The sequence below is a fragment of the Herpailurus yagouaroundi genome, unplaced genomic scaffold (assembly GCF_014898765.1).
Source record: "Herpailurus yagouaroundi ecotype Mexico unplaced genomic scaffold, PumYag 67641, whole genome shotgun sequence".
Classification (NCBI taxonomy): domain Eukaryota; kingdom Metazoa; phylum Chordata; class Mammalia; order Carnivora; family Felidae; genus Herpailurus; species Herpailurus yagouaroundi.
Window position 1 is genome coordinate 3,924,342 of NW_024420442.1, and position 72,089 is coordinate 3,996,430.

General features: G+C 40.3%; 1 protein-coding gene and 1 pseudogene across 5 annotated transcripts; one reads left to right on the forward strand and one right to left on the reverse strand.

Annotated features, from left to right (window-relative positions):
• Positions 1-404: 404 nt before the first annotated feature.
• CUL4B (cullin 4B) lies at positions 405-42,965 on the reverse strand. Of its 5 annotated transcripts, none has more exons than XM_040467992.1 (21): positions 42,736-42,965; positions 36,026-36,565; positions 33,544-33,659; positions 22,915-23,018; positions 22,423-22,492; positions 21,577-21,650; positions 20,633-20,795; positions 20,397-20,486; positions 20,023-20,105; positions 19,016-19,083; positions 17,509-17,627; positions 16,725-16,917; positions 11,798-11,902; positions 11,236-11,346; positions 10,696-10,787; positions 9,504-9,611; positions 8,517-8,630; positions 7,367-7,472; positions 6,082-6,254; positions 4,521-4,673; positions 405-1,801 (listed from the first exon to the last, which is right to left on the reverse strand). In XM_040467992.1, exons 1-21 carry the CDS (start codon positions 42,797-42,799, stop codon positions 1,706-1,708), a joined length of 2,742 nt encoding a protein of 913 aa, XP_040323926.1. In that variant the 5' UTR covers positions 42,800-42,965; the 3' UTR covers positions 405-1,705. The 5 variants fall into 5 exon arrangements, with proteins under 5 accessions (XP_040323926.1, XP_040323927.1, XP_040323924.1 ...); XM_040467993.1 differs by having other exon boundaries at positions 42,775-42,964; XM_040467990.1 differs by lacking the exon at positions 42,736-42,965 and adding an exon at positions 37,321-37,557.
• On the forward strand, positions 14,465-14,562 carry LOC121025495 (uncharacterized; annotated as a pseudogene).
• Positions 42,966-72,089: the final 29,124 nt, after the last annotated feature.

The window sequence follows — 72,089 nt, forward strand, 5'->3', positions numbered from 1 at the left end:
TATAGACAATGGCCACACTCAAAAATAATCAGGAAGGCATTCTAAATACCACATATTGTTAACAGTGTGCAAGTTGATGCAATCAGAGAAACAGGCAACTTTTTAGTAACAGCTGGTCACAGGTCTTGAGAACTCAAGAAAACAATAGTAGACACAAGAGCCAAACGTCTCCTCAGTTGATGGTTAGGATCTAGGTATTTTTTCTAATGGCTCCAAATAGTCAACGAAATCTACTGTTGCCAAAAACATCAAAGCAATTCTGATTTTTAAAAACCCAAACAAATTTTCTGCTTCTCCTCCAAGATCAATTCTCAAGGAAAAACCAACAAGCAAAAAACAAAAACAAAAAAAAAAAAAAAAAACAAAAAAAAACAAAAACAAAAACAAAAAAAACCAACCGATGCTACAGAGAAGCCTTTTTACTCACATTACCAATTTGAATAACAATACTTTTGCTATTTTCTATGTATGAACAATCCTAGGACATTCCCCTGAAAAGTAGATGTCCAGTGGCTGGCTATGAGAACTCTTCAAGAAATTTTGAAAGGAGTAAGATGAACATAATACAGATTTTGGAATTCCTGACTAGGAGGTATATAGGGAAAACAAAGGGAGAGGACCTTTATATCTAGATCTTTAGGAAGTCAGAAGAAGGATGAAAGGTTTATTTAGCAACAAAAAGGAGTTGGGGTGCTTCCCAAAAAAACTTTGGTAGAGAAAATAGGAATGCTAAATCCTAGGAAGCCTGTAACAATCTAACAATTGGTCCAAGTTAAAGATAAAACTGTCCAAACAACATTAAAGTCTAAAGGAAGTTGAAAACTAGTTGATGATTTTTGCTTCTGTAAAAATTTACAAAACACATGGGTTTTGGTCTCTTTTGCAATGTTCATATTGTATTCACTTTTCATATGACGAGTTGGATTTTTTTTCTCTCTTACCATATCTTCCAGTACAGCTGATCAGCAATTTTCTATTTCAGCTATTTTTATAAGTACCTGTTAATCAGAACAGTAAACTCAGGGCTAAGCCATATACACACATCCCACAGTCATAGATGGAACACCTTAGGATGTGTATATACAAGAGATTACATAAGCAACTGTCCCTCTACTTGAAAACTTGTTTCCAAATAAGTTTTTTTTAAACATCCCTTTCAGTGTAACAGAACATTACTTAGTAAAATATCAATAGGTACGACAACTTCTTTTTCTTTTCAAGGGAAATCACAAAACATGTGAACAACCAAGTCCAGGGTGGTTTTTCTATTTGATAAATACATCCAGAACTCTGTACAGTAAATAAAGTTTGCATGCAGTTTAAGTATCTTTAAATGACATTTTAAGCAAATAAACCTTTTGCTTCATAATTAATGGTGTATAAGAACCCCCCCTCTTTTTTTTTAATAGCCTTAGGGACCTCTTCCCCAGTTCCAAAGAGGAATCATGAAGACCAGGTACTTTCTTAAGAATTTTCTGCACATCATACTAAATAACATGCAAAGAGTTCAACAACATTCTTCTTAAAGGTTAAGTATTAACTCTTTAAATGGGCATGTTAACCACTGAAAAAGTCGACTCAACTATTTCCATTACACTGCTTCATTTGGTCATTGGTAGTATAAAAGAAGTCAAATAATATAGGATCAACAGGTTAGTTTATCCACTGCTACTGTATATGATACCAAATACTCAGAGGCCAATGTTTATGCAATATAATTGTATTGGTTTGGATTTTCTTTATCTCTTTCCATGTAATCCCGATCAATTAAGGATTCTATTCTCTTCTTAAGATCAGCAGGCTGTAAAAGAAGGCAAATTTTCAGTGCAAACCTCATCATCATTGGCTCAAGCCCATGTACCAACACCCCATTAAAAATTTTTTTTGGCTGACTAATTTAATGTATTTTATCTCCTTACTTTTTTAAAGAGAAAAAATATAATGAAAATAAAACCAGATTAAGAAATGTTTTTATACTATACATATACTGTCACATCTTGTCATATCATTATACAATACTGTTACTTTTCTATTTTAAAGATAGCTTTAAAATTTTTTTTAATGTTTATTTTTAATTTTTTGAGAAAGAGAGCTAGAACACGAGTGGGGGAGGGGCAGAGACAGAAAGGGAAACACAGAATCTGAAGCAGGATCCAGGCTCTGAACTGTTAGCCAGAGCCCGACACGGGGCCCAAAAACTATGAGATCATGACCTGAGCTGGAGTCAGACTGAGCTACCCAGGCAACCCAAAGGAAGTCTTTTAAGAACCAGCTATTTTCAGGGAGCCTGGGTGGCTCAATTGGTTAAGTGTCCAACTCTTGATTTTGGCTCAGGTCATGACTTCACGGTTCATGAGTTCAAGCCCTGCATCAGGCTCTGCACTGTCAGCACGGGTTTGGGATTCTCTCTCCCTTCTCTGCCCCGCCCCTGCTTGCATTCTCTCTAAATAAATAAAACATTTAAAAAAAAAAAGAACCAGCTCTTCTCTGCACAAATACAAAAGACTAACATCGTAACTTCACAGGAGGAATACATTACAGTTTAGGAAACCAGAATGCTATTTAGTTTTGCTAAGAGAGTCTGAAAAGACTAAGTAGACCTTAAATTTGGGCAAAAGGTAGTTCTCAAAGTCAGGTTGTATTTTTATAAATTAAGATTTAAAAAATGTACTGCAGAAAACACTATTTACAAAAATACTACAACAAATGGTCTGATAAGTGAATTACCATTTCATTATTCAGGTCTCTGTATTTCAGGTTTAAGATTTACCTGTTATCTACTATAAACAATTTGGATATCTGAACTCTACCTATGGTTGAAAAATCAAGAAAGCTTATAACTTGTTCTCATGTTTGCATTCTTAGCTCTTGGATGACAAAATCTCATTGTCTTTTGTATCTAGCCTATTAAAAAAAATGTAATCTTGCTAGTAGTTTTTCAGATTGCATAAAATGGCCACTTGAGAAGGCTGAAGAAGGAAAGTGGTCTGATGGGGAAGCCAAAAAACAGTATTACAGAAATCCTTTAATTGCCGTAGCACCAGTGATCTCTTTGGCTGGAGGTGAAATGGTTGTAAGGCAGAGCATATGGGTAAGAGTGTGGTAACAAGAAGGCAGTATTAGATTTGGAGAAGAGAGAAAGCCTGTCTTATTAGCATTAATTGCTAATGAGCACTTACTACATGCCAGGCCCAAAGCTAATAAGTTTTGTACATATATCATACCTCATTTAAGCCTCACAATAAACCTACGATTTATTTTTTTTTTTAATTTTTTTTTTTAACATTTATTTATTTTTGAGACAGAGAGAGACAGAGCATGAATGGGGGAGGGTCAGAGAGAGAGGGAGACACAGAACCCGAAACAGGCTCCAGGCTCTGAGTGGTCAGCACAGAGCCTGACGCGGGGCTCGAACTCACAGACCGCGAGATCCTGACCTGAGCTGAAGTCGGACGCCCAACTGACTGAGCCACCCAGGCGCCCCTAAACCTACGATTTAAATAGATTATCCCCATAGACGAAGTGATTTACCTAAGCCTAAAGGTCATGAGAATCTCAAGAGCCAAGAGTTTATCCAAACTCTATGAAGTCTTTATCATAACAAAGGTTTGGAAATCTTCTAAAAAAAAAAAATTTGAAAAATAGGCCAGTAAAACACCACATTGTCTAAGCCTCTTTAATATTGAACATCTACACTGGAACATGTCCATTTAATGACCAATTTCAGGTTGCCAGAACTGCTAAACTTTTCAAAAAGATGCCTAATGATGGCTAGTTATCTGTATAGAATTTTTTCTTTAAAGTTTATTAATTTTGAGGTGGGAAGGGGCAGACAAGAGGGAGAGAGAATCCCAAGTACGCTCCCCACTGTTAGCACAGAGCCCAATGCGAGGCTTGAACTCATGAACAGTGAGATCATGACTTGAACTGAAGCCAGGCACTCAACTGACTGAGCCGCCCAGGAACCCGTGTCTCAATAGTTTTTAATGGACACTTACATAAGCTAAATAAAACAAGATATAACTGAAAATAACCAAATCTGTCAAAATATCAAAGTAGTTCAAAAAGAAAATATAAACAAAAATAAAACAAGATCAAAAGATAATGTGAATGAACCTGAAAATTTTGCATTTAGCAGCTAAACTTTCAGGTGTAAGAAGAGCTCTTATAAATAGTTTTCCCTGTTGTCACCATTATCCACATATGATAACAAAGGGTTTTTTTGTGGGGGGGAATCAGATATATGAGCAGGAGAAATCAATCTATGTTTTTAAGATTCATGTCTGGGGACGCCTAGGTGGCTCAGTTGGTTAAGTGTCCAACTCTTGGGTTTCAGCTCAGGTCACGATCTCTGTTAGTTTGAGCCCCACGCTGGGCTCCACACTGACAGCGCAGAGTCTGCTTAGGATTCTCTCTCCCTCTCTCAAAATAAATAAACTTAAAAGAAAAGATTCGTGTCTGAAAATCTAACATGTTCTTTTTATGTAACAAGCTCAATACAAAAATATACAAGTACCTACCTTTACTGGAAATTTCAACTGGTTGTACACTTCTGAAACAAGAAGATTGTGGCTAAGCGTCTTTCTCATCTTCATGATTCGAACAATTGCAGCATCAATTTGGTACTGTCTGTCCTGAAATACTCTTTCTGTAGTGCTTGCTTGTTCTTCAACCTAACAACAAAATTTTTTCAAACTTAGGAACTACACCTGAAGTGAAATTTGCTTACACAAACTGAAAATTTTAGGGCCATGACATACTGTTAATTAATGATTTAAATATATTTAATTATTTACAGAATGCTTACAAATACAGACGATGACAGTAAAAACAATACCTTTCTGTCCTAATTATATTGTCCTGTACCAATGAAGTAATGCCAATATTGGTTAATGTGTCATAAGGGGTTATTGACCAGATTTCTGTATGACATTAGCTTTTCCGTAGAAGTGATGGACTCTGATCTCTGACTTATAGTACTAACTGGAGTCAAACTTTTTAAAAATTATTTTATAATACATAAATCAGAAATGCAGTGTTAAGTTATTATAGTGTTCAAAACCACCAGAAATTTAGGTTATGAGTCAGTTTATCAATTTTAATGCTAAGGCAAAAATGTTCATCTTTATCACCTAAGAGTTTGGGCTTTTTGCAGCCCATTTCTTTCTGATACAGCATAAATGCTGTAAAAGGACACAGTAATCTTCTAAGGGAATATGACACCTTTGATGTGAATGTGTATAAAACAGGAACTTGTCTGAGATACTGCCCTCTGTCTCACATTAAAATTTTTCCTCATGTACTGCATTAAACCTTTGGAACTGAAACCAAATGATGTCAGGAAATGCCGCAGTTGTTTGTTTCCACAATACAAGTCCCTTACAAATTCAAATAGCAGAAACAAAAACTTCACTGTTAATCAAAGAAATACTAACTAAATCATCCAGAGTTTTCACCCAGCAAATTGGTGCAGATTTAAAAAGTAAAACAATCTTTAGTGCTGCTGGTGAGGGCACCAGTAAGACAGGCATTCTTGTTGCTAGACAGAGTATAAATTAGTCCAGTCTTTCTAGAACACAATACAACATCAGTTTTAAGATTCTTAAACTGTTCATACTCTTTAACCCAAAAAATACATACCTCCATGAATTTATCATAAAGGAAGTCTCAGAGAGATTAAAGTACAAAGATATTTCTGGCAGTTTTGTTTACAGCACTAAGAAATTAAGAATTTAATCGTCCAGCAGGCATTGGTTGAATAAATTATAATGGCCATGTAAAAGAACACTGTGTAGCCACTTGACATTTTATGAAGATATTTAAGGGCATAGAATATTCTAAAGACTTAATGTTAAGCAAAAAAAGCAGAATACAGAACTATCTTGAGTATCAGGCCCAGTTGTGTGTACTTCCCCCCCACCCCAAAAAACTGCAAGATCAAGTACTGAAATATACTGAGCTAAATATAAGCACAGAAAACGTTAGTGCCAATAGTACAGGTATGAAACATTCTTTATACATTTTTATTATGAATACATGTAATTCCAGTGCATCAGGACAAGGAGAATGCAAAAGAGATACCGTTTCTTTCATCTGGATTTGATTGATCTTTATCCTGAAAAGTTTGTGTTTGAAATCATCATTACAAATGAACTTGTCACCATCTTCAATATCTTTGCCCTTTGGATTTTTTGCCAGAACTCTAGCTTTGCCACAGGCCAATGACTGCAGTGTTCTCCTTAATTCTCCATCCTCTGAAGAAGAAATAGTGGATTATTTGTTACTAGCTCATCAACATAAACAGCTACGTTCATCTCAATCTAGCTTCTACCCCATCCCTCGATTAAAACTGTTTCCTTTTTTCCCCAAGGTCAAGGTCTTCCTCTTTGCCCTATCCAATGACCTTTCTCCTGTGGTTCCCTAAAGGCTCCAATTATTCCACGTGAATAACTACCAAATCTTCAGAAATGACATCTCACTTCCTTCTAGTCCCACATTCAAAAGACACCTCCACTTGGCTGTTTAACTATCATCAACTCCAATATGTCTAAAATTTTATTCATAATCTTCCCCATAAAACTGTATATTCTTTCTAATTGTTAGTCCTGAAACTACCAATGCACTCTGGTGAGAAACCCTGGCATCATCTTTTAACTGTCCTTCCCCTTTTTCCTTCATGTACCTAGTAGCTGCTTCCTTAGAGATAGATGCCTCTTCTCCATTCTCGTTGGCCTCATTCAAATTGAAGCCCCTTATCGGTTTAAGCCTGAATTACCCTGACTAGTTTCTGGACTGGCATCTCTTCATCCTCCAAGCTGCCCTATTGTCTATTGATTCCAGGTAAGTTGTGTAAATAAGCCACTTTCATGATGTCTCATACTTGAGACCCTACAACGTAGGTTTCATTTGCTAGATCTTCAAGGCTCTCCATGATCAGGCTCTATTCATCTTACCTACCCTTATCTCACTATTCGATGCTGCAGTTACATTCTTCATGAATCCTGCCCACACTGTGCTCATTCTTACCAAGACTTTTCTCACACTATCTCCCCTGGCAGCATATGCCACCTCCCTAACTAAAACTTGAAGGCCACCTCAAATATCACCTCCTTCATGACGGATTTCCCAATTATGCCAGCCCACAGACGTTTCTTGCTTCACTAAACTCTTAACACAGTCCTAGTCAGCCCCACAGATTGATACTTATTGGCTGTGAAATTATTACAAATGTGATTTTTCCCTTTCCCCATGATTATGAGTGCTAAGAGGGATTATTCCTTTGTATCCCCCCAGAGCTCTTAACCTTAGCGGAATGCACACAGCAGACACTGAATAATGCTTGCTAATTGATTGACTCAACACAAACCTATTCCAGTAGCCTGCTTGATCTCTTCTAAACTGAACTCCTCTCCCTCATTAAACATTAGCAGCACCAGGGTTTGAAAGAGAGAGACCTGGAGTTCTTTTTTACCCTGTTGGAGAAACAGCAGAGTTTAGCCATCATTTTTTAAAAAACACATGAAAATTAATCAAATCATCAATAATCTTTAACAGGAAAAGCATTTTTCCTTCAGTGGATTTAGAAACGTGGATTAACATTATACAGAAAAGCCAGTACGTTCAGTGTAGGGTTTAGGTGTGATCCTACCTGAAATAGAAAAGAAGGATTGGGTGACCTTTCTATGGGTCTTTTTCAAAATGTCTTGTAATTAAAACAGAACAACAAAGTAATGAAAATTAATAACTTGGCCTTATTGCCTGGGTGGCTCAGTCAGTTAAGCATCCAACTTCGGTCTAGGTCACGGTCTCACCATTCCCGAGTTTGAGCCCCACGTCAGGCTGTGTACTGACAGCTCAGAGCCTGAAGCCTGTTTCACATTCTGTGTCTCCCTCTCTCTCCCCTTCCCCTGCTCGCACTCTGTCCCTATCTCTCAAAAAAAAAAAACGAACATTAATAACTTGGCCTTATTGCATCACTTCAGATTTTTTTTAAAAAGCAGCAAGAAATCACTATTTCAAATGCATTTTCAACTTGTTAGATTCAAATTAGTCATGAAAAGTTGCAGGAATTTTTTGAAATTAGATATGGAACTATTCTCCTTTACATCCACTCTATTCCCTAGCTCCCAGCAACAAGAAGGTTCCTGTCAAGAAGTGGAAATGGGAATCCTGTATCCACAGGTGGGGAAAGGATGGCAACAAAAGGGTTACTGTTTGTGGTTTTAGAGCAGAGCCAATTCAACCATGAAGACCACATTCTTAATAATATACACAAAGCAGTCACTGTTATATATTTAGGATAAACTTGTAAAACAAATCGTCAAGTTAAAAGGAATGACCTCTGTGGTGAGCATAGTATAATGTATAGAGAAGTTAAATCACTATGTTGTACACCTGAAACTAATGTAACATCGTGTGTCAACTATACTCAAATAAAAAGTGTTTAAAGGAGAAAAAAGGATGACCTCAACAACAAAAATGAAGATGAACACTAAGTTATGGGAACATCTACTTACCTCTTTAAATTCTGCCTTTAGCACACAGTGTCCTAGGGTTGACTGCCACTGAAGTTTCCTGCCGCTATGTTTGCCTAGGTAAAATGTCTTGAAAATCTCCTGAAGTTTTACCATCTACAGTAAATAAAACACAGCTTTATTTAAGCTCTGTATCCAGTATCGCTTTCACCATTCTTTCTATTCACCTCATGTATAATAATTTCTGGAAGCTTTCAGTATCAGTTTTTATACCTGGTAGGTCCACTGATCACTTTGATGTAAAGTAATGATCTGCCAACTACCAAATCTAATAGCATTCATCAGCCTTTATACACTTCGATCTCTCTGCAACATTTAAACACCCCCCCTTTTGCAACATTCCCCTCCAGTGGCTTTGTGCCTCCATATCATGCTGCTTCCTTTACCTCATGACTGCTTTTTTGTTGGTTTCCTTCCTCTTCCTACCACCTGCCAGATGTGAACCTTTTCCAATGTTCTGTCTCAGCCCTATTTTTTTCTATTTCTACATTCTTTTCCTCTTAATGAGGGAGATCTCGACCCCCTTGGCTTCCATGATCATCTCCATGAAGGATTCTCAATATCTATCTCTAGCTTTAACCCCGCTTCTAAGCTTCAGTCCTGAGTTAAGACATTTCCCCAGAATTTAGGATGGATTTACTCAAGCCCATTGACTCAGCAATCCAACCCCCAGGTGATATATAGGCAAGAATTTTTGAGAGCTGGGCAGAAAGATGGGTGCAATCTGGAAAACTGAAAAAAGAGTCATGAAAATTGGCTCTGGACCCAGAAACTTGACATCATTAACTATGCTCTAACGATGTAAGTACAAGAATAATAAAAGGAAGAGCAAAATATTAAAACAGTTGGCATTTGGTGTTGGCATGCTGACACAAACCTTTAAAAAGTATCTATTTTTCAATGACAAACAAAATAGAAGTGTTATGTATTTCTGTGCTTATAACACAAGTCCTGAACAGCAACTCTTACCTCTGGTGGTAAGTGGACTTCCATAGGCACATATGTTGGCCAATAACCCATTGTCAGGATATTCACAGTTAATTCAATATTCCCAGGTACATTCTGGTTTTGCATATACTACAATAAGATCAACACACACAATGAGGTCTTTAAAAAAGTGCATACATTTCATGTCATAATAATAGCCCATTCAAGAAGTTCCCCATTATAAAATTACATGCCAACACTGACCATCTTTAAAATAAAAGGGAACTGTTATAAAAGGACTATAAACGAAGCCTCTATCAAATGCATTAGCTAACATTTTATTACAAAGGCACACAAGGATCATGTGACCTCATTAGAGGCATTATCGACTTCAATAATCTCTCACTTATGGCTAGGCTGTTATAGGTAGAATCTCATGTCCATTCTTTTCCCCCTACCACCTGCAGTCCCCACCTTTGGAGACGCCTAATGTGACCTGAACAACTTGTAGCAACCCCCATTCCTCACCCCACCAGCCAGCCCAAGTATCCACTTTTTCACGTGCTCCACTGCCTGCTTGCAGGGGGTAACGTGAAGTGGTGAAGGAAGACGAAGGGGAAAGAGCAAAGCAAATAAACCCTATTCTGCCACTACTATGGGAATGTGATCCTGCTGCTCTTTCTCTTGTGTTGTCCACTATCATTTCCCACCATAGCAATATAGTGGTAAAGAAGCCATTACAAAAACCCTGAGAGGAAAATTTAACTTGCTATCACTATTACCTATGCTCTTAAATGTTTCAAAATCATCTTAACCAACATCTACAAAACCGTGGATCTAAGCTTTTCATTCCCAATGGCTCCAAAGGCCTTTTACAACCATTTTATTGAATCTCCTCTCTCCCCATTGCGAGCTTTGAACATATAAATCACTAACAGTGACTGGATGTTAGAGAAAGCCCCATTCTCACGATCTAGCTACAGTTTTTCTTGTCCCGACTTCAGTTCAATGCATTTTATTTGCTTTTGTGTTACCCTGGGTGTATACTGGGAATAAATTCTGAAGTAGGTCAAATATATTCCATTGGTGATTTCTCTAATGTGAACATCATCTAAGCTGCTATGATGTATTTACAACAAATGTAGGTTCCTATTTATCCTCTTCAGTGCAAACCACAGAAAGGAAATAACTAAATACACTTAAGTTTGAGAAATTAAGTAAGAGTTTAACTCACTTTTACCTGTTTGAACTGAATCATGATGTCTTTAGAAAGTTCCATGTCTTTAAACATTCCTTCAAGTTTGCTGGTGAAAGCAGCTCCACATTCTATTAAAGATGTTTATACATTTATAATATTTTAAAGTGGTGAAAACAAACAATTGAAAATTGAAAACATGAAATGTAAAATGTATTTTAACATGAAATATGATCTGTAACTGTTCATAAGAATGAAAAAATCCTTACCCCAAAGTGTATGCCCCACTAATTCAGAGCCAAACTCTTTAATCCTGTAGTAACCTTATCTACTATTTAGGCATAAGATAAATGGAAAATATTTATACAAATAATAAAAACAAGAACAATGCTTTATTTTCTAAAAAACTGCAACCGCTTTGGATATGTACAATAGGATGGAAACCTCATAAACTTACTCAATTTACATTTTCATCATCTGAATAATGATTAACGAAAGAGGCAAGTAATTAAATAAAAATTAAGGTAGCATTGTCCCTCAGAAATCAAAGAAAAGGAATAGAAAGAATGACAATCATACCATGTTTAAGTTTGGACAACATTGATTTTTCAGCATCTACAGATGCACTTTTCCCAACTAACAGGCGCTTGGCTAAATCTTTCTTATAGAAGGCCTCAAAAACATCCTTACCTATGTTAAAAAAATAAAATACAGCTAAGTTTCCAATAAAAAGTTCTGACACAATTGCTCCCAAGTGCTTAATAAATCATACCATTACTCCAGGTTATTTAAATTTATACATTTTACCCAAGTTCGTTAAATGCAACAGACATTAGAGGTAGATATTTATGCTGGACATTTCAAATGTTCTTTGCTGTAAAGAAGACTACATTAACTTTTCTTTAAAAAAGTTTTAGTCGACTGGTGGCTTTGGCATTAACAGATTAAAAAAAGTAGCAAAAATCAAGGCTCTTAATAAGTGGAAAAGTCAAAGCACAAGGCAATTAAGTAATATTCCACAAGTACCCCAATGAATTAAATGCAACAAATCTAATACAAATTTAAATATCTAACTCCCAAATACTCCCTCCAGGTTGAGTGCTCTGTTCTAAAAGATAAATTTTAAGGCAAAAACACTTACCATAGATAAATCTAAATATGATCATAATTTTATCCAACATTTTTTCAAGTTCTTCATCTGTAGCTTCTTTGTTGCCTGCGCGAAGCTTTGAATCTACATACTTAGCTAAAATGGGGGGAAAGTTTGTTTAGTGATCATTAGTATCCGTAAGATACTAGGCACTATATACACCCAAATAGGAGCATGATACACTGAATTTTTCAATGCTTCAGAGATATACATGCATTTCTAAAGTCTCCAAAGTCAGGGACATCAGGTGACTTATTCAACATCACAGAGCTAATAAATACCAGAGCCTGAACTCAAACCCAAGTTTTCTGGCTCCGTATCTCATGTACTTTCCACTATCCTGATGGTTAGTAAAATGGGGTATATGTATCCTGGGGGAGGTAGTGTATACAGTACCATGCTGGAGTCATCAAAAACATTGATGATGGGGGGGGGGGGGTCCAAGATGGCAGCATAACAGCCTAAACTCACTTCCTCCCATGAACAGACCCCAGCTACAGCTCCATGGAGCATTTTGTTTTGAAAAACATCTGAAAACTGGATGAACTGCTCTCTACAACAAAGGATAAAAGGATCACAGCAAGATGGGTAGGAGAGGCAGAGACACGATATTGTAACACACAATAGGGAAAGATTTCACCAGTCAGGTGCTTCTCTTGGAGGAACAAGGGATTGGTGCCTTACTTCGGGCACCCTGGCCTCAGTGATTTGCAGCAGAGAGATGAGCCCCGGGAACATCTGACTTAAAAAACCAACAGATTTTGTGGCACCTGGGTGGCTCAGTTGGGTTAAGCGACTGACTTCGGCTCAGGTCATGATCTCACGGTTTGTGGCTTCGAGCCACACGTTGGGATCTGTGCTGACGGCTCAGAGCCTAGAGCCTGCTTCAGATCCTGTCTCTCTCTCCCTCTACCCCTCCCCCACTTGTGCTGTCTCTCTTTCAAAAATAAACATTTTAAAAAATTATTAAATAACCAACAGACGTGATTTCCAGGGATCCCAAAGTACTCTAGGAAATGGGGATTCCCCTCTTGAAGGGCTCCCTTGTAGCCTGGCTCACCTCAAGACCCAATGAAAAAACAGCCTTTTGAAAAGCACCTAGACTATACGTGGAAGATATGTTTGCTGATCTGGGGGCAAAGAGATACAGGTAATATACTCCCTGAAGATCAAGGTGCTAGAATCATCACTGCACTTTCCACATAGCTTACTAGTACAGGTAGATGAGCTTGCATGTGTTAACTGAATTCAACAATACACTGAAGGGTGCCTGGGTGGCTCAGTCAGTTAAGAGTCTCGACTTTGGCTCAGGTCATGATCTCACGGTTTGTGAGTTTGAGCCCCATGTCGGGCTCTGTGCTGACAGCTCAAAGCCTGAAGCCCGCTTCAGATTCTGTCTCTCTCTCTCTCTCCGTCCCTCCCCCACCTGCGCTCTCTCAAAAAATAAACATTAAAAAAATAAAAACTGTTAAAATAAAAAAAAAACCCAATACACTGAAAGGATCATACACAGTGATCAAGTGGGATTTATTTCAGGGATGAAAGGATGGTTCAACATCCACAAACCAATCAACATGATACACCCACATTAACAAAATGAAAGGAGAAATAATATGATCATCATTAGATATAGAAAAAGCATTTGACAAAATTCAATAGCCATTTATAACAGAAACTCTCAACTAAGTGGGTGTAGGGGGATGTACTTCAACAAAATAAAGGCTATATAGGACATACCCACAGCTAGTATCATACCCAACAGTGAAATGCTGAAAGCTTTTCCTCTGAGATCAGGAACAAGACAAAGATGCCCACTATTCCCAGTCTCATTCAACATCATATTGGAAGTCTGGTCACAGCAATTAGGCAAGGAAAATAAATAAAAGGCATACAAGTGGAAAGGAAGAAGTAAAATAGTCACTGTCTGTACATGACACTGTATATAGAAAACCCTGAAGACTCCACCACAAAGCTATTAAAACAAATGAATTCAGTAAAGTTGCAGGACACAAAATATAGAAAAGTCTCGTGTTTCCATACACTAATACTAAACTATCAGAAAGAGAACTCAAGAAAACAATCCCATTTACAACTGTAACAAAAAGAACAAAATACCTAAAAATAAATTTAACCAAAGAGGTGAAAGACCTGTATGTGGAAAACTGTAAGATACTGATGAAAGAAACTGAAGACGATACAAATAAATGGAAAAATATATTGTGCTCATGGATTGGAAGAATTACTATTGTTAAAACATCCATACTACCCAAAGTAATCTACAGACTCAATGTAATCCCTACCAAAATTCCAATGGCATTTTTCACAGAACTAGAACAAATAATTTAAAAATTTGTATGGAACCACTAAAGATCTCAAATAGCTAATCTAGAGAAAGAACAACAAAGCCACGGGTATCATCATGCTTCCTGATTTTAAACTATACTGCAAAACCATTAATCAGGGGCGCCTGGGTGGCTCAGTTAAGCAACCAACTTCAGCTCAGGTCATGATCTCACAGCTCATGAGTTCGAGCCCCACATCCAGCTGTCAGTGCACAACCTGCTTTGGATTCTGTCTCTCTCTGCCCCTCCACCACACGCATATGCCCGTACATTCTCTCTTTTAAAAAATAAACATTAAAAAAAACTAGAGTAATCAATGCTCACTTCAGCAGCACATATACTAAAATCAGAAGGATACAGAGATCAGCATGGCCCAAGTATGGCACGCAAATTCGTGAAGCGTTCCATATTTAAAAAAACAAACCAAAAGAATCCCTAGTCAAAACAGTATCATGTGGACATAAAAACAAACACACGTATCAATGGGATAGAATAAATAGCCCAGAAATGAACCCATGCTTATGTGGTCAATTAATCCATGCCGAAGGGGGCAAGGACATACAATGGGAAAAAAGGACAGTCTCTTTAATAAATGGTATTAGGAAAACTGGACAGCCACATGCAAAAGAATGAAACTGGACCATGATTTACACCATACAGAAAAACCAATTTCCAATAAGAGGTTAATATCCAAAATAGATAAAGAACTCCTACAACCCAGTTAACAAAAAAAAATCTAATTAAAAAATTGGCAGAGGACCTAAATAGATATTTTTCCAAAGACATACAGATGGCCAAAAAGCACATGAAAAGATGCTCAATATCACTAATCATCAGGGAAATGCAAATCAAAATCATAATGGGATATCACCTTATATCTGTCAGAATAGCTAGTATCAAAAAGACAAAAAAAAATGTGTTGGTGAGGATTTGGAGAAAAGGTAACCCTCGGGCATTATTGGTGGGAATGTAAACCGGTGCAGCCACCATGGAAAATATTATGGAGGTTCTTCAAAAAATTAATAGAGCTACCATATGATCCAGCAATTCCACCATGAAGAAAATGAACACACTAATTCAAAAACATTCATGTACCCCTATGTTCATTGCAGCATATTTACAACAGCCAAGATAGGGAAACAATCTAAATATCCTATCAATGGATAAATGGATACAGAAGGTTGAGAGAGCGAGAGCGAGAGCGAGAGAGAGAGAGAGAGAGTGTGTGTGTGTGTGTGTGTGTGTGTGTGTGTGTGTGTGTGTGTGTGATGGAATACTATTTAGCCATAAAAATGAATGAACTCTTGCCATTTGCATAACAGATCTTGAGGGTTGTACACTAAGTGAAATTAAGGCACAGAAATAAGACACATACCATGGGATTTCACTTATATGTGGAATCTAAAAAACAAAACAAAATTCAGACTCAAATACGAGAACAGGTTGGTGTTTGCCAGAGGAAGGGCGGTTGGGGGTGTCAAAATGAGTAAAGGGGATAAAGAAACACAAATTCAGTTATAAAATAAGTCATGGGAATATAAATAATGTCCATAAATATTGTATTGACTTCACAAGGGGACAGATGGTAACTAGGCTTATCGTGGTGACCATTTCACAATGCATACAAATGTTGAATCACTATGCTGTACATCTGAAACTAATAGAACATATGGCAATTACATCTCCAAAAAAAGCCACTTAAAGACCTGGCACATCTTCTGAGTGTCCATTTTATACTGATGTCAAGCAATCTAAAACGCTACTTATGAAAACAAACCAGACACAGAGTAAAAGGCAAAATCTGCCAAAAAATTTAAAGGTAAGTAGTAGATCAACGAAACTTCATCCCTTTGGCAGAGGACCCTAAACCTTCAGAGAGTACCTCTCCTGACACTAAAGGGTAGTTTGGTAGGAAAACCTGAGAAACACTGCCATATATCATATCCTTACACTAAATGGACCCAGATGACCAGATTATTTTTGTCCTGGGCGTTTTTTCTAAGTTTGAGAGAGAGTGCCCGCATGAATGGGGTAGGGGCAGAGAGAGAGGGATAGAGAGCATCTCAAGCAAGCTCCACACTGTCAGCACAGATCCTGACACAGGGCTCAATTTCAGGAAGCATGAGATCATGACCTGAACCAAAATCAAGAGCTGGATGTTAACCAACTGAGCCGCCCAGGTGCCCCTGTCCTGGACATTTTCCTTTCTCACTAGCAACTATAATTTCTTGCTAGACTTTATTGTAGCCCTAAGTGTGGGCCTCTAGAAGTAGCACCCTGTCCCACCTCTAAATTGCTACAGGCTTAAAAAACAGATATCAAGCTTAGTGTAAATAAAAGTAAATAGGGTCCAATGTACGATCTTACCAAGACAGAACATCATGTTTGACATGTGACTTATGTTCTTTACCTCGAAGGACTTATTCCTTAGAATAAGGTTCTTAGAAACTGCCACCTAATCAACCGCAAATAAATGAGGTGTTGAATCAACTACAACCTTGTCAAAGTTTCAAATTAATTGAAATTTTATGAATAAAAGAACATTAAACAGCCAGAAAAAAAATACTGGAAAATACCTATAAGTTCAGCAGGTTTGTTTGGTCTTTTGTTAATGAATGTCTCAAATGCTTCTTTCATGGCATTGATGAATTTTTCATTTTTCAGAAAACAAATATCAATTATATGGTCAACCTTATCTTTAAAATCCAGTAATTCTTGAACCATGGTTTTATCTTTTTCAGGATTAATTACAATAGTGCTGCCAAATGCCTAAAAATAAAAATGACCACTTTTTAGCAGAATTATCTGATGAAAACAATCCACAAATCATATTTTAAGTAGGTACACACATTTTAAAATATCAAAATATTAAAGTAAAGCTGTTTTTGAGGTCAGGAAAAGAAAAAACTAAAGTGATAAAACATGCAGACTGATACAATTCATCTACAGTCACAAAATAAGAAATGACTTACTGGGTATATGGTATCATAATGGAGTATTATTGTAAGTCTCTGGGCTTTTGTTCCTACTTTTAAAGTCAGGTTTGAATTTTTTTAAAAAATAGCAATCTAGCTTCAGTGTAAAATTGAAGAAAGGAAAGAAATTTTGGATCCAAACAAAAATCCTCTTGCCTGCCCCCACTCCCCACATTCACTATTCTAAGTACTGAAGCTAGAAATCATATCAGACATCAGGAAGATAACTTTTATTGCTGATCTGTTACACAGCTATCATTCTCAGGTTTACTGCCTTCAAAATTCCCATTACTTAAAAAAAATTGGATCTAACAAGAAATACTTGCTGATATGCATTCTGCATAGATTATAATAGCTGAAAAAAACACAGGTTAATTGTTAATACCTTAATGTATTCAATCCACTGTTGCAAGAGAACCTGAACTCCACCTCGAACTCTACTAAAGAGCTGATACAGGAGAGATAAATCTTGAATTCGGTTTTCATCAAGGAGGTTATTTAAACCTGGAATTTCAAATATTTTAGCATTAAAAATAGTTACCAAAAATGTCAGACATTTTAATGAAAATTAAGTTAAATTATTAATGTAATAGTGGTCTAAACTATTACTAGTCTATGAATTTTAACGGACACTTGTTTTCTAGTCAATCCAAATAGATAAATCACCTTTCCAAATGAAAACTAAATACAGGGAGCTTTAGTCTATATAAAAACAAAAATAATTATGCAACAGTTTGTTCCATTTAGCATAGATCAGAGGTATAAACCAATTTGTAATAAGTGATTTACTTAAATATACGTTATAAATAACTCGCACATGTGTGTGGAAGCCGTATTATATCTGGCACTAATTAGTATACATATTTTTCAGAGTACTGGATACAGTCTGTGGTGTTTTAAAAACCATGCATTAATAGGCCAAGCTTAAGTGTTTTTTTAATGTTTATTTATTTTTGAAAGAGAGAGAGACAGAATGCGAGCAGGGGAGGGCAGAGAGAGAAAGGGAGACACAAAATCTGAAGCCAGCTCCAGGCTCTAAGCTGTCAGCACAGAGCCCGACACGGGGCTCGAACTCCCAGACCATGGTATCTTGACCTGAGCCGAAGTTGGATGCTTAACCAACTAAGCTACCCAGGCACCCCTAATAGGCCAAGTTTAAATGAGGTTCTGTATTTGATTTTCAGAATGAAATAATATGTAACTGCTTTGAAGTTCTAAAATATATCCATTTTATACAAAAGGTGGTTGGAGAGAAAGGTAAGACTATTGTGTATTTCTGGCACTGTCAAAATAAAATTCAGGGTATACCCTCAAGATCACCTGGGATTAGAAGTGCTTGGTTTTATATGCTATGAATAAAAACACCTGAGTGTAAAAAGGAATCTTACCATAGTCTTACAAATTAAGTCAAGAATTCCCACTGCCTTTTTTTTTTTTTTTTGCTGGTGTTAGTGGACCCCTCTCATTCTCAATTCCTGTATCTTTTTTTAATGTTTATTTATTTTTGAGAGAGACAGAGAGAGCAAGCGTGAGTTGGGGAGTGGTGGAGAGCACAGAATCCAAAGCAGGCTCCAGGCCCTGAGCTGCAGCACAGAGCCCAACACAGGGCTGGAACCCATGAGCTCGTGAGTCGTGAGATCATGACCTGAGCCGAGGTCAGCTGCTTAACTGACTAAGCTACCCAGGCGCCTCCTCAGTTCCTGTATCTTTAAATTAAGGCAAGAAGCACCTCCTGAAAGTTTACAATGATGAATAGGGAAAAGGGGTTTGTCCATCCTCAGAAAAGCAGCCACACAGCATCAAGCTTTTAAAAGGGTAATCCTTAAAAATTTTTTACTTGTCTGCGTCTACCATTTAAAATGTAATCTCTTTATTTATAAATTGTCAATTACCTTTCTGAAGAATTGCTGTTAAGTGTTCACCTAGAAGTTGCTTTTCTACAGTAGCAATTAAGGACTTCCTACAAGAAAGAAAAAGTTTAGAATTACCGCCAATGGACTTTCCTGAAAATTTAAAACCTTTCTTTGGGTGGAAAAATCACATATAGCTTATTTTATGATAATTTTAATATTCCTATCCTACATTTAAATTTATTGGTGCTCAGAGGCACTCTACTTATGCAAGAAGAAAAAGTGCATTATTTCAGAATTTGATTTACATCACTAAATAAGTATTTCCATGGTCTTGCCGTGGCTGGCTTTTTCCAAGTTTCTCTGCTTTTATTAGGAAGGTAATTATCTATGCTGTTTACAGGAACTCCTTGGTGGTTAATATTTAGGAAAGCACAGAAACAGTTTCTCCTCCAAACACCTACTGATTTTTTTAAAGTTTATGTTTGACAGAGAGCGAGCGAGACAGAGCATGCGCACGTGAGCGGCAGAGAGGGGTAGGGACAGAGGATCCCAAGCGGGCTCTGCGCTGACAGCAGAGAGCCCACTGACAGCAGAGAGTCCGACGTGGGGCTTGAATTCACCAACCATGAAATCATGACCTGAGCTTAAGTTGGAAGCTTAACCAATGGAGCCACCCATATGCCCCATACCTACTGAATTTTAATCAGCCTAGTGTTTTTTTCATTAAAAAAAAAAATAAGTTCTACGTCCAATGTGGGGCTTGAAACTTATGACCCTGAGATCAAGAGTTGAATGCTCTACCAACTGAGCCAGCCAGGCACCTCTCTAATACTATTTTTAAATTACATCCTTAACACATGCAGACAACCCTTGATTAAATCTAATTAACTAGAGAAAAATAACTTGAAGTTTACATTAAGAAAACAATTGTTAAAAATCTCAAATCACACCTGAAGATGGGTACTAACAGGTTTGGGGATGCTTAGTGCCTTAAGTGATTCAACAACACTGGTTAAAGTCTATTAGACTGAGCATATAATACTTACTGGGTGGTCTGATCTAAGTAAGTAATAAGTCTGTCTGCTTCTTCTTCTAGACGTTTGTTAACATGATGAAGATATTCAGGAACCTACAAAGACAGTTTTTCATATTATTGTTTTCCTCCCCATAAATCATTCAGAAAATGTCAAATCCAAAATACCCTGGGGACAGCCCTGAATGACAGGACTGAAACATGTAAAATTATAGGTAGTTTATGATCCAGAATTCTGGCCTTTAAGGAGAGAGAAAAGAAAGGAGAACCTAAGTGAGAGAAAAGCGTCACAATGTTCAGAAGATAAATGCAAAAGGCAGCTTATGCTCTATAAAGTAAGGTCTATTATGAGACACAGTGGATTTATTAATCATGATTTTTAAGTACCTCTCTTTCCTGCATTAATTTTTGGCCTTCAGCTGCATAGAGCCGGTTAGTTTCTTCCAAAAACCGTTGTTCAAAAGAATCCTGATAAATCTGGGGGGGGGGGGGAATCAAAACAAACGAGTTCATTTATTCAATACTTATTAAATGTCCTCTATGTGAATAGCACCATGAATCTGGTTTTCAAACATCAAACTAGGAATAGCAATCAGCTCTGTAAGTGAAGTAAGTTAACTTACTTGCAAGTCAGACAGCATACTCAAAAGGCTTCGGAGTAAACTTCTATCAATTGCTTCACCATTCCTTTCCCTCTCAATCAAGAGAAGAATGCCATCAATTGTCTTATTCTGGACTTTCTGATCACTTATAATATGAGCCCTAAATAACTCTAGTCCCATGTCCCTAAAATAAAAAACATATATAATTAATTGACAACAATACCACTTCTAGAGAAACCTGCTTAACTTCTCACCACGTTAATGAGGGCCCCAGATTTGAAGCAGCAATTGTGAAAAGATAAAATCCACACATTTAATTTTACATAACGTTATTAAAGTATACAGGAAAATCATCGCCTTTAATGAGAATTGAAGCTAAATTCCTGTCTTCCTCCGTAACTAAGTTCGGTTGTATTATTTCCTTTGGTGGATTTCTTCCTTGGTCAAATCAAGAGACAAAATTAGTTCAAAGATATAAAATGGTTTTCACTGTACTGGTAATGAAGGCTAATTGGTCATTTGTAATCTGGCTTCAGTACTCAAAAATCAGTAAACTCTCCAGATAATTACTGCAGGCAGATACTAGGCACATGGTGGGGGAAAGAGCTCGTTATACTATTCTATTTTCGTATATGGAATTTTCCATAACAATGTTAAAAGATAATGAGCAAACTCTTGATAAGCAACAAAATAATGCACACTCGTAAGATAGTCCAGAGCAAACTTTAATCCCTTGGCTAACAAAAAAACTTTATAAAGTATCATATGCTCAAGGAATGCAAGCTATCTCCAACATAGGCAAAACTAATTAAGAAGGTAAAACTGCTATAAATACAAGTCTAGAAGCCAAATGTGAATTTTTAGGAGAATGTTCACAGAATCACTTACTCTCTTTCCATTAGTGTAATTAAGATTTAACTATCATTTGTAACAAATCTTTTCGTAATTTTTTCTGGCATTCTTACCAAATCGAGGGTAGCATTGAATTCTGAAGAACGTAAGTTCTATCCAGAAACAAAAAAATGCTTCTAATCATGATCTGCCAATGAAAAAGAAAACCAATTTTTATATTTTGTTAAGCTGAAATATTTGCTCTTGATAAAATAAGAATAAAATTGCAGGGTTCACTTTTATACATAAACTACTAGAATCAAACACACAGATAAAGAAATCTACCTGAGAATATGCCCATGCCATTTCTGTTAAACTATTCTATTGTCTTAATCCTTGTTGTAATTTCTAGAAAAGGGACACTTAGAATGGTCCTATGACTTCTCTGCAACTTGAGAAGTAACCAAAAATAAAAACAGAATCAAGGAGACACACATGCAATTCTTCTTCAGTAACAGTGGCCATTCAGAGTGAAACTGCCTTAAATTGCACGTGCGGGTTTTGGGTACGGGAATTTTAAGATTTTTAATTTGCGATTAAAAGGTATAAAATAAATACGATTAGGGAAAAGGAAAAAGTTCTGATCTGAATAAACTAAAATGCATCAGGCACCTTCACAGGTAATCAAGTAGGTGGGTGGGATATCCATCAAGACTAACAGACAAAAATGTTACTTTTTTTAGTCATATAAATACTTTTAGTTTACGCATGACAAAAATAAAAATGATCCTAAGGTGCAAATCATTCTAAACTTGTGGTCTTCCTATAACTAGCAGTTTTAAAGTAGAAAACTCAAACAAAATCTGTTTTCAATTCAGAACAAGAGCAGATACTGAGGCTATCCCCCAAACATTGCAAAGCTTTTAAAACATCCATGTATTTGAAAAAATGTATTTAACTACAATATTTTTCCAGCTTACCATTTGTCTGCAGTGGTTTTGCCAGCATCTATCAATCTTCTTTAGAAAAAGAACACTATCCAATGAATCCATGAAATATGTCAAGGATATTTTTAAGTGCTTAGTACAAGTAATAAGCAATAGAAGAGCACATTTGTCTTATTATAGAACAAAATGCTATTAAACTGTAAAAAAGTTTTAGATCCCACTAAAAAAATACCTTTTAGAACAACTCTTACATATAAGTGAGCATTGTGTTGTTTATGATTTCCCTCAGATTATTTTTTCTTAAAATGGAAATTTGTTAGGACAAGAGTAAACTTATACTACAATGTAAATTTGGAACCTAATTAAAGCTGAAAAGTCAAAAACTTGTTTCTTCTTTCTCTAGAAATGAAATTAACAACAAATCTATAAAACACAGGCATTCCACTTCAAGTTGGGTTAAATAGTGAGGGATAGGAAAAGAGGTCAAAGGTAAAAAAACAGTATTTTTGGTTTTTAAAAGGATATTCTCTGAACTGATGAATTTGTGCTTTGATGTGATCTTCACAAATCTGTCTCAGCTGTTTGTACAAGTTTGCAGAAATCTTGTAGGAACAGAGATTTTCCACAGCCTGCAAGATTAAACACATACTTGTTTAAGGAGAAAAATGGGGTAGGGATTTCTTGATTACTTACATCAAATTCTGAACTTTTTTTAAAGTTTTTTTTATTTTTTTTCATTTTGAAAAAGAGCATGTGTGAATGGGTGAGGGGTGGGAGGGGAGAGAGAATCCCAAGCAGGCTCCTACAGCCAGCACGAGCCCCATGTGAGGCTTGAACTCATGAACCATGAATTCATGACCTGAGCTGAAGTCAAGAGTCAGTTAATTGATTGAGCCACCCAGGAAACCCTCAAATTCTTACTATTTTAATATTTTTACATCAATTTATTTAAAAAAGTTTATTCATCCATTAAAAAAATTTAATGTTTATTTACTTTTTGAGAAAGAGAGATAAACAGAGCATGAGCAGGGGAGGGGCAGAGAGACAGAGGGAGACACAGAATCTGAAGCAGGCTCTAGGCTCTGCACTGTCAGCACAGAGCCCAAAGTGGGGCTCGGGCCCACGAACCATGAAATCATGACCTGAGCTGAAGTCTGAGCTGAAGTCAGACGCTTAACCGACTGAGCTACCCAGGCACCCCATATTCATCCATTTAAAACACAAAGGAAGAGGCCTGGGTGGCTCAGTGGGTTAAGTGTCTGACTTCAGCTCAGGTCATGAACTCTCAGTTCATGAGTTGGGTTCGTGAGTTCGAGCCCCATGTTGGGCTCTATGCTGACAGCTCAAAGCCTGGTGGCTGCTTCGGATTTTGTGTCTCCCTCTCTCTCTGTTCATCCCCCGCTTACACTGTCTCTCCTTCTCTCTCAAAAATAAATAAAGATTAAAAAAATAAAGTAAAATAAAATATGAATGCAGGTGAACTTTTTCATAACCAATGTACCACCCTCCCCCCCCCCAAAAAAAATCCCCACCAGTATATTTATTATATTATATACTGTTCAGGTTAAGGACACAGGGAATCAAGTCAAGTTCTCCCCCTACGGAGACATCCAATTTGTAACAACTACTATATATAAATGCTTTCTTGTTTAAAATGTTCATTGTTTTCATAAGCAGAATCCCATTTTGAGATTTAAAAAAAAATTTTTAATTTATTTTTGAGCGAGAGAGACAGAGTACAAGTGACGGATGGACAGAGAGAGAGGGAGACACAGAATCCGAAGCAGGCTCCAGGCTCTGAGCTGTCAGCACAGAGCCTGATGCAGGGCTCAAACTCACGAACCTTGAGATCATGACCTGAGCCCAAGTTGGACACTTAAATGACTGAGCCACCAAGGTGCCCTCCATTTTGAGTTTTAAAAACAATTTCACCAGTTGTTTATCAGATGAGTTGGGCACTTTGACCACCAATGAATTAAAACTTAATTGTACTTTCTTTGAAAGTCATCCTAAGCAGAACAATAGAAACATTACTGCTAGCGGTATTATAAGAGTATGAGGTAAATACCAAATACTTTTCTCCAATATTTAAGTCTAAGAATATTTAAATACAGAATTTTTTTTAATTTGCACAACTGAATAAACATTAATTATAACCAAAATGACTGTATTTTTTCTTCATTCTAATAGTTGAATTGGTCTTCCTTTTTTACTCAGATCCCAAAAGGACAAACTTCAGATTTCAATGAGTTTCTTGTTATGTGTATCAAAGGCTTTCAAATTTAAAACAACAGGCATGGTAAAAACTCTCAGGATGAACTCTGATATAATCTACAATTCCAACTAGTAATAACTTAAACATAACACCAAGATTCCTTCCTCACCACAACAAAAGGCAGAAAACCCATTAAAATTGACTCCAAGTTCTGTTGGTTGGAGTAGAATTTTATAAATACGTAGTTTTAAGTCACATTCCCAGCATGCAGGTCCAGTAAATAAATTAGTAAATGAAAAGAAACCTTAAAGAAAACCACTTATATCATTGGAGGAAAGTCACTGCACCTCACCAGGAAACAGCAGGCCAATTAGATCCAGTAGCTACAGCTGAATAAGAAGCCTCAGTCTCCCCTGGCCACTTTCCAAGTGGCCTTGGGGTAGGCCACAAATACCTAGGGTGTATTTATGCTTATTTCATGAGCCTTTCTGTTCACATTGGTTCTCCATGGATTCTCCCCCTTCCTCCTTTAGTAATCTCATTGTATCTGGTATTCCTCTTGAATGACTCATTTTGTCAGCATTTATTTCCCTGCTTAGATTCTTTGTACTTCATCTTATGCACATTTCCCATTTCCAGTACTTCTCCGACTCCTCCTTCTCCCATCCCCTCCTGCTGTATTTCTCACACAAGATATCATATTCCCTTCTGACTTACTAGGTCCCACCTCTTCCAATAAGCTTTCCCTAACTGCCTCACCTGGCACTGTCACCAATCATAACACAGTGATCTGTCACTGAGTCAATACTTTACCTTTTCAAGTATATCTATCCCCTAATTCTCCCTAATGAGAAAAAAAGATCATGTGCTTATGTATACACATATTCTATTAATGTTTTGGGGGCTCTGAACCAGGCAATACAGTAAATATTCAAAAACCAACATACTTACAACTAGCAATGTGTCTTGCACATAGAAGGGGCTTATAGCATAAGGAGAAAACTGACCAGAAAACATATAATTACAAAACACTGTTAGGTGCTATGGTAAGGATAAGCACAGAGGCAAGGCCCTAACCCAGTCTCCTTAGGATAGGTGCAAGTCAGAAAAGCCTTCCTAAGAGATAAAGAGGTGGAATCCCAAAGACCAAAAGAAAATGAAGAGCTAGTGGGAATAGCGAGAAATAGAGAATTTAGCCGGGCTTTACCATCTCCCCCATATTTAGTTGAAAAGTGACTTAAAATGTTAAGAGGCAAAAAAAAAAAAAAGGCAGGAAAGGGAGCATCTAAAGATCTAAGGTGAGTCCTGAAGGTCAAATTGAAGAGAACACTCTGCTTCTCTAATTTAGTTAACTTTGACTGTTCAACATATATAGACCAGATCTAGTCATTTCCCTTCCCTGACAACCTTTCATCAAGCTCTAGTACTGTTCTGGAAAAATCCCATAATAGGTATAAAAAAATACAAAGGGCTGGGGTGCTTGGTTGGTTCAGTCAATGGAGTATGTGACTCTTGATCTCAGGGTTGTGAGTTCAAGTCCCATGTTGGGTGCAGAGATTACTTAAAAATAAATTCTTAAATAAAAAAAAAAAAAACCTTAGGGGCACCTGGCTGGCTCAGTTGGAAGAAGACTGCGGTTCTTGATCTCGGGGTCATGAGTTCAAGCCCCACATTGGGCATGGAGCCTACTTTAAAAAATCTTTGGTGCAGGGCACCTGGGTGGCTCAGTCGGTTGAGCGTCTGACTTAGTTCAGGTCAAGATCTCAGTCTTTGGATTCAAGCCCTGTGTCGGGCTCTGTGCTGACAACTCGGAGCCTGGAGGCTACTTCAGATTCTGGGTCTCCCTCTCTCTCTGCCCCTCCCCCGTTGATGCGCGCGCGCTCTCTCTCTCTCTCCCCAAAATAAATAAACATTGAAATAATAAACAAACAAACAAACAAACAAACAATCTATCTTTGGGGCACCGGGGTGGCTCAGTCGGTTGATTTCAGCTCAGGTCATGATCCCAGAGTCACAGGATAGAGTTCTGTGTTGGACTCTGCACTAAGCATGAAGCCTGCTTAAGATTCTCCCCCCTCTCTCTCTCTGCCTCTCTCCCCCCTTGCACGCTCTCTCTCTGTGGTTCATGGTCTACCATTTACATAAAAAAGACAAAACAAATAAAACACACACACAGTTGTTTTTACGTACACGAGACACTGCTGGAAAGATACTCCCCAAACTAATAGTGTTTGTGGAGAGAGGAACTAACTGAGTTGGGGGGGGGGGGGCCGCAGAGGATAGGGTGGAAGTGAAACTTTTCACTATATGTTCTGTATTATTTTTTGGATTCTGAACTAGATGAATACATTAAGTCCTCAAAAAATTTAAAATATTTGCCTTACCCAATAAACCCTATCTTCCCCACCACCACTTTTCAGCATGGCATTCAAGGCTCAATTTTACCATTTTAGTCTCATGTCTGTTTATGATCTTCCACACATACTATCATCTAAACACTCTGCTTTCCTTACTTTTTAAAGCAAGGTTTGTTTGGAGCAATCACGTGCGCCTAAAATAGGGACTTCCAAAAATTTTTGACAAGCCACAGTTAAGAAACACATTGTATGTCACAATCCATTATACATAAATTTATGTAACTTAAAATTTTCATGAAACTACACTTATTGTTACTATGTGTGATGTTCTTTGATTATTTTCTATTTCATGTCTTTTAAAAAATGCTGGTCATGGCCGGGGTGGGGGGGGTGGTGCTGGATGGCTCAGTCGGTTAAGCATCCAACTTCAGGTCAGGTCATGATCTCACCATCCAGTCCATGAGTTCCAGCCCCGTGTCGGGCTCTGTGTAGACAAGCTCAGTGCCTGGAACCTGTTTCAGATTCTGTGTCTCCCTCTCTCTCTGCCCCTTCCCCGCTCATGCTGTATCTATCTCTTAAAAATAAACATTAAAAAAAATTTTTTTAAATGCTGGTCACAAACTACTCATTTCATGAAGCTACTTAAATATAAGCACCTTAGGAAAAAGGCCTAAGTGATCTTTTTTTTTTTTTTCCAACGTTTATTTATTTTTGGGACAGAGAGAGACAGAGCATGAACGGGGGAGGGGCAGAGAGAGAGGGAGACACAGAATCGGAAACAGGCTCCAGGCTCCGAGCCATCAGCCCAGAGCCCGACGCGGGGCTCGAACTCACGGACCGCGAGATCGTGACCTGGCTGAAGTCGGACGCTTAACCGACTGCACCACCCAGGCGCCCCCTAAGTGATCTTTTTATGTCCATGGCATCTGTCCAGCTTTGCACACAGTAAGCAGTAACTAATTCAACAAGAACTATTTAACTAAGTGTTCTGTACCCTATTAAGTACTGGGCTAGAAACATGAATAGGAAAATGTTAAATAACTACTTAAAGTTTGGGATAAGCTCTATTTTATTCCAGATCTTTGAAATGAACTATTAGAAATGTATTTAGTATTATTTTATGTCTCATTTCACATGCAACTATTTATATCAAGCAGATTCTAGATCATTTTAAAAGTCTCTTAAATAAAATTATCTTTTTACTTAAGCTCCTAATCATTACTGGTAAATATGCTGCCTTAAAAATTCTTTTTCAGGGGCGCCTGGGTGGCTCAGTCGGTTGGGCGTCCGACTTCGGCTCAGGTCACGATCTCGCGGTCCGTGAGTTCGAGCCCCGCATCGGGGCTCTGTGCTGACAGCTCAGAGCCGGAAGCCTGTTTCAGATTCTGTGTCTCCCTCTCTCTCTGACCCTTCCCCGTTCATGCTCTGTCTCTCTCTGTCTCAAAAATAAATAAACGTTAAAAAAAATTTTTTTTAAATTCTTTTTCAATGTAGTCAGATATAAAATAGAACATTCTAACAAGTTTCTAACCTTTATTCCCCAAAACCTCAGCCCCTCCCCTCCAAAATCCATACATATCACATCAAAAACATGTTTGTCTGAAAAAAAAAGTGTCTGAAACAAACAAAACCACACACTCCAAAGAAATGTAAACATGTAGCAAACAAAATGTAAAACTATAGTTCCTAAAATTTGATGCTTTGGGGAATACAGGATTTAAGACAGCAAAGGCACATAAGATTGCACAAGGGGCAAGAGAAGGAACAGAAATGAGGGTAAGTAATAAGACTAGAATAAAAAAATGAAGAGGACTAAAATAAGAATAAAAAATACAAAAACTATAAAAATAAACACAGTAAGGGAGGAAATCTAGAAATTTTTCTCATTTAACAACGATAGACACCAAGAAAGATATTAAATTCCCACAGGGTGCTGAACTCTGGTTGTTGGCCTAATGGGTTGGGTGTTATTTTTCAAACCATATATTTAAAGAAAGGAAAACACACCACCTAGTTTTCAACAAACGATACAGCAATAAAATCTAATTTATCTTTTTACATTTAGGAAAAATGGCTACAATAAGATACTCAAAATACATCAAAAACTAAGAACTTACAGAAAGGAAACCAGACATGAAACCTAAATTATTTTTCTTTTTACAGCTAGTAAAAAAGGATTTAAATAAGACTAAAATTATCAAGGACTAAGAATTTGTAGTTGCATTTTAAAAAAAAATGTTTGTTTATTTTTGAGAGAGAGCATGAGGAGGGGAGGGGCACAGAGAGATGGAGACAGAGGATGTGAATCTGAAGCAGGCACCTCACTGTCCGCAGCGGGCCAGACATGGGGCTTGAATCCACAAACCTTGAGATCATGACCTGAGCCAACATCAAGAGTGGTACGCTTAACCAACTGAGCTATCCAGGCGTCCCCCCCGGAATTTTATTAATAATACATAAAATTATTTCCATCAGAATTGAAGTATGGACTAGACTTGCCTTCAAATAAAATAAACATTTATATTAAGAATAAATGTTATATTTTCATATATAAACTACCAGCCAGCTCCAAAAAAGGTAGCTGATTTTAAAAGACTATACAGCTACTTATACAAGGCTGAGTACATAAGAAAAATAATCCCATTATTTAAAACACCCAAAATTCCAACTATTATAAGATACCACATGTAAAAAAAAGACATATTCTTGAGAAGTAAAAAATACTTGTTCCTAGAGAGTTCCTCTCTTTATTATTCTTTCAATTTGGCTAATGATGTCTACTGACACGTATCTGGAATGTAATCTATTTATCAGCCAGCTGTTCTGAGTCAGTGTGGATTTAGAATTTTATAACATGTGGCTTTAGAGCTGTACAGTAAAGGGTAATCTAAAAATAAAGATATCTTTTTAAAAGACTCATTTATTATCATCATTATCAATGATGACACCAACAAACAGTAGACATTGTAACAAGCAGTTTTTCTGCAGTATTTTGTTTACAACTAAACAACCCTAACACAAAGATAATCTTACTCTTCCATTTTGCAAATGAGGAAAACAAGGCTTAGAGAAGTAACTTGCCCAAAGTTATCATGAGTGGCAGATCTCTAATCTAAATCAGGCTGATCAACTCAAAAGTCAGTGCACTTAACCATACTCCTATCTGTAGTCAATCAAAAATAAGCAAACAAGAAAAAAAATCCCCCAAACTAAAATAACATTAATCAACCACTGCCTCACACTTACCAGGATTTCAAGGTTGTCGAGGAAAGATATTTTTAAACTCAAGTACAATTCTCATTTTAAAATCACCCTTAAAAGACATTTGTTTCTTGCAAATGCACTCAGAACCACATATTCTGTTCTAGAAACTAAAAACTCAGGGAGGCAGTACATGCCATCCATACTAGGGACTTCTATGATTAAGCTTTAAAACCGTTTGCGTGCAGAGAAAAAAGTTCTGCATAGATATATGCCAAATAAGCGTTTACTTCAGATACAAAGGATAGCATGGGGGGAATGAGAGGTTTGGTGAACTTTTGCTTGGTGTAATACTACATACTTCTACAGTTTCAATTTTAGGAGAGTACTTTTTTTTTTTTTTTAGGAGAGTACTTTTAATTTACATTTCAACCAGTCAAAATTAAACAAGCACCTGAAATCCAGATGGTATGAACTTTACTCCCTTTATCTTTTTATCTTTTTGTGAACTTGAACATCTCAAAATAAACTTTGTGAGAATGATCCAAACGAGCATTTATAAAATTAAAGTCAAAAACAAAAACAGTTATAAACAAATGCTTTTCAATTTATTAAAGCAGAAATAGTAAAAAACTATGAAAAATGCAAAGAGTTAAAAAGCTGTATCACTGATTTTAGGCTAAAGAAATGCAATTGAACAATAGCATGTAATAATTCTGAAATACAGGAAAGGAAAAACAGAAAAAATGTAAGCTATGAGCTCCTGAAACAAAGACATTTAACAGAATCAATTTATCAGGAAAAATTTTTTAATGTTTCTTTAATTTTGAGAGAGAGAGAGAGAGAGAGAGAGAGAGAGGGAGAACACGCCTGTGCTAGCGGGCGAGGGGCAGAGAGAGAGAGGGAGACAGAACCCAAAGCAGGCTCAGCACAGAGCCCAACACAGAGCTCAAACCCACCAACCTTGAGATCGTGACCTGAGCCAAAGTCAGACGCTTAACTGAGCCACCCAGACGCCCCAGGAGAAATATTTTTGAACCCCAAAACTCCTAGAAAAATATTCAAGGTAAAGTAAATAGGCTTCATTAGCAATCACAATCTGCCATAAATACAAAATATATAAAATAACATTATTGAAAGTAAAGATGCTGTACACCAGCATATCCAAATAAACACCATATATGTACAGGAATGAAAAAATTACCTTCTTTGATGACAAAGTTTTTTCCCTAAAGTGAAGTATTTATTTGCCTCAAACACTGCACTACAGAGGTATTCAAAGAGCTGTGGTGTATTAGTGAAGCAGCATAGTAGTAAAAATGCACTGGACTTGAAACTTAGGCATCTCATTATTTAACTTCCCTGAGACTCAGTTTCCTCATCAACAGAGAAATAATAAGCACTCCCTTATCCACTTCACAAAAGGTTTCTTCTATAATGCTTAAATGAAATAATAAAAGATGCACCTGCTTTGTAGACTGTCACCTGCACTATATGAAAAAAGCTATTGGACTACATGATCTGATCTCTTAAAGCCCTTCCAACTCCAATTCCGTAATTCTACTTTTAATATTGTACAACTCAGGAGCCACATGTGCAATATACCAACAAAGCCAAGTAAGGTGGGCTCATTCTTAAGTAATAACTTACTACTACTACCACCACTATCTGATACTTCCATAGCTTTATAAGGATTAGAATACTGTATAACATTATTACTATGGTTCGGACGTTGTTCTGAGTGTTTTGCATGCACTGACTCATTCAATTTTCAAAGCAACAGAAACTGGTGATCTTAATTGGCTTATTTCAAGTGAAAAAGGCACACTGTGACTTATGAAAAAGCTGTACTAGTGATATCATCTTATATTTCTAGATCATAGTGCTTCGAGGTGTTTCTCACATCTTACTGGATTCTTACAAGTAGCTCCATGAGGCAGATAGGACAGTTCTTCTTTCCCTTATTTTACAGAGAAGCAAACTGAAGTTGAGAGAGGTCTAATTTCTTGCTCAAGATCACAAAGGTGATAGCAGCCAAAACCAGATCCCAAATCTGTCTCCTGACTCCTAACCCAGTGTTTGTCCATTACTACACAGCCTCTGCAACTAAAGTCAATAGATGAAAACTACAAATTCTGATGAGTTGAACCAACTTAACTTCTTACAAGGTATTTATCAATATAAAAGACTCTAAGAGTGCTTGGGTGGCTCATTTGGATAAGCTCCTGACTCTTGGTTTCAGCTCAGGTCATGATCTCATGGTTTGTGAGTTTGAGCCCCAAGTTAGGCTAAACGCTGACAGCAGAGAAACTGCTTGGGATTCTCTTTCTCCCTGTCTCTCGCCACATCCCTGTGTGTGCGTGCTCTCTCAAAATAAATAAACTTAAAAAAATTAAAAATAAAAAAAACAATTCAAGCTACTAGATTCTGAAATATTTTTTTATATGCAACTGCTGACGCTATAATGGAAAGTAACTTCTTGAAGTGGTTGTGTCAAAAATACAGTAGGGAAAAATATCTTAGTAGTAAGAAGTCTAAATCAGTAATTGCCCCTAATAGTATATTTAAACCAGACACTTCAAATATAGACCGATCTGTTAAGCAAAAGAAACAAACCTGAACCTCAGAGGAAGTCACTGGACTACAATCAGCTGCTCATTTTTTTGGCTAAGGATGGTCTTGCAGTCCAGAAGATAAGACAAACGTAAAGAGCAAGAAAAAGAAATGGCGGGGTGCCTGGATGGCTCAGTCAGTTGAGCATCTGACTTCGGCTCAGGTCATGATCTCTCGGCTCTGGAGTTCAAGCCCCATATCAGGCTCTGTGCTGACACCTCAGAGCCTGAAGCCCCCTTCTGATTCTGTGTCTCCCTCTCTCTCTGCCCTCCCCCTCTCGCATTCTGTCTCTCTCTCTCTCTCTCAAAAGAAAAAGAAATGGCAAAAGTCTACTACTACAAAGGAAGAAGGATAAAATACAGAGTATCTGCATTTCTTGAGGCCCTTCCTATAGGCAAATAACACCACTTAGCAAGAAGTGCCACAACAGAATGATGTTACCAGATATCATCTTTGGGATCTAGGCTATAGGATTCCATTATAGGTAAAACCTTGATTATACCAAGGTACTCCTTACTGTAAATCCTAATCGGAAGGGTCCAAAATAAACCCGAAATATACCAATATGACTGTACTCCTAGTTTATGTCAGAATGTCAGAGTATGTCAGAGCATGTGGTTTGATTATAAAAGAATGCATAAGTTAATCAAGAAATTGTAATTAGAAGAGAACCAAAAGTCTACAGAAGGACTCATTTCAAAGTAAAATCCATATACATCCCACCTCAATATATGCTAGCCAAATCTGGTTATCCACATTAACACGTACCTGATAGAGTTCTTCTAAATTGTACTTAATCGAAGTACTATTCTGGATAGCTTCCACCGCTTCTTTCAGTTTCTGCCATGTTTCATCTGTGTAGTTCTCTGGTAATTTAGGCTTATCTAGATAATATGTAGAAAGTTGATGTCAGAATATATAGTATATGGTAACGAAAGGATCCATTAAAAGTGCAATAATAGTATTACTGCTTTTTAAGAGTAAATTTTGATTTTTATAATTATTACATCTAAATATTAAAGTAACTACTGGAGGCGCCTGGGTGGCTCAGAAGGTTAAACATCCGACTTCGGCTCAGGTCATATCTTGTAGTTCATGAGTTCGAGCCCCGTGTTGGGCTCTGTGCTGACAGCTCAGAGCCTGGATCCTGCTTCGGATTCTGTGTCTCCCTCTCTCTCTGCCCTTCCCCCAGTCACGCTCTGTCTCTCAAAAATAAATAAACATAAAAAAATAAAAAATAAAGTAACTACTGTATTTAAGCTTAGCATAAAGAATAAAATTTGAAATGCCAGAATATTGTTCGTCATTTTGACTCACCTATTAGAATTCACCTTTAGGTGAAGTTTTTTTTTTCTATTGACTGTATTGCTTCAAAAAATAAAAATTCAAGAATCACAGATAAAAAAATAACAATCCTGATCTTATTCGAGGACATGTAAAACCTAGCAAGTCAGTTGACATGCATTTTGTACCTGAGATTTGAAATATTGAATGTCTACTATGTACAAGTACTTTATAAATCTCTTAATCTTCCTAACAACGCTCTAAGGAAGGTATTATCACCCCTATTTTGCAACAGAGGAAACTGAGGCCAGAAGACTCGATTTAGTAAGGCTTGCCCAAGGTCATCATAGCTAATCAATGGCAAAACTGGAATTCTAATCCAAGTCTGTTTGACTCTCACATAAATTTATGCAGCATCTACAAATGAAAAGAAACATCTTAACTCAGGTTTTAATTTAAATTCCATCTATGAGCAGAGTAAAATTTTTAAAAATTAAAACATCCAAATGACTCCAGAACCTATGTAGCATTTTCAGAGTGGAAAGGAATATCTTAACCCGGGCCTTAATTTAAACTTCATTGACCAACAAGGAATATTTTTTTAATTAAAACATTCAAATGTCTTAATGTGTTTTTAGTTTAAGAGGGAGAGAAAAAACCCAAACAAAATTTCTGAAACCAGTATGGAAATGAAATTAGGGATAAAGCTCATCTCTTTAAAAATCCTTGGCTATTACATCCATATACTTGGAGTGGAACAGTGAACACATTAGTCAATTACAATTCACATTCACTTCAGAAAAGTATACTATTAAACCAGAAAGATTACAACACTCTTGAGAACCTGGGGATGGGGGAGGAATGACAGAAAAAAAAGAGAAGGTTAAAAATAAACACTATAACCCTCTGCTTTAGACAAAATAGAGCATATTCTTGATTTTCACACTAATGTTGAAAACACAAGCACCAAGAAGCTAATTTTCTGAATACTAATATTTACCCACAAGGCACTTATCTGGTAAATATTAAGTTCATTCATTTACTTCATTTATCTGGTAAATATTAAGTTCATTCATTTACTTCTCCATTTAATAAACCTCTTAGCAGCTATTACCTGCCAGTTAAGGGTGTTGAAAAACTAAGTCAGAAAACTAGAAACACAGTTAACAGAAAAAAGTAATTCAGCTCAAAATCTGTTGATTTTATATACATCAGTGCATTCATAATACTCTCAATCACATATCTCAAATGTAAAATGAACAAATTTTCCTAAATTTGAACTGCAGGTCAGTACTTTAAAACCCATTTTAGTGAAAAAAAAAGATGTAGTAATTGTTCCCATCTTTAAACTAGTGGTACAGAGTTACTACTTATCTGTATACACAGTGTTTTTGACTTCCAAACCCTACCTTTGGAAAGAAATGCAGAGATCATAAATATTTTTCTCCAAATACTGCTTCCACAAGGGGTTTCAAGAATATAATGTTCAACATTACAAATCTAACTATAAATCTTCACTGAGCATGAAAAGATCACCATTGCTACCTGCATTTCTAGGGACTAGAAAATGTGGCCTACTGAAGCATAAAAATAAAAATCACCAGTACGAAAGCTCACTATGCACCTGAAATAAAATAAACCTCTTTAGAATACAAATTTCTCACCTGTAAAATCCGGATCAATCATACCGATTCTCAGTATTGTAATGAGTAACAGTAGATAGAAGAAGCTGAGCCAGACCTCAAAATACTGCCCAGAAACACTCGGTGTATGCTTCAGCACAAGGATACTAACCACCCCCGGAAAATGAACCCTCCACCCAAAAAAGGACCTCCCTCCACCTCATTGATTATGCATAAAACATTAGGCCACCTCTATACTGTTTAATATATTAACATAAACAGAGCACGTGACCGCTCAAGTGTCAAATCCTTAGTAGGTGATTATGGATTTTGGCCTTGGTTACCTTTAAAGTTCTTGATCACTAACTTCTTAGCAGAGCCAGGCTTGCTGTTAGCAAAGCTAGAAGTGGTGGTAGAAGATTTGGCTAGGCCGTTTGCATGATGCACCGAAGCCACAGAAGAGATTAATATACTCTTATTTTTAAGTTGCTGCTGCTGAGATGTTGCAGCAGTTGGTGAAGATGAGGAGGAAGAAGAGGAGGATTCCTCAGCCATCTTCGCATCAAACCCTACAAACTCCAGGGTGTCTTCAAAACGCAGCTTCTTCTGTATCGGTACGTGGCTGGAAGTAGCCACTGAAACCCCCAGGCAGAAGGACGAGGTTGAAGGGGATGCCGAATCCCTGGGTTGTAAAGGAGGAGTGGAAGAGGAAGAGGTGGAATCAAAGTCTTCTCTCTCGTTACTACTATTACTGCCGCTACTGCTGCTGCTGTTTAACTTTCTCTTCTTGGCAGAGGTGGGCGGAGTGGTGCTGGTATTACCATCAGTGGCAGATCTGACCTCCTGAGCAGCAGCAGCAGCTGAGGGATTGGGGGAAGAAAAACCTGTTGGAAACATGAAAATAGCGGGGTCAACAGGCAGAGGAGCATCAAAAACCTACGTTTATATGCCTGCGTGCGTGTAGGAGAGAAGGTGGCAATGCTAGAGGGGGAAGGGAAGAAAGAGAGGAGAAACACAGAGGACGAGAAGGAAAGTGAAGGGGGGGCTACACAGGGGGAATGGGAGGGTTTGGGAAGGCGGATAGGCTGACACCAGGAGTGAGCAGAACGAGGGGGGAGAGCGAATGAGGAGGCAGACAGGTAAACGGCGGTGCCGTCCCCCTCCCCGGCTTTTCGGTCTCTCTCCCCCCCTTTCTGCTGGAGCGACTCAGTGAGTCTGTGAGGCTGCAGCTCCTCCTCCTGTTCTCCCTCTCTCTGGGAGGGGAGATGCCGTGGTTGGGGGGAGGGGGGAGGGGGAGAGAACCAAGGCTTGTTATTGTCAATAGCACAAGAGGCTAAAGATGGCGCCACTTCCGGTCACGCGGCGGCGAGGGAGGGGCGGTGTCTGTCCTCGGGAGTGGGGGGTGGAGAGAAGCACTGCAAGGCGCCCGAGGGGCGGGGGTGCTGGCTCCTGGGGAGGCGGCGGGAAAGCGGCAGCTAAGGCGCCCAAGACGCTCGTGCTCCTTCCCTAGCTCTCGCTGTTCCTCCCCCTCCCTCTCCCGCTCCCCTTCCTTGGCAGCACTCTCCTCCCCCGGTCCGCCGGTAACTCCCACCCCCTCCTTAACGGTCCCGCGGGAAGCTTCGCGCTGCAGCGCCCTTACCGGAAGTGACTGGGCAGACACTTTTCATAGCGCCCAGATCCCAAAGCCCCCAGGTCCGCAGGACTTGAGTGGGGGGGGTGGGGGAGGGAGAAAAGGGGGGTAAGAGAAGTGGAAAGGGAGGAGGGGGCGGGCTTTCTAGACACCTCCCGAGCTCCTGATTGGAGCTTTCTGAACGCGAGGCGGGCGGGGTAGGGGGGAAGGTGGCGGGAGAAGCAGCGGGAAGGAGCCTGAAGGGGAGGGAAGGTGGTGACGGTGAGGGGCGGGGTGAGCTAGCTGGGAAAAAAGAGGAGGAGGAAGACAGGAAGGGAGGGAGTAAAAAGTAAGGGAACCGAGAATGGAAACTTTGAAAGAGATAAAGGAATAAGGAGGGGTTGTAAGGCATGGGGAGTAACCCGAAATGAAGGAAAATATGATCATGGCATTATGCCTGCTGCTAAGAAGGAATGTCCTGACGTTAAAATAGGAAAGGAAAAATATGTTAGATACAAAGAAAATGAGTTTTTGCTTCGATTAAGCTATAAATTGTTTCTCTTATGTCAAGGACACTGCTGACCCAACACTGAATAGGGCCTGAATTTTGATACCTTTTTCAGTAACGTAGCTGTAAAATCTTTTTACCTTCCTACCAGGAGCATTTTCTAAGATGGCTGGCCAGAGTTAGGGTGCATTCTAAGGTCCAAGAAACAAGCAGGTAACTAACACCCTCCCCCCCACACACACAATACACAACGACCTCCTCAGTCATTAATCCAATAATTTATAGACCAAACAAAGCGACTTTTACCAAATCTCAATTCAGAACTGTTCCAAAGAACACATTTTGGAAGAATGATATTGGCAAAAATCAATGTTTTCTACCAATATATTCCACAAGCCCCAATTCCAAAATAGATTACTCTTAAGAACAAACCTCTAAATGTGGTTAAATTAGCAGCACTAACCTTGTAAATATCCTGCTGGGAGTTTTTGTTTAACCTGAGGGCATGGGGGGGGGGTGGGGCACAATGTCAAATAAAACTAAATCTGCCAACCTGTTGATCATTCTAATTGCAGAAACATCCAACTGAAAGACTTTATGCCACACATGTTATCAGGTCCCTACCATTGAGAAGCCAGTAGGGGAAAAGGGTTACAAAACTAATTTCCCTAACAAGTTGTATAACATATGTACAAAGTGCTCCGGAAACATGTGAATCAAGAAATTCGGAAGAATTTTGGAATAATCGGTTTCACATAGGAATTGCTTATGCTGGGTGTCAGAGTGGGGACTGCCAAAAAGACGAGAGAGGGGGAAGGTCAAAGGCATTCTGGGCAGTGCAAATGGGCAAAGCAGGGAGTTGTGAAAGGGCCTGGCCTGTTTATGGAAATACGGAAAGTGCAATGAAGCTACCAAGTAAGATGTCGTTAGAAGTAAGGAAAATGAGGCTCAAGAGTGCCTGGGTAGAGGCCAAGAGCAGTCCACCCAAAATGTAACACAATGGCATATTGATTATTTTGAATTGAAGCTACTTGGGAAACCACTGGCACAAGAACACGCAGACCCTGTTCTGTCCCCCTGAAAGCAAGAAACAAATCTCCCATAAGGCAAATATGCTCCCTCCCTGTACTAAGAAAAAGACATCCTTATCACCAGTAAAGCTGAGAAAGCTGCAAAAACCAACGTTTTTCTAATCTACCTCAACCTAAATTCCGCTTAGAATTCCGTAATTTAATTAAAGCTCTCAAACACCTGTTTTCTTTATCCCTTCAATTCCTCACAAATTTACTGTCTCATTGTCTAAAATGTATTAAGAACTGCCTGCCTTGGTCATTTCTCGAGATCTCTGTGCCCACGTAATAAAACTTTGGGTTTTTTTTCCTCCTATTAATCTGTCTCCTGTGAATTTAATTCTTAATCCAGCTGGAAGACCTTGAAGGGTAGAGGAAGAATGTTTCCTTCCCTCCTCTGGCACACAAAGCCAAAAATCTGGTCTACTCTGTGGGCTAGGTTAGACAGCAAGGAAAGGAGGGAGCAAGCTAGGCTTTTAAAAGCAGGGGAGTAACAGGACTGTGGGTGGAGTAAAAGCAGTTTGTATTGAATAGTTTTAGACAAATCAGAACTCTAAGAATGAATCAATTTTCTAGCTGTCATACAAGCCCACTTTATTTATTTATTTATTTAATAAATTTAGATCTTCATAAGTCTGTAGTTAAAATGCAAATCCTCCTAGAAGAGGTACCACCTGGAACCACTATCAGCTTTATGCTGTTTGATGACAATTGGCTGAGAGCAAGGCTCTAATGGAACTTAGGCCCTAGGACCATAGAGAACAGAGATGGAGGCCAAAAAGAGGGGGAATGGATTCCTATCTGTTTTGAATGTACCATTTTGTTCTGACTGCCTAAAATGACTGTCAACTCTTAAAGCCAGGAAAGGTATCCTAAAGCATTAAACCTTCCTTTAGTGTGTCTCATATTTCACATGATGCTGAACAACTGTAAATGCAAAGTAAATACTGAAAATGTCATTGAATGAGAAAATAATGTCGTGTCTTTACATCTTTACAAGGGAAGATTAGCTAATTTTCCGGATTTAATGAACAAGGTTGTACCAATTTGTGTAGTTATAATTTCTTAGAAGGGTGTGTGGATGGGCCAGCTGATAATGGCCCAAATTGATACATTTTCTAGAAGGATTTGCATTTTAACCAAGTACTTTTCAAGACCAAAAAAATGGGCCTTGTTTTAATTCATGTAATTATATTTCTTAAAGGGTATATGGAAGTGCTGGCTATTTTTAAAATTACAAATATTAGTACAATAGAAAGGGAATGGACATAAAGGTAGAAAACTGCTTTTGCCATACAAAGATAAACTTTGATACTAACATAAAGCATAGCTGAGTCTTGTTAATATTCAACTACACTCTGGTAATAATAGCTCCCAATCTGACAAGATTATCTAAGCCCTTCGGTTTTCCAAGTTACATGTTAGCTCTAAAAGCACAGATCCTTGGCTCTTGAGCACTAGCTCACTTTGAATGACCCAGCAGTCCTACCTACTATTTAAGTTTTCCATGAAATATCCTTAAATGAGTTTTGTGGAAAAATATTTTTCTTTTTTATCTTGGTGATTAACACGAATCTTCCTTTTGATATCTTAACAACCTTATTTTGTGCCAGCTCAGTCCTCACATATTTAGCATATCTTAATATGGAGATGTAATTTTAATAATGATTTTTTTTATTTAGCATTTAGATTTTGTGGCACAAACCAACTTATATATTACTATATGATGTGTGAGGACCAGAATTTTGTGTCTTCTTGGACCCTTGAACCAATTTAAAAAGAAAAACCTTCCATATTTCTTTGTAAAACATCTTTTACATCAAGAATCAAGTACACCCAAACATTTGCCAACCGTTGTTAAACACATTCTCAACATTAAAATACATTTCTCAAGGTTGAACTCACTGAAACCACAATAATCAAGACTGCAATGTAGAACACCATACAATTATGGCCATTATCAGACTAAACCAGGTTGGGCACTTAACACATATTCCATATATAGAATCTTTCATCTTGTGAGTTCAACTCATACCTTAGAAACATTAATTAAACTTTACAGTGCTGCCAGATGAAGTATAGTTACTACTGGTATTCTTTTAATCAAGCAAATAAATAAACCTGTAGCTTCTTAAAAGGTAAACATGTATAAAGAAAGATATACAAAAACAGAGGACAAGTTTTTCTAATGTCCATTCCCCTATTTTGGCAGGCATGTCTCTAAAAGAGAGGGGTGCTGTGGTGGCTCAGTCGTCAGTTAATCGTCCAACTCTTGGTTTTGGCTCTGGTCACGATCTCACAGTTCGTGAGTTCTAGCCCCACATCAGGCTCTGCAATGATAGTGCAGAGTCTGCTTGGGATTCTTTCTCTCTCTCTCTCCCTCTCTCTGCCCCTCTCCTGCTCATGCTGTCTCTGTGACTCAAAATAACTAAAATTCTAAAAAACTTTAAAAAAGAGTATAACCTTGGCACAAAAACAGACACATAGACCAATGGAATAGAAGAGAAACCCCAGAACTAGACCCACAAACGTATGGCCAACTCATCTTTGACAAAGCAGGAAAGAACATCCAATGGAAAAAAGACAGTCTCTTTAACAAATGGTGCTGGGAGAACTGGACAGCAACATGCAGAAGGTTGAAACTAGACCACTTTCTCACACCATTCACAAAAATAAACTCAAAATGGATCAAGGACCTGAATGTGAGACAGGAAACCATCAAAACCTTAGAGGAGAAAGCAGGAAAAGACCTCTCTGACCTCAGCCGTAGCAATCTCTTACTCGACACATCCCCAAAGGCAAGGGAATTAAAAGCAAAAGTGAATTACTGGGACCTTATGAAGATAAAAAGCTTCTGCACAGCAAAGGAAACAACCAACAAAACTAAAAGGCAACCAACGGAATGGGAAAAGATATTTGCAAATGACATATCGGACAAAGGGCTAGTATCCAAAATCTATAAAGAGCTCACCAAACTCCACACCCGAAAAGCAAATAACCCAGTGAAGAAATGGGCAGAAAACATGAATAGACACTTCTCTAAAGAAGACATCCGGATGGCCAACAGGCACATGAAAAGATGTTCAGCGTCGCTCCTTATCAGGGAAATACAAATCAAAACCACACTCAGGTATCACCTCACGCCAGTCAGAGTGGCCAAAATGAACAAATCAGGAGACTATAGATGCTGGAGAGGATGTGGAGAAACGGGAACCCTCTTGCACTGTTGGTGGGAATGCAAATTGGTGCAGCCGCTCTGGAAAGCAGTGTGGAGGTTCCTCAGAAAATTAAAAATAGACCTACCCTATGACCCAGCAATAGCACTGCTAGGAATTTATCCAAGGGACACAGGAGTACTGATGCATAGGGGCACTTGTACCCCAATGTTCATAGCAGCACTCTCAACAATAGCCAAATTATGGAAAGAGCCTAAATGTCCATCAACTGATGAATGGATAAAGAAATTGTGGTTTATATACACAATGGAATACTACATGGCAATGAGAAAGAATGAAATATGGCCTTTTGTAGCAACGTGGATGGAACTGGAGAGTGTGATGCTAAGTGAAATAAGCCATACAGAGAAAGACAGATACCATATGGTTTCACTCTTATGTGGATCCTGAGAAACTTAACAGGAACCCATGGGGGAGGGGAAGGAAAAAAAAAAAAGAGGTTAGAGTGGGAGAGAGCCAAAGCGTAAGAGAATGTTGAGAACTGAGAACAAACTAAGGGTTGATGGGGGGTGGGAGGGAGGAGAGGGTGGGTGATGGGTATTGAGGGCACCTTTTGGGATGAGCAATGGGTGTTGTATGGAAACCAATTTGACAATAAATTTCATATATAAATAAAAAAAAAGAGTATAACCTGATTCCCTTTTTTGATCACGGGAATTCCCCAGGTTACTTTGTTTTGTGTCTTCTCCAGACATCTCAGAGCAGCGATTTGTCAGTGATAGACACCCCTGGAAGCCTTGTTGTCCACAGGTGGAATCTCCCTTAAATAGGAGATAGTGATTGCTCAGGAGAATACTAAAGATATTTCTGCAGCAAGCATTGTTTAAGAATGTGTCTAAAAAAGACAACTGGTGGGTAAAACGTAGTCCATGCTGCCTATCGACCTTTCTGAAGGACCATCTTTGAAGCAGGGAAGTACAGAAAAGTTAAACCAGGCAGTGGTGAGGTAGTCAACATAATGTCATAATAAGGGCTCTGTGATGCTCTCAACAGCAAGGGGCTGCTAGGAGACGACTGGGGAGGTCAAAGCTTAAGCAAAGATGATCCAACTACACTCTTTGCCCATCCTAGAGTTGCTTTTTTTTTAATGTTTATTTTTGAGAGAGAGAGAGCGTGAGCAGGGGAGGAGCAGAGAGAGAGGGAGACAAAGAATCAGAAGCAGGCTCTAGGCTCTGAGCTGGCAGCAGAGCCTGACGTGGGGCTCAAACCCACGAACCATGGGATCAGGACCTGAGCCAAAGTCAAGACGCTTGGGGCGCCTGGGTGGCTCAGTCGGTAAGCGGCCGACTTCGGCTCAGGTCATGATCTCGTGGTCCGTGAGTTCGAGCCCCGCGTCGGGCTCTGTGCTGGCCGCTCAGAGCCTGGAGCCTGTTTCAGATTCTGTGTCTCCCTCTCTCTGACCCTCCCCCATTCATGCTCTGTCTCTCTGTCTCAAAAATAAATAAACGTTAAAAAAAAATTAAAAATAAAGTCAGACGCTTAATCGACTGAGCCACTCAGGCACCCCTCCTAGAGTTGCTTTATAAAGCAAGAAACTTGATAAAAAATGCTAAACCTGTGGTGCTCAGTGCAATGTAAATAAATATAACACAGATCTCATATTTTTAACAAAATCATTTATCTTCTACGTAAAATTATCTCATCAACTTAAGACTTACTGACTTGGGTACATCAAACATTTGAGGACTTAGCCCCTTAACACAGAGATTTTACCTATAGTCCTACCGTGAACCATCTGGAAGCAGATTTCTGGACTGAAAGTTAGGGCCAGGCCATTTTCCCTGTGAGTTTGGGGTAGGGGACTGGATCAACCACAGATGACTTTTTTCTTTGGTGCTGCCATGCACTTGCTTATTGTGGAGTTGCTGGGCCTATTTTTAACTTTCCCTTCACTTTATCAATGACTATCATAGTCCCCCCCCCCCCCCCCCAACCCCGTCCCGCTTCAAGGTTTGATATTCCAATAGCATTTGGCTTTTCTTTTTCTCCAGAGCAAGGCCAATTTAGGTTTAAACCAGTGGTTCCCAACTCCAAGTAAACAACAGAATTGCCTGGGGACTTAAAAAAAAACAACAACACACCTTTGCCCAGGTTTGAAACCAGTCCAACTGAATTAGAATCTCTGTGAGTAGGGCCTCAACTATCATTATTTCTAAGAAGTTCTCAGGGTGAATCTACATACCTCCAAGATTGAGACCACAGCTGTAGATGAACTAAGTACCATCATGATTTGAATGAAGCTGATAAGCCTTTGTACTCTTTAATGCCTGAAATTTCACAATTATTTATTCATTCCTTTTGATAAAAATAGTCTCCTTCTCTAAGAATCCTTTTTTCAAATGCAAATTAGCCAGGGAGACTCAGTTCCTGACCCTTTAAGGTGAATGGTTCTGGGGAACAAAGGATAATACAAAAGTCCTAAATGCCTGGAGGTAAACAGAACAAGGACGAGGCATTGCAATGGGGGAGGGGGGGGGGGGGGGGGTAAAGTTACCAGCAGGGGAGGAAAGATTTCTGAGAGTACATTTTGCTGACCTCACAGTATTGCCTGGGGCCAATCCTGCTTTGTGATGACTGCATATTTAAGATCTAGTCAAGTTTATCTCAGCTGCCAAAAGCTTATTCAAAGAAATTTAAATATTTTTTATAAACAAAACAAAGACCAGACATTGAGAATGTAGATTTGGGACTATCTATAAATGCCCAACTCTGAATTATTCACCATATGGATGTTTCTATTGCCAAGTGATCTGTTTTTCCTGATTCCATTAAATGTCCTTTATTCCCACCAATAGCATTATTTTTCTTGCCAATTCATTTGGTCATTCAACAAAAATGTATTGAGCAACTACTCTGGGCAAGGCATGGTGCTAGATGTCATAAGGGAATACAGAACTAATACGAAATTCCATTTGTGGTTGATTTTACAGTTTTTCAAAGCACTTTCACACACAATCTTATTTTATCCGCATAACCACACTGTGAGATAGGTCAGGTGCCATCCCCATTTTACAGATGAGAAACAGACTCAGAGAAGGAGGTTTAAATGACTTGCCAAGGACACGAAGCACACAGACGTAAACCAAACACACTTTTTCTCCAAACCCAAATAAGGTACTTCCTGTAATTTCTAGTTTAGTAAGGAGACATGACATAAAATTGTCTCAAGTAATAGACAAGTTAGGAAAAGACGTTCAGGGTCCCACTCACCAGAAGAAAAAAAAGTGAGGAATAAAAAATAACTCCTTTATTGAGATGAGCCAAATCACAGAGCCCAATAGGAGACCAAGCTTGGATTCAGTTTAGGCAGGATCCAGCAGCAAGCAATGCACATTTAAGGAGACAGTAGCAATTTGGTTCTAGAGAATCAGTCCATTCTTTGGCTGGACCCTCAGCCCAATGGCTGATCTTCACTAGAGGTAGAAACCAGTTCCTTCTCCTAGCCAAATCTAGACAAACACTGAACAAGCCTTGCCTAAGGACCTGTCACGGAGTATACAAAGACAACCCTTGCCCTCAAACAGTTCTCAATTGGCCTAGTGGGTGAGGCAGACAATTAGAGAACAGAGTGATAAAAGCTGCTTTAGGAGCACAGAAGAGAGACACCTGCACAGCCTAGAAAGGTGGGGTGGGGTGGGGTAGAGAAAAGGTGGGCGTGAGGAGTTACAAATAGCTTCCAAAGAAAGTAATTTAATTAAAAATTTTTAACATTTTATTTCATTTTCTGAGTGAGACCATGAGCAGGGGAAGGGCAGAGAGAGAGACACAGAATCTGAAGTAGGCTCCAGGCTCTGAACTGTCAGCACAGAGCCTGACGCAGAACTGGAACTCATGAATTGCAAGATCATGGCCTGAGCCAAAGTCGGAAGCTCAACCAACTGAGCCACCCAGGTGCCCCGAAAATAATTCAATTTAAATCCATGAGGGTAAGTGGGAATTAACCCGGCAAGGAGAATGGGAGGAGGCAAGGGGCACAAAGAAGGAAACTAGGGTGCATGTTTAAATCCTAAAGGTGAGAAAGACTAAGACATATTCAGGATCAGCAAGTAAACTAGTTGTCAGTGAATAGTTTAGTTTGTCCTAACTGATCCCCCTGGAGTGCTATGGAGGGGAATTAAGGCAGCATCCCAGTCTCATTTATGGTACAGTAATTCCTAGGCTTCTTAGCACCAGGCCTTACTCGTATCCCCTACTTGGAGCTGTGGCTGTTACAGCATATACTTGGCGCCCAGGAAGAGACAAGCCACAGGCACTTGAGGAATCAGAAAAGACAGTTTACTGAGCACCGGTGCCGGCCCAGTGGCGTCACCTCCAAAGCCTGAGCCCCAAACCTTGGCATCAGCCTCCTTTATGGCTGGGATGGTAGGGGGTTGAGAGACAAAAGAAAAAGGGGAAGGGGCCCTTATCAGTGGTGCTAACTGGGCAGGTGGTGGACACAGGAGGCAAACAAGATTACAGAAGCCAAAAGTATGCAAGGGGAGAATCCAGCCTCGGGCATCTGACTGGACCCTTTTATCTTGTTTTTACTAGCAAGCTTTTCTTCTCATTCCCCCCTCTTGATTCTCCAGCTGCGGTAGCACTTAGAGAAAATCAGTTTGTGGGGCCCAGGGAATGAAAGGAGGGGCGAAGACCATTCTGGCTTCCTCCAGTTGGACAGGGACGTCAAAGGAAGGGGTGAGGCAGCTAGGATTCTTCATCATACAAAGGGGAGTAGCGACAGCTAGAATAGTCCAACTGGAGCATCCATATGGTGCTCCAAGAGTTCCATGAATCTGCTAGTTCCTGTCTTCCTTTGTTGATTCACTCCTTTAACTGCTGGACTGTACCTCAGACTTTCCCTGATTGGATGACACAGAAGCAACAACCTTCATTTCGGAAGAGACACAGTCCTCTCCTTTGGGCACTTAGCAGGTCCAGCCCTACAGCAAAGAGTATAGCAACGAGTATGGAAAGAGAAATAGGTGGGGATGACAATGAAATCTGAGAGAGAACGATTTGGTATAGTTCATTTAAGTTGCTTGGTGATTTCTTCAAGCTTCTGGTTACAGAGAGAGTTCTCAGGTGTTGGCTGCCAGCCACGTATAGTCTGTTGTCTCCTTAAGGGTGGTCTGTAGAGGATCATTCTGTTAGCAGTTACTTTTCATTCCAAGTGGTTGTCAGGTGACAGGTGGGCTGCCTTTACTCCAGAATGGTGGATCCAGGTTAGTCCTGCACCTTGAGAGCTGTGGGTGTGGTTAGCACAAGAAGGTCCCTTCCAGGTAGGTTTAAGCAGTTCCTTTTTCCAATCTTTTATCCAAACCTGATCCCCAGGTTTGTGGGGGTGCACAGTTATTCCTAGGGAAATAGACATCCTGTCTGTCACCCATCTATGTATCTCAAATACAGTTTTCCCTAGTCCATTTAGTCGTTTTTGTATTTCTCAATTCCCTAGATTTCAGGTCCCCCTTGAATTTGACTAGTGGAGGGGGTCTTCCATGTAGGATCTCGAATGGGGAGAATCCTGTTTTTTCCCCAGGGTGTGCAGTGTATTCACAGAAGAGCTAGGGGTAGTGTATCTGGCCAGGGCGAGTTAGTTTCCTGACATAGTTTTGCCATGGCTGATTTAAGGGTCCGGTTCATTCGTTCCACTTTCCCTGAACTCTGGGGCTGGTAGGCTGTAAGTTCCATTGGATACCTAGGGTTTTGGCTATTTGTTGTGCCACCTCAGCCATGAAAGCTGGGCCATTGTCTGAGCCTCTGGTTAACTGAGAATGATACCCCTTGGCAAGGCCTTGGTTACTTCTCTTGCCTTTTTGGTGTGTGTGGGATAGGCTTCAACCCAGCCCGAAAACGTGCAGATAAATACCAAAAGATATTTGTATCATCCGCTGGGTCTTATTTTGGTAAAGTCTACCTCTAAATCTTCGAAGGGTGCCTGACCACAGCGTTGGATTCCCATGGGCCCACTGGGGCCTTGTTTGGCATTATTCTGAGCACAGAGGAGGCAGTGTTGAGAGACTGAGGCACAGAGTGATGGGAGTCGAGCAATTACATAGTAACGGCTCAGTAAGGTTTCAAGGGCGGTTTTTCCTAGGTGGGCAAGCTCAGGCTGCTGGAGAACCACCTAGTAGGCTCGCTGCTCTGGTGATATAGACTCTTTGGTCTGGAAGTACCCACCACCCTTCTTTTGTCTGGCCTCCTTTTTCCTGCTGTGCCCATTTTGTTTCTTGGATTGTGTGCCTTGGGGAAGCGGGCAGTTCCGGGGCCAGCATGATTTTTGAGGGTGTTGTTTTCCTGCTGCTTGGTTAGCTGCAGCATCAGCTCGTCTGTTACGTTCCGACACTGAGTCCTTTCCTCTTTGGTGTCCCTTGCAGTGGATGACTTGGTTTCCAGACTGCCCTTAATAGTTTTACGATTTCTTCCCGATTTTTTATTTCTCTTCCTCCTGCACTCAAAAGTCTTCTCTCCTTGTACAGAGCCCCACGTACATGTAGAGTGGCAAAGGCATGGCTCAAGTCCGCGTATACGTTGGCCTGTTTGTCTTTGCAGAGTTCTAGTGCTCTTATTAGGGCCTACAGTTCTGCTCTTTGGGCTGACCATCCTTGTGGAAGGGCCTTTGCTTCTATGACCTCAAAATCAGAGACTACTGCATAACCAGCATATCTTTTGTCTTTGTTCATGAAGCTGCTGCCGTCGGTGTACAGGATGAGGTCAGGGTTTGTAAGAGCCTAATAGGTCGGGTCAGCTAGAATAGACTTCATCAAGTACCTCTAGAAGATCATGCTCTGGGGTCCCTGCTGCTGTGAGCAAGGAAGTGGCACGGTTTATAGTTGTTATGGCTCCCAATCTTTTTTTTTTTTTTTTTTAGATTTACATCCAAATTAGTTAGCATATAGTGCAACAATGATATCAGGAGTAGATTCCTTAGTGCCCCTTTACCCATTTAGCCCATCCCCTTCCCTCAATCCCTCCAGTCACCCTCATTTTGTTCTCCATATTTCTGAGTCTCTTATGTTTTGTCCCCCTCCCTGTTTTTATATTATTTTTGTTTCCCTACCCTTATATTCATCTGTTTAGTCTCTTAAAGTCCTCATATGTGTGAAGTCATATGATTTTTGTCTTTCTCTAATTTCACTTAGCATTATACCCTCCAGTTCCATCCACATAGTTGCAAATGGCAAGATTTCATTCTTTTTTGATGGCCAAGTAATACTCCATTGTATATATATACCACATCTTTATCCATTCATCCATCGATGGACATTTGGGCTCTTTCCATACTTTGGCTATTGTTGATAGTGCTGCTATAAACATGGGGGTGCATGTGTCCCTTTGAAACAGCACACCTATATCCCTTGGATAAATGTTATGGCTCCCAATCTTATTCATGGGTTCTCACATAGCAGTCCCTGATATTGTGTCATCTGAGCATGCATTAGCCAGTGTCGCCCTCTGGCATCCATCAAGGTAATAACAGAATGGGGAACCTTAACATTTAGGTTTGCCCCAACATGAGTTTGTCTGCTTCCTTGATTAAAAGTGTGGTGGCTACCAGGGCCCTCAGACAGGGAGGCCACCCTGCCGCAACTGAGTCAATCTGCTTTGAAAGGTATGCCACTGGTCTTTGCCAAGGTCCAAATTCCCCAGTGAGAACCTCCAGGGCCACCCCATTATTCTCATGTACCAACAGGTTGAAATCTCGTGATCTGGGAGTCCCAAGGCTGGTGCCTCCATGAGTTTTGTTTTTATGGTCTTTATGAAAGCCTTTTCTTATTAGGGCTGCAGAAAAGGGGTGCTCTCTCTTCCCTCTTTAGCGCCTCATATAGAGGTCTGGCCAACTCTGAGAAACCTGGGATCCATATTCAACAAAATCCTGCTGCTCCCAGAAACTCTCGGATCTGCCAATGGGTAGCGGGAACCCGAATGGCACAGATTGCCTGTTACCTTTCGGCTCCCAACTTCTCTTTGCCTTGGGTAATTGTGAAGCCCAAATATTTAACTTCCTGTTGGCAAATCTGTGGCTCCTACAATGGTGACTTCTCAACCTGACAGAGGTGCCACCTTGTGCCACCACAGAGTATTCAGCCCCAGTGTCGACCACGAAGTCTATTATTTGGCCCCCCACCTTCATTTTGACCATGGGCTCATGGGGGCCTAGTTAGCTAGAGTTCAGTCTTTCCTAGTAAGAGTCCACTCCTGTCAGTCCAATCAGGTCAGCCTTAGGTGGTTCTGGTTGGTAGCATCTGAGTGAAGAGGTTTTTGGTTTCCCTTTTTGGCGGTTGGGCATCCATTTTTCCAGTGTCCACATTCCTTGATCCCGTCCCCGTGGGGCCCTACTTTTTTGTTCTTGCATCCCTCATGGTTTCTGTGGGGGCCCTTCTGGAGGGGGTGGTTGCCTCAAGGCCACAGCCAGAAGAGCTGCCTTTTGTTTCATTCTTCAGTCTGCCTCCTTTCTGGCACCTTGATCCTAGTTTACAGAAATCTTGTTGGCAATTTCCAATAATTCGGTGGGATTTTTTCCAGGGAATCCTTCCAATTTTTTTGCGCTTCTGTCTAATGTCACTTTGGGCCTGTCCCACAAAGGCAGCATTGACCATGCGCTGATGCTTCTAGGTCGAATGGAGTGTAAATTCTGAAGGCTTCACATAATCTTTCATAGAAATCAGCTGGACTCTCTTCTGAAGGCTTTTGTAGGACCTCAGATACCTTTGCCATTTTGGTGGGCTTTTTGGCCCCTGCTTCTACTCCTGGAGGAAGGCGGGTCAGTATCTTCCTAATCTGGCCCTTCCCACCTCTGTGTTAGGGTCCCAGCAGGGCTCCTCTTCGGGCATACCTTCCCATACTCAAGCCTCAACTTCTAATTCCCATCTGGTGCCTGAGTCTGGAGCCATTTTCTGGCTTCAGTGACAATTCGTCAGTCTCTTATGTTGAAAAGGGTAAGCAGAAGCTGCTTACAGCCGACCCAGGCAGGGCAGTGAGTCTGGATTATGGATTCTAGGAGATCTATCATCGCCTGTGGCTTCTCAGAGTAGGGTGGCATGTGGTGTTTCCAGTTGAGGAGGTCAGTAGTGGGGAATGGTTGGTAGTAGAAAACCAATCCCCCTCTTGTAGGGTCCCATCGAGGCCTATTCTCTGGGGACCCCTAGTCTCCCATAATGGCATCTGCATTGCCATTGGGGGCCTTGGACCTTGAGCCACAGACCCAAGACATCTCCCTACCAGTTCAGGTGTCCCAAGTTGGGGCGGGCTGGCTGCTGGCAGAGGCGTGACCGACGAGGTGGACTATCAGGCAGGCGAGGTTCCCCTCCCTCAATTGATGGGATGCTGGGGCATATGGGGCTGAAATGGAGGGACTTCTGAAGTTTCTTGGGAGAACGGGGGACAGTTTTTTCTGCTGTGAAGTCTTCTTGGCCTGTGCCACTAAGACCCTACATTGTCCCTTATTATTAACACAGAACTGGACCCAAGGAGACTTGATTTGGGGTATTTCCAGCCATTGATCAACGTATGGGAATTGACCTGGGAGGCCAGGGTCTCCACTAACTACTTTATAAATAGCTCAGACTTTGGGGACATCTAGGGTGCCCTCTGGGGGCCAGCCTATACCAAACATGGGCCATTCTAATTCACAGAGGGTGTGTAACTTCCCGGGGGTCAATTTGACCCCATAGTCACCTGAAAATCTCTTTTTAAAATTCTTTTTTTTATAAATTATTTCTGTTATTCTTTTTTTTAACTTTTTTTTTTTACATTTATTTATTTTTGAGACAGAGAGAGACAGAGCATGAACGGGGGAGGGTCAGAGAGAGAGGGAGACACAGAATCCGAAACAGGCTCCGGGCTCTGAGCTGTCAGCACAGAGCCCAATGCTGGGCTTGAACTCACGGACCACGAGATCATGACCTGAGCCGAAGTCAGACGCTTAACCGACTGAGCCACCCAGGCGCCCCATCTTTTTAAAATTCTTAATCATACATTCAAAAACAGTTGGTTTTGAGGAAATTCTCCCCATCCTGGTATCCTAGATAGATCCCTCCCAATGTATGGTGTCACAGGACAAACACGAGGGAAGAGGTCACTTTGTCCACCTGGCCGTTCCCCTCGCAGGGATTTAGACGCCTCTTAGCATTGGCAGGTCAGTATAAACCCCTAACTCGGATCAGGCCTGTGCGGACCTGATTCTGCCTTGAGCCATATGAGGTCGTCACGGAATTGCAGGGTAGGACCCACTCAGGCTCTGTAGCCAAGACCGTGGAGCACGGGCACTCACACACACATTCAGACTGCAGACTTCCACCCAGGACTTCCCTGTCCTATGTGGTGTCTGAGTCGCCTGGGAGGTGATCAGACTACCCTTCCACCTCTAGGGCAGGCCTGAACTTGGTTCTGGGTCCCCAGGGACACTTATCCGATCTGATGTCCTATCCTGGCAGAATTTTCTGATTCCCACTGGAGTCTGTCTGAGCACAGCGGGGGCCAACTATTGCCAGGCCCAGTGAGGGTTGGGATCCAGTGAAATCAGTGGTGCTGTACCTTCCTTTCTGTCACAGAGCCCTTGAAGAGTGGCCTCTCCACTAGCCTCCACCAACAGTGGCTCAAGGGGCCAAGGCAGCTATCGAGTTTCCCAGCCAAAGCACCAAATGTTACAGCAAATACTCGGTGCCCAGGAAGAGACAAACCACACGCACTTGGGGAATCAGGAAAAGATTGTTTATTGAGCACTGGTGCTGGCCCAGTGGAGTCACCTCCAAAGGCTGAGCCTCAAACCTTGGCAGCAGCCTCCTTTTATGGCTGGGATGGTAGGGTGTTGAGAGACAAAAGAAAAGGGGTACAGGGCCCTTAACAGTGGTGCTAACTGGGCAGGTGGTGGACACAGGAGGCAAACAAGATTACAGAAGCCAAAAGTATGCAAGGGGAGAATCCAGGCTCGGGCATCTGGCTGTCCCTGTTATCTCATTTTTACTAGCTTTTCTTCTCATTGCTACTGATAATAATTCATTTAAAAAATTTTTTTAATGTTTATTTTTTTGAGAGAGAGAGAGAGAGAGAGACAGAGGGAAAGAGAATCTGAAGCAGGCTCCAGGCTCTGAGCTGTCAGCACAGAGCCCGATGTGGGGCTGGAACTCATGGACTGCGATCACGACCTGAGCCGAACTCTGATGCTTAATGGACTGAGCCACCCAGGCACCCCATACTGATAATAATTCTTGCTTTGAGCCACACTGGTTCAGTAATCGCAAAGTTGGGGGAGTGCAGGGAAAGATAAGCATGGGAAATAAAGTAATAAGAATGAGATGAGATAATACAGATGCACATGTAACCACAGTACTGGACAATGCTACAAGAATTCAGATGAACTGGAGCAGAGTTTGGGAAAGGAGAGTCAGTCGACTGAACCCAGCCAGCTGCCCATTTTTATAAAGAAAGTTTTATTGGAATACTGCCATACGCATTCATCTACATATTTTTGGTGGTTGCTTTTGTACTAAAACAAGAGTTAAGTAGTTGGGACAGATCATAGAGCCAGCAAGAGCCTAAAATATTTCCTATCTAGTCCTTTACAGAAAAAAGAAATTGCTGACCTTTTGCCCTAAGTGCTAAAAATAAATATATGGAGACTGTCTAGTGGTGGCACAAGAGGGAAGTGATTTAACACATGCTAAAGAAAGGAAAGAACATGTTAAGGATTTTCTGTTCCTAGTCTGCATCAACCTTTGATACAGACTTCAAAAAATGGCAAAAAAGGGGTGGCTGGGGGGCTCACTCAGTTAAGCGTCTGACCTTGGCTCAAGTCATGATCTCACAGTTCATAGGTTTGAGCCCTGTGTCAGGCTCTGTGCTGACAGCTCACAGCCTAGAGCCTGCTTCAGATTCTGTGTCTCCCTCTCTCTCTGCCCTCCCCTGCTCACACTGTCTCTCTCTCAAAAATAAACCTTAAAAAAATGGCAAGAGAATATTCTTTGACAGAATGACTAAATAAACTGTGGCATATTCAGATAATGAAATACTACATGACACTGAAAAATTAATTACAGCTTACATGCATAAATCACAAAAAATGTTACATGGAAAAAGCAAATCACAGAACACACGCAACTGATAAGTTTTTTGTAAAGCTCAAAAATAAGGAAGACTCAATGGACAGAAAATGTGGTAAAAATCATTAAAAGATAGAAGGGAAAAAATAAACATAAAACCCAGGATAGGGGATTGCTCTGGGGGAAACGGGGAAGAATTTAAGTAGATTCAAAAGCATTGATAATGTTCTAGTTCTTAGATTGATAAATGGTTTCATGGGTGTGTGTTTTCTTAGTATGCTCCATAATTTACATGTCCCACACATTTTTCTGTATGTATTAAAATTATATAATAAAAAGGTTTTTTTTTTAAATTTTTTTACATTTATTTATTTTTGAGAGACAGAGACACAGAGCACAAGTGGGGAGGGGCAGAGAGAGAAGGAGACAGAATCTGAAGCAGGCTCCAGGCTCTGAGCTGTCAGCACAGAGCCCGACACAGGGCTCGAACTCACAAACTGTGAGATCATGACCGGAGCCGAAGTCGGACGCTCAACCAACTGAGCCACCCAGGCACCCCTATAATAAAAAGTTAAAAAAAAATTTTTTTTAATGTTTATTTTTTTAATTTTTGAGAGAGAAACAGACCATGAGTGGGGGAAGGGGCAGAGAGAGAGGGAGACACAGGATCCGAAGCAGGCTCCAGGCTCTGAGCTGTTAGCACAGAGCCCAACGCAGGGCTCGAACTCACAGACTGCGAGATCATGACCCGAGCCGAAGTCAGACACTCAACCGACTGAGCCACCCAGGTGCCCCTAATAAAAAGTTTTTTAAAGTATAAAGACTGGGGTGCCTGGGGGCTCAGTCAATACAGCATGCGAGTCTTTATCTCAGGGTGTGAGTTCAAGCCCCACGTTGGGCATAAAGATTTCTTTTAAAAAACTGGAAAAAAAGTTTTTCTTTTTAAATATTAACGAATAAATTATAAAAGGCTAAGTGGTGCCTTGTTGAATACTAGTGCATAACAGTTTGGAGAAAGAATAGCTGGCAGAGATGGTAAATGACAACTAGGACTGATTTCTGGAACATTTAGGCATTTCTCATGGATTCTTTCAAGTTACTTGGGGGCTGGGGGAATCACCCTCAAGCTGATGGAAGAATAGACTTTTCATGGTCCACAAGATGGGGACTTAAGAGTTGCTGTAATTGTGTATTAATTATACAAATCTGAATGTAATTTGTAGTATCAGGATGGTGAGATCTGGAAACCTAGGGGTTACTTGAAAAAGGTAATAGTGTATACAAACACGTGGAAATACGAGAAAAATGATGGCCCATTTACGCAAATGCAAGTATTATTATGCTGTGTGACTAATGTGCAGTAGGTTTGAGAGGGGGATGGTAGGAGAGGAAGACAGAGAGGCAGGCAGGGTTCAGATCATGGATAACATTCTGTGCCATGCTACAGAGTTTAGATTTGATTCCCCAGGTCATGGGTAACCACTGAAGGGCTTCAAGCAGGGAAGGGAATAATCTGATCAGCTGTGCATTTAGAGATGTCCAGGTCTCAACAACTTTTAACTACAAAATAAGGTGACACCTCCCCCTAACTCTCTGCTCCCCAACAAGAACCACTCCCTAAACATAACCTCAGTTCACAGTTTACTAATTAACCATCTTTCTGTACACCTTTAGCAACATACAGTTGTTGCTTTTAAAAAAAATAGATCATACATGAATTGTTCTGTGAGTTTATTTTGCTTACTATTATATCACGGACATCTTTCCTAGTCAGTATACATAGATCTACCCCACCACTTTTTTTTTTTTTAATTTTTTTTTTCAAAGTTTATTTATTTTTGGGACAGAGAGAGACAGAGCATGAACGGGGGAGGGGCAGAGAGAGAGGGAGACATAGAATCGGAAACAGGCTCCAGGCTCTGAGCCATCAGCCCAGAGCCCGACGCGGGGCTCGAACTCACGGACCGCGAGATCGTGACCTGGCTGAAGTCGGACGCTTAACCGACTGCGCCACCCAGGCGCCCCATACCCCACCACTTTTAAGGGTAGCATAGCATACTGTATATGAATATACATTCCCCTCTCACTTTAAAAAATTCTAATTATTGCATTATTGTTTGTTTTTCCCCTCTCCTTACTGGATTGACTGAATTGACTGAATTTCCCTTTTTCCTTTTTTTCAACTATTAGTGGTTGGCAAGTTCTACACACTAAATTCTATTACTGGTTGTCTTTCAGTTTTGTTAACTTACACGAATGACACACACATTCTTGTAGAAAAACATATAGAAAAATATAAAACAAAAAATCCCTTCACTGGTAGGTTTGGTGCATAGCCTTCCTCAGTATTTATATACATATATTTGTATATCTACAAATAGGCAGCTTTGGTATTTTTTAATAGTCTCATTTCTGTAAATTTGGCTCTACAATTTGCTTTTTAAACTCAATATACTTCGGACAGCTTTCCATACCAGTGCATAGAGATTTCATTCTTTTTAGGGGCTGCATACTATTTCATAGTACAGCCATCCCTTGTTTTATTTAACCACTCCCTTATTTTTGGATATTTGGCTATTTCTAATTTTTTTCTACTACAAATATGCAGCAATGAACATCCTGTGATGTAAATCTTTATGCAGGCATAAAAGTAGTTCTGAGGATATATTTGAAGAAGCAGAATCAAGGAAAAAGTATATTTAAAATGTTGATAGATTGCCATCTTACTCTTCAGAAAGGTGGTACATACACAGTCACCTTCAGAATGACTGCTGATTGCCCACACCATTAGCAACACTAAGAATTATCAAATTTTAATTTTTTTGCCAAAATATACATGAATTCATTCTCACTGTAAAACAACCACAACAAAGCATAAGTGCCCTCTACCACCATCCTCTCTCCAGAAATTTATTTGCACCTTGCTATTAATTTTTATATGAACAGTTTCATGCTTGATTTTTTTTTTTACTAAGTAAGCTCTATGCCCAATGTGGGGCTCAACCTCACCACTCCAAGATCCCCAAGTCCCATGCCCTACCAACTTGAACCAGACAGGCACCATTTCCTAGACATATTCTTAACAATTATTTGTATTTAACTCTGAATTTAGCTTTTACTACTTCATTTGTTCACCATTATCTTCTGAATTGAGGGCACCATACCTCCCTTTCTCTGATCCAGGTTAACAGTGACATATTCTGTCTTTGAAGGGCTGCATTAGAAAACAGAATTCATGTTTGCAGCAGTCCTCTCCCGTATCTGTATAGTGTTCTGGATTCTCGGACTCTGGCTTCTCAACCAAGTGTATCCTATTTTTACGGCTCTATCCTTTTTTTTTTTTTTTTTTTTAACGTCTTTATTCTTATATTTATTTTCCATCTTTAATGCTATTTTGTGGAGAAAAAGCACAATTGTTCAGACTAACATCTTAATCTGCCATGCCCTTTTAAATTACGAAGGCTTGTGCCCCCCACTCGCCCCCCGCCCAGTTGCTTAACCGGCAACAGACAGACTCTGGACATCCTCCAGCTATTCCGGAGGGTCTCAAAGTACGACCTCACTGCGATCTGAACCAGGTCTCTATTTTCTATTTTGGCCTCTTCGTCAGGCTACAGAGCCGCGGTTGTTGGGGGTCCTCCCACGTGGTCACCACCTTTAAGAAGATTTTCTCCACAGATAACTATGGGTCTAACATGATTTTCCCTAAATTCATAACGCAGGTGAGTAAAGGCTATAACTTCTAACATACCTTTTAAATGTTTGCGAATAACGAAAAGAAATACAACAAAGAGAATAACTTAAAATTGCCAGAAGCGGAGCCTTGGCTTATCGTCTCTCTGCCCGAAGTCAGGTCCAAACTCAGTAAGCCCCCAGAAGATAACCCCTCCGCTTTCCCCAGTCTCTAAGGGGCTGTTTAACTCACCGTCCCAAGAGGACCAACGGGATTTGTTGTGGTTACCGGCGTTTTAGCTATCGATTCGGATCTCCAAACCAACGTCTCGAAATACGAACCGCCGCCGCCAACGAAGAAGGACCGTCAGTCACGCTAGCAACACGCGTGTTCTTAAAGCTAGGTCCTGCCCACTGAAGCTGGAGTTCCGGCGTATCTAATAGGTCAAGGATGGCTGATTGACAGCGGATCTGACCAATCCCTTCAGGGAAAACCCCACTCGTCTAACAGACGCCTGGTTGGCGCCAAGGCAAAAACCAAAAACTCAAAATGTATCTGATTTTGATCCCACCCCCCCTTTTTTTTTTTTTAAAAGAAAAGGGGGGGCCCCCCGGGGGTGGGGGGGGGGGGGGGCGGAGAGATAGAGAGAGAGAGAGAGAGAGAGAGAATGAATCTCAAGTTGGCTCCATTCTCAGCACGGAGCCGACTTGGGCCTGGGTTCCACGAACCTGAGATCAGGACCCTAACCAATGTCAACAGTCAGATGCTCAACCGACTGAGCAACCCAGGTGCCCCGAAAAATAAAATGTTTAAAGAATAAAAGAAGAAAAGAAAAATAATTTTGTGGGAGCTTTATTTGTCTGTGCCAGTTTGTGTTCCACACATATCTTTTTCTACTCTTGTGAATGAGATAGTTTGTTTCCTGTTTCTATTCCTGTTATTGTTTAAAAGAAAGCTGTTGGAATATAATAATACAATGGTAATTGTAAAATCTAGGTGGTGTGTATTCACTATAAAATTCTTTAAACTTTTCTATACATTTGAAATTTTTTATAATACATTCTGGAAAATAAAACAAGAGGGAGCTACTTTATAGTACTTTAAGAAAGAAAAAAACAAAAAAGTTATGGGATTCAGTGTTTATATCTTACATACAGCTTGTATTAGTTAGGACTCTGGTTTGCAAGTGACAGAAACCCAAGTTGAATAAGCTTGAGGAAAATGGAGTCTATTAGCTTCTATAACTGGGAAAGACAAAGCAGATCTCAGACACACCAGGATCCAGAGACTCAAATGACTAGGTTCTCAGTCATCTCTTCATCTCCATTCTCTGCTTCTCTCTTCTCTGGATTGCCTCATTCTCTAACACTCTTCCACATGATAGAGACATGGCTACCAACTGCTTTGGGGTCACAGCCTTACAGTTTAACATCCAAGGAAAAGAGAGAGCTATCTCTTTACCTCTGATTTGGATTATTCCAAGAAAGGTCTTATATATCTGGCCTAGGACACATGCCTACCCCTTGCAGCTGCTACTGTGCCCAGCAGAGTTTGATATTATTTTCTTTCTTTTAAAAAATTTTTTTAGCATTTATTTATTTTTGAGAGACAGAGAGAGATGGAGTGTGAGTGGGGGAGGGGCAGACAGGGAGGCAGAGAATCTGAAGCCGGCTCCAGGATCCGAGCTGTTAGTACAGAGCCCGACACAGGATGTGAACCCACAAGATCATGACCTAAGCTGAAGTCGAACACTTAACCTACTGAGCCACCCAGGTGCCCCCAGAGTTTGATATATATTATGATTAGCTCATCCTGGGTTAGGTGTACAGCCATGTGTGTGGAAGGTGAATGGGACAAGGTACTATCATTGCCTATCCTACCAGGACTATACTGAAAGGACAGTGGGGTGTCTGGGTTGCTCAGTTGGTTAAGCATCAGACTCTTGATTTCACCTCAGGTCATGATTTCATGGTTCGTGTGATTGAGCCCTATGTTGGGCTCTGTGCTGACAGCACGGAGCCTGCTTGGGATTCTCTCCCTCTCTCTTTTCTCCTCCCCTGCTCGTGAATGCTCTCTCTCTCTCTCTCTCCCCCCTCTCTCTCTCAAAAATAAATAAATATTGAAAACAGAGAAAGGACAGTGAAGGAGGAGCAGCTCTCCAAAGGAAGAAGAGTGCTATTACTAGAAGCAGGAAAGAAAGAATGCTGCCAGGCAAACTGAAACAGCAGATGTCCACTATATAGACTTCTTAGTTTTCATGTTTTTGTAAATTACATTTCTTGGATTCTCAATGCATATAATCATATCATCTGTAAATAATTATTCTTTTTTCTCTGTATTCCTTTTAGATTTATACAGCGTTTTTCATTTTCTTCATTTATTACATTCTAGAACCTTCAAAACATTATAGAGGACATCCGTACCTTATTCCTGAATTTGTCGGGAGATGACTTGATCATGACGCTTGCACATAGCTTTTTAATGTTCTTTCCTATGTTTAGAAAGTTCTCTTCTATTCTTTTGTACTTAGAATTTTTATAAGGCATAGCTGCTGGTTTTTATCCAGTACCTTTTGTCCATCCATTGACAGACATAAAAAATAACAATTTTTGTAAGGAATGAAGTACATAAATCACCTGGAAACAATAAGGAAAAGAAAAAACTGGAATGTAGATTCCACCTTCCCTGAAACCAAGAGATAACTGTTACATGAAAGCATAAGTTGTGAAAATGGAAAGCAGGTTGACAGACAACTGAATGATGATAGCTAGCATTAGGAAGCACTCACAGTATACTATACACTGTTCTTTTTTTCCTTTTTTTAAGTATATTTATTTGTATTGAGAGAGAGAGAGCAGGGGAGGGGCAGAGAGAGAGAGAGAGAGAGAGAGAGGGAGAGAATCCCAAGCAGGCTCTGGACTGCTAACACAGAGCCCAATGCGGGGCTCAAACTCATGAACCATGAGATCATGACCTTAGCTGAAACCAAGAATCAGATGTTTAACCGACTGAGCCACCCAGGCACCCCTACTATAGACTGTTCTAAGTGCTTCATGTATGGTACCCGGGCAAAGAGTTTTCTTATTTGTAGAAACCGAACCAGAGAGAGATCTGAATGCTCATGATACGGTTCCTTCTGCTTGTGAACATTCACTGACCTATACACTTACCATTTGTGCATTTTTGTATGTTATCTGTCAGTAACAAGTTTTTAAAGTAGGCTGAAAAACAAAGAAATGACAATGAACCTGAGAGGTTATAGACTTGAAGACAAATAAGGGTAGTGGAGTGTGCTAGACTAAAAATAGGGGCAATGGAGGAAAGTCAAGGATTTTAGCTTCCACGTCCAGTGTCCAGAATACAGGCACCCAGGCTTACAACCCAGGTAAGATAGATTTAAACTATCCTTCTCCAGGGGCACCTGGCTGGCTCAGTTGTTAGAGCATACAACTCTTGATCTCAGAGTTATGAGTCTGAGCCCCATATTGGGCATGGAGAGCACATGAACAAACAAGCAAATAGTCCTTCTCTGGAGAACTAAACCACCCCAGAGAAAAGACTACTGATAGCCCAACCAAAAACTATCCTGCCATTCGTCCAATCACATACAACAAACACCCCCCCAACCCAAGCACACAGAAGTTCCAATTGGCTTTTTTAGTGCCTCGCTATTAAATATGAACAAATGACCCAGGATTTCAGACAGTTCAAGGAAATTTCAACTTGAAAGCCAGAGGCCATTCCAAAAAACAAAAACAAAAACAAAAAACAAAAAGAGGAACTTGGATAAAGGGGACAATGTAGGGAGCAGATGAAAACATAAAAACAACCACTAGGCTTCTGCTCTAATTAGTATTTCAGAGAAATAAGAGACAATGTTATATTCATAAAACATGAAACAGGAATGGGGAACAAAAAGCCCACACAGAGGCACACCATTGTGAAATTTCAGAATACCAGAGTTAAAGAGCACAACTTAAAAGCTTCCAGAAGCAGGACAAAAGGCCCGTACAAAGGATTAGGAAGAAGAATAACATTGGGCTTCTCAACAGAAATAGGTAAAGCCGAAAGGCAATGGAGTCACGTGTTCAGTATTCTTAGTGAATATAATTTCCAAGATAGAATTCTATATTCAGCCAAACTATCAATTGAGTGAGTAGAATAAATACATTTTCAGACATGCAGTTACCAAAACTTTTTCTTCCCGTGCATGTTTTCTCAAGAAGCAACTGGAGGACATGCTTCACTAACCCCAAAGAGTAAACCAAGATGGAAGAAGACACAGCATGTAAGAAACAGAGGATCCGACACAGAAGATTGGAGTAGGAAGACAGAGGGCTCCAAGTTAAAAAAAAAAAAAAAAAAGGAGGAACTGATAGATTATCTGTTAATTTAACTGTGTTAAAATTTATATGGAGGGTGCCTGCATGGCTCAGTCAGTTAAGCATCTGGCTTTGGCTTAGGTCATGATCTCACAGTTCATGAGTTTGAGCCCGGCATCGTGCTCTCTGCTGTCAGCACAGCCTGATTCAGATCCTCCGTGCCCCTCTCTCTGCTCCTCCCCCCACCTCAAAAATAAATAAACATTTTTTTTTAACTTAAAAAAGTTACACTGAAAGTTTGTTGGATGGTTTGGAAGGACTTAGCCATAGGTACAGACAGGGCTGCCATTACATAACTGCACTGGCCATGTGCTGTACAAATCTAAGGGACACTGTACAAAACACACAAAGCAAATGAAAAGGAGGAACAATTATTAAATCCAGGAAAAGAAAAAGTTGTTTAAGAAAGGAAATATAACCATAATATAGTACTGGCTCATCAGTGAATTCTTTTTATGTAATCATAATGATATAAACAGAATAGTTGATCCCAAAATTGCTGTAATTCTACCAAGAAGATGAGGAGGAGAGGAGAGGTGGAAAGGTAAGAGAGCTAAATAGTCCATGGCCATACCACACTGAACATGCCCAAATTCACCTGATCTTGGAAGCTAGGCAAGGTTGAGCTTGTTTAGTACTTGTATGGGAAAACTAAATAAATCATGATATATCTATGCAAAGGAATACTATGAAACCACAAAAAAGAAAGGGCTGGAACTATATGTACCCATTTGAAAGGTATTTTTGATGCATTAAGTGGGATATAAAATCAGTTATAGCCCAATGTGTATTGACTAATCCTATTTTTGTTTAGAAATATGGGGGTGCCTGAGTGGCTCAGTTGGTTAAGCATCTGACTTCAGCTCAGGTCATGATCTCGCAGTTCATGGGTTCAAGCCCCCGTGTCGGGGTCTGTGCTGACAGCTCAGAGCCTGGAGCCTGCTTCATATTCTGTGTCTCCCTCTCTCTCTGCCCCTCCCCCACTCATGCTCTGTCTGTCTCTCTCTCTCTCTCTCAAAAATAAATAAACATTAAAAAAAAAAGATGGGCCATTTGTGGGGCACCTGAGTAGCTCAGTTGGTTAAGCGTCCAACTTCAGTTCCAATCATGATCTCATGGTTCATGGGTTCGAACCCACATCGGGCTGTGTGCTGACAGCTCAGAGCCTGGAGCCTGCTGCAGGTTCTGTGTCTTCCTCTCTCTGCCCCTGCCCCACACGTGGTCTGTCTCTCTCTGCCTCTTAAAAATAAAGAAACGTAATAAAAAAAAATTTTTTTAAAGACCTCTCCCTTTAAATAAATAAAATAAAATACAGACCTCTGCTCTTGATGCTGAGGGCAGATCTATCTCCAGTGAAGAGGGCCTAGCCTTTAAAACCCGAGGTCCCCGACTGTTGGAGGCATCATCTCTGGCTACTCTACCATGTTGGCTTTGCAAGGGCTCAGGGAGGTCAGAGGCCTGTCTCTTGGGGCAGTGGGTGGTGGGGAGCAGAGGCTGCTGTCATAGGAGGCCTACTTGAGCAAAGTCTCTCTGAGCTTGAACCTGACTTCTCAGTCCTGCGCGTGAAATTGGGAGAAGCCCCAGAGGGTGGAGGCTTTGTCTCTGGGTATTGTAATCGGCATTAGCTGAGGCTACCACTTGCTGTATATGGTTCTGCCGGATGTGTCCTGCACAAGGATGCACATTTGAAGGTGTATGTGGGAGGGGAGTAAAATCTTCTAGCCTTGTGCCCTCCTGCAGGAATGCCACCACCGGCAGAGAAAGGCAAGTTTGTTTTACAATTGGCCTATCCAAAGGGGTGCCATTTTCTTTCTTTCTTTTTTTTTTTTAATTTTTTTTTTAACGTTTATTTATTTTTGAGACAGAGAGAGACAGAGCATGAACGGGGGAGGGGCAGAGAGAGAGGGAGACAGAATCGGAAGCAGGCTCCAGGCTCTGAGCCATCAGCCCAAAGCCCGACGCGGGGCTCGAACCCACGGACTGCGAGATCGTGACCCCGGCTGAAGTCGGACGCTTAACCGACTGAGCCACCCAGGCGCCCCCTTTTTTTTTTTTTTTTTTTTTTGCCATTTTCTAATCAATTCACCCTGAGGGAGCACTTTTATTTTAGGCAATTTTTCTACTCTGAGGGTTCTGCTAGTGGCCAGCTTGGCCCTCTCAGAAGTACTGAAATGCAGATACTAGGTTTCTAGATCCTAATGGGGGTTGATTAGAAGTCCTGAGTAATCAGAAGCCAGCACTGTAAGAGGCCCTTTCCCCTCGCCTCTCTCGGAGTGAGTTCTAGCCACTCTCTTTGCCTCAGGCAAATTGACGTAAGAAAATTACTTTGGTCAGATTAGATCAAGATGACAGCCTAAGCACTAGTAACTTTGTCCCTATTGTCTCCTCCCCAAATCCTTTAAAAGGACCAAGAGTGGGATAATTAAAGGCAAGTGTACCATCAGCAGTTCAGAAATTGTAACGAATCCCTTGAGGATAGAAATCAGATATAATCATATTGATAAGAGAGGAGAAGGAGCCCAGTCTAAAACATGCAGGAGAAAATTATTTGAGCAAATCCAGAGAAAATCAAATCTCAGAATGAAGAAATCCCAAAAGGGGGGGGGCGGCGCGTGTCCTCTAGTCAATTACAGAATTGCATTCAGAAAACAAAGATCAATTCTGCCCCTCTGTGACTAGCCTGCCTGTCCATCCCTCAACGCACTCCCAAGTTAAAACCTAAAATTTCACACCAAAGTTAAGTGAGCGATTTGCTTTGCAAAGTTGGCTTGTGTGAGTACAGGATTCTAGAAAAAAACAGAGCGGACCTTGGTATGTATGATCTAGACTTCCACAAAATATGTGAAAAACAAAAAAAAAGAAGCACCTCTGGCCAGGAGAGAATACCCTCAAGTCCTCTGCCAAAGTAAAATTGTTTTGGCAATTTACAGAGAGCTAGAGCAATAGCGTTTCTACCTCTTCCAAACCCACCCACTTTATTTATTTATTTATTTTTGATGTTTATTTATCTTTGAGAGAGAGATTGACAGAGTGTGAGCAGGGGAGGCAAAGGGAGACCCAGAATCCCAAGCAGGCTCCAGGCTCTGAGCGGTCAGCACAGAGCCTGATGCGGGGCTTGAACTCACAAACTGCAAAATCATGACCTGAGCCGAAGACAGACGCTTAACCTACTGAGCCACCCAGGTGCCCCTAAACCCACCCACTTTAAAGTGAAGCCTCTTTACCCACCACTTTATTTTTTTAATGTTTATTTATTTTTTTTGGGTGGGGGGAGGGCAGACGGAGAGGGGACAGAGGATCTGAAGTGGGCCCTGTGCTGACAGCAGAGAGGCCGATGTGGGGCTTAAACCCACAAACCATGAGATCATGACCTGAGCTGAAGTTGGATGCTTAACAGACTGAGCCACCCAGGCACCGCAGTATACCCATCCACTTAACAACAGCACATGCAACCCACTTATACAGAGCCTACCTGCTCAGGAGACAGGCCAGTTGGGGAACACAAATCTGCAGAGGAAACCCAGGCAAGCTATGTTTGCTAATGATTTGTCCCTTATTCATGAATATATATGGATAACAACGAATTACCGAAAATATTTGGAGAAAATCTACGACATAAAACAGAAGAACAAAAATGAATAAATAGTACAATTGACCCTAAGTGGTGAAGGGGAGTGGGGAATGAAATAATATACAGAACAAAACTCCAATTTTCAGATTCTAATTTTTAGGCATATTCGGAACACATTGTAGACATATTCAGAACCTCTATGAATGACTCAGGTAGGCATTACAGCAAAATGAAAAATGAATCCTCAAAACAGGAACATTGTAGAATGTAAGAAATAGTGGTAAGCAAAGAAATATAAAACTTCGAGTTTTCCAAATGCTAGCATAAAATGAGCACCATTTCAGGGGTACCTGGGTGCCTCAGTTGGTTAAGTGGCCAACTTTGGCACAGGTCATGATCTCACAGTTTGTGGGTTCAAGCCCCACATCGGGCTCTGTGTTGACAGCTCAGAGCCTGGAGCCTGCTTCAGATTCTGGGTCTCCCTCTCTCTCTGCCTCTCCTCTGCTTGTTCTCTCTCTCTCTCTCCCTCAAAAATAAATAAATGTAAAAAAAGATCTTTGAATCAAAAGAAAATATAATTCAGAGCTAAAAATATTAAGAGACAAAAGGATACTTAATCCTGATAAAAGTTACACTTGGGGCGCCTAGCTGGCTCAGTCAGTGGAGCATGCAACTCTTGATCTCTGGGTTGTGAGTTCAGGGGGCATGTTGGGTAGAGATTACTTGAAAACAAAATCTTGGAAAAAATAACAATAAAATAAATAAAATCTTGGGGCGACTGGGTTGCTCAGTCAGTTAAGGGTCTAACTCTTGGTTTCAGCCCAGGTCGTGATCTCACGGTTCGTGGGTTTGAGCCTCATGTCAGACTCTGTGATGCCAGTGCAAAGCCTGCTTGGGATTCTCTCTCTCTCTCTCTCTCTCTCTCTCTCTCTCTCTCTGCCCCTCCCCGGCTCATGCTCTCTCTCTCTCTCTCTCTGTCTCTCTCAAAATAAATAAATAACACTTTAAAAAACATAAATAAAAAATAAAATCTTAAACAAAGAGGTACATTCCACCAAGAACATGTGACAATCATGGACCTTAATGCATATAACAAATGAATGAAAGATACACAAAGTCAAGTCTGTTAGAAATACAAGGAGAATAAAAATTTACAAATAACCAATCATAGGAAGGAGATTCCCCCTCTCTTGCTCCCCCTTTCCTCTCTCCCTCCTTCTGTCCATATCCCTTTCCTACCTTCTCCCCTACTTTCCTCTAAAAATATATATTTAGCAGCTAATACATGTCAGGTATTGTGTTAGGTACTGTGAGCACAATAGCAAGCAAAACAACCTTGTTGCCAATCAGTGGAGCTTACAGTCTAGTCAGAGAGACCAATGTTATTCATTTTTTAAAAAGTTTATTTATTTGTTTTGGGAGGGAGAAAGTGCAAGCGGGGGAGGGGGCAGAGAGAATGGAAGAGAGAGAATCCCAAGCAGGCTCCACACTGCCAGCATGGAGCCTGACACAGGGCTCAATCTCATAAGCCTTGAGATAGTGGCCTGAGCCAAAGTCAGACACTTAACTGACTGAGCCATCCAGGCGCCCCGAGACAAACATTATTCAAATATTAATTCAAATACATGTAAAATTATAACTGTGATGAGTGCTCTGTAGGAGAGGTACACAGAGGTGTGAGAGTTCAGGGAAACTTCCCTGAGCAAGTGAAACCTCTCCAGAGATCTGAAAAGTGCATGGGAACTAACTCGATGAGAAAGGAGAAAATATATTCCAAGAAGAGGGAAGGGCATGTGCAAAGGCCCTGTGGCAGGAGGAAGCCTACTGCATATGAAGGACAAAAGAGAGCTGGTGCAGCTGTGGCTCAGTCAGCAAGTGGAGAATTTTAATTAAATTTATATTTTAAATGTTTATTTATGTATTCTGAAAGCGGGGGGGTGGGGCGGGCAGGGAAGATTGAGAGGAAGAGAGAATCCCACACAGGCTCTGCACAGCGCAGAGTCCAGTGCAGAGCTTGATTCCACAACCCTGGGATCATGACCTGAGCTGAAATCAAGAGTTGGATACCTAATCGACCGAGCCACCCAGGTGATTCGGCAAGTGGAGAATTTTATAAAATGACGCTGAGGAGACAGATGTTGGCCAGATTGTACAGGGACTCAGAGGCTATGTTAGTGATTTGTGTCATCCTAAGCACAATAGGGATTATTGAAAGGATTAAAAGTGAAAAAGACAACTCCATCTGTAAAAGGTACTGGATGAGGGGCAAACATCAAAACAGGGAGGTCAATTAGAAGACTACAACTACCTGTCTGGTGAGAAAAGAATATATCTTAGTGGTGGTGAGAGTGGTAGACACTGAGAGAGAAGAGAGCTTTAAGAGGTGCTTGGTGAGCAAAACTGATAAGGCCTCAGTATGGGTGTTGCATGAAAACGGGAGAACCGGCACGTGACAAGGGTGACCTGTCCTGGTTTTCTGGCTCTTGCAAATAGATGGATGATGGTGTCGTTCACCAAGATAAGGAACACTGCAAGAGGACTGGATTATTGTTTCTGATTTTTAGAGGGAAGAGGAAGGAAAGAGTTTGGTTTTGAATATGTTGTGTTTGAGGTGCTTTTGAGACATCCAAGAGGAGATGTATAGTAAGCATGGGATAAAAATATTTGAAGCTCAGAGAAAAGCTGGAGATACAAATTTGTGAGATATACGAACAGGTGGTAATTGAAATCCCGGATTTGGATGAGATTTTATTTTATTTTTTTAAAATGTTGATGTCTTTTGAGAGAGACAGTGCAAGCACAAGCAGGGGAGTCCAGCATGGGGCTTGATCTAATGAACCGTGAGATCATGACCCGAGCCAAAATCAAGAGTCAGACACTTAACCGACTGAACCATCCAGGCGCCCCAGGATGAGATTTTTAAAGTGAGGAGATGGGCTATAACTGAGTTGAATGTTACCATTTAGTGGTTGAACAAAGGAGGATAAGGAGGAACCAAAGAGGTATGAGAAAAGCCAGGAGAGTGATGTGTCAGATAATCCAAGGAAAGGGAATATTTCAAAAAGAGGGGAAGGCTGTGTGGAGGTTCCCCCCAAAATTAAAAATATAACTACCATATGATCCAGCAATTCCTCTTCTGGGTGGAAGAAAACAAAAACACCAATTTGAAGAGATATATGCCCTCCACGTTCATTGCAGTATTATTTTGTTTAAAGATTTTACTAAGTAATCTATACTCAACATGGGACTCAAACCCACAACCCTGAGATCAAGAGTCACATGCTCCACAGACTGAGCCAACCAGGTGCCCCCAGTGATGCATTATTTACAATAGCCAAGATATGGAAATGACCTAAGTGTCCACTGATAGATAAATGGATAAAGAAGATGTGATATATATATATATATATACACTGGGATAATACTCAGCCATATAAAAGAATGATATCCTGCCATTTGTGATAGCATGGATGGCCCCAGAGGGTATTAAGTGAAATCAGTCAGACAGAGAAAGACAGATGCCATATGATTTCACTTCTACGAGGAATCTAAAAAACAAAACAAACAAAACAAACAGAAACAGACTCATAGATACAGGAAACAAACTGTTGGTCACCAGAGAGGGGAGGGGTTGGGGGATGGACAAAATAGGGGAAGGGGATTGAGAGGCATAAATTTCCAGGGGTGCCTGAATGGCTCAGTTGGTTGAATGCGTTGATTTCAGCTCGGGTCATGATCTCACGGTTCAGGGCATCGAGCCCTGGTTTCAGGCTCTGTGCTGACAGTGAAGAGTCTACCTGGGATTCTCTCTCTCCTCTCTCTGCCCCTCCCCTACTCACATGCTCTCTCCCCACCTCCCTCTCTCTCTTTCTCTTTCTCAAAATAAATAAATCAACTGTTTAAAAAAAAGAGGTATATACTTCCCGTTATAAAATAAATAAGTCATGAGGATGTAAAGCACAGCATAGAGAATATATAGTCAATAATATTAAAGTAATTGTATGACAGATAATAACTAGACTTATTGTGGGGATTGTTTTATAATGTGTAAAAATATAGAATCACTATGACGTATGCCTGAAACTAATAGGGTATTCTGTGTTGATGATACTTCAATTAAAAAAAAAAAAGAGGGAACAGTGACCTGACAAGAGCTGCCTACAGGGTAAATAAATGAGGATGAAAACATGTCTATTACATTTATAGCAACATGAAGGTCATCTCTTTTTTTTTTTTTTTAACTTTTTTAAATGTTTATTTTTGACAGAAAGAGAGAGACACACACAGAGTGTGAGCTGGAGGAGAGGCAGGGAGACACAGAATCCGAAGCAGGCTCTAGGCTCTGAGCTGTCAGCACAGAGCCTGACATGGGGCTCGAACTCACAGACTGTGAGATCGTGACCTGAGCTGAAGTCAGACGCTTAACCAACTGAGCCACCCAGGTGCCCCTTGATGAAAGTCATTTCTGACTGCTCCAGGTATTTATTTCTGCATAATCCACAATCCCAAAATTTAGTGGCTTAAAACAAAAATTTAGTTATTATTTTTTTTACAAGTTTTTAAAATGTTTATTTATTTATTTTGAGAGAGTGTGAGCAGGGGAGGGGCAGAGAGAGAGATTGGTAGAGAGAAGTCCAAGCAGGCTCCACACCATCAGCACAGAGCCCAAAATGGGGCTCAATCGTACAAACCATGAAATCATGACCGGAGCTGAAGACGGACGCTCAACTGACTGAGCCCTCCCAGCGCCCCCAGTTATTATTATATCCCATGGTTATTTGTGTCAAGAGTTCAGACGGGGGACATCAGAAGAAGCTCATGCCGGATGACTCGAATAGTTCTCCAGTGTCTCCTCATTCGCACCAACACATGATGTTATTTGCCTTTTTTGAAATTATTTTTTATTTTTTTCAAATTTATTTTGAGACAGGGGTGGGGGGAGACAGCATGAGTGGGGTAGGGACAGAGAGAGGGAGAGAGAGAGAATCCCAAGCAGGCTCCATGCTCTCAGCATGGAGCCTGATGAGGGCTTGATCGCACGACCCTGAGATCATTACCTGAGCTGAAATCAGGTGTTGGAGGCTCAACAGACTGAGCCACCCAGGTGCCCCTGTTCAGTTTTTTTTTTTTTTTTTTTAATTTTTTTTTCAACGTTTTTTTTAATTTATTTTTGGGACAGAGAGAGACAGAGCATGAACGGGGGAGGGGCAGAGAGAGAGAGAGACACAGAATCGGAAGCAGGCTCCAGGCTCTGAGCCATCAGCCCAGAGCCCGACGCGGGGCTCGAACTCACGGACCGCGAGATCGTGACCTGGCCGAAGTCGGACGCCCAACCGACTGCGCCACCCAGGCGCCCCCAGTTTTTAATAATTTGAAAATTTTCTGACACCCCAGTCTTATCTTATATTTTCCCTGCCTGGGTCCTACAGCCAACGTTTCTCCATGGAGCCCAGGTTCTTTCTATTGGAGAATGGAGGAAATTTGGTAGTATCTATTAAAGTAAAAATCTACTTAACCTTCAACCTTGCAATTCTATTAGGATTATAGCTTAAGGGGCGCCTGGGTGGCTTAGTCGGTTAAGTGGCTGACTTCGGCTCAGGTCATGATCTCGCCGTCCGTGAGTTCGAGCCCCGCGTCGGGCTCTGTGCTGACAGCTCAGAGCCTGGGGCCTGTTTCAGATTCTGTGTCTCCCTCTCTCTGACCCTCCCCCATTCATGCTCTGTCTCTCTCTGTCTCAAAAATAAATAAACGTTAAAAAAAATAGGGGCGCCTGGGTGGCGCAGTCGGTTAAGCGTCCGACTTCAGCCAGGTCACGATCTCGTGGTCCGTGAGTTCGAGCCCCGCGTCGGGCTCTGGGCTGATGGCTCAGAGCCTGGACCCTGTTTCTGATTCTGTGTCTCCCTCTCTCTCTGCCCCTCCCCCGTTCATGCTCTGTCTCTCTCTGTCCCAAAAAAATAAATAAACGTTAAAAAAAAATTTAGAAAAAGAAAAAAAAGAAAAAAAAATAAATAAATAAGGAATATAGCTTAAAGAGGGGCTCCTGGGTGGCTCAGTTGGTTAAGTGTCCGACTTCAGCTCAGGTCACCATCCAACAGTTCATGGGTTCCAGCCCCACGTTGGGCTCTGTGCTGACAGCCCAGAGCCTGCTTGGGATTCTCCCTCCCTCTCTCTCTCTGCCCTTCCCCCATTCGCACTCTCTCTCTTTCAAAATAAATAAATAAACTTAAAAAAATACCTTAAAAAAAGGAATGTGGCGTAAAGAAATAATAACACTGTTTTAAAAGAGGTATGTGCAAGCCATTTTTTGTGTATAAGCATTTTAAATGCATTATTGTATATATT

What these genes read in the sequence shown, in the direction of transcription:
- CUL4B (XM_040467992.1), bottom strand. Translation starts at nt 42,799, where the DNA reads ATGTCTGGAGAAGACACAAAACAAAGTAACCTGGGGAATTCCCGTGAT. An exon ending in CAAGCAGGCTACTGGAATAG is followed by an intron (nt 6,255 to 7,366) that starts GTTTGTGTTGAG and finishes TTTCTTCTTCAG; the next exon opens with AGGATGGAGAATTAAGGAGA. An exon ending in AGTTGAAATTTCCAGTAAAG is followed by an intron (nt 1,802 to 4,520) that starts GTAGGTACTTGT and finishes CTTCTTTTACAG; the next exon opens with CCTGCTGATCTTAAGAAGAG.